General features: G+C 44.8%; 1 protein-coding gene across 1 annotated transcript; it reads left to right on the top strand.

Moving 5' to 3' along the window:
• On the top strand, positions 37,348 to 39,323 carry LOC100157987 (zinc finger and SCAN domain-containing protein 21-like). Its single transcript, XM_001928075.6, has one exon. It carries the CDS (start codon positions 37,519 to 37,521, stop codon positions 38,926 to 38,928), a length of 1,410 nt encoding a protein of 469 aa, XP_001928110.1. The 5' UTR covers positions 37,348 to 37,518; the 3' UTR covers positions 38,929 to 39,323.

The raw sequence follows: 72,089 nt of genomic DNA, 5'->3' as shown, positions 1-72,089 counted from the left end.
CGAATTTTTTTGCAAGTACACATGTTTATGGGCAATCGCTTCTCCTCTCTCACAACCTTGGAACCGGCAGGAACTTTTTAAAAACCTTTTGTATTTGTGTGCTGCCTTGGGGTAAGCTCTCCCGTGTACTGCACACGGAGAAAGATGAAGAAAGCAATGATCCAAAGCAAAGTGGCAACTGTGGACACACACCTCAGGGAATTGGAGGAGGAAAGGGAGTCCACACTTTGCTTTCCTATTTCTTAGATTTTTATCAGATAACATTTTGTTCATGGGTCTGGATCAATTTTTTTTTTTCTCTAAAGAAATTATTTTTTCGGAGTTCCTGTGGTGGCTCAGTGGTTAATGAATCCAACTAGGAACCATGAGGTTGCAGTTTCCATCCCTGGCCTTGCTCAGTGGGTAACGGATCCAGCGTTGCCATGAGCTGTGGTGTAGGTCGCAGACTCTGCTCAGATCCCGAGTTGCTGTGGCTCTGGCATAGGCTGGCAGCTGTAGTTCCTATTAGACCCCTAGCCTGGGAGCCTGGGAGCCTCCATATGCCAAGGGAGCGGCCCTAGAAAAGGCAAAAAAAAAAAAAAAAAAAAAAAAAAAAGGGAAGAAATTATTTTTCTCACAATCCCTTAAGATCTTTAGGAGAGTAATAAAGTCCTCATAAAAAATGAAATAGAATTTTAAAATAGTTTGAAGTGTGCTGTAGAGAGATGGCATGGCAGAGAGAGTGGACCCACTGTTCTCCATGGTGACTGATCAAATATTTAAGTTTTCCAGCTCTCTGTTCCCAGCACAATTTTGATTTTTCACACGTAATCAGAGTACTGATAACCATTAAGAAGTGCTTCTCAGAGTTCCCTGGTGGGTCAGTGGATTAAGGATCCAGCTTTGTCACTGCTATGACTGGCTCGGGACTTCTGAGTGCCCCGGGCATGGCCAAAAAAAAAAAAAAAAAAAAAGAAAAAGAAAAAAAGAAAGAAAAAGAAGAAGAAGGAGCATTTCTCTGTGGTCTGTGCATGAGCATTATGATAGCGTTTAGCTGATGGAGGATCCCCACTCATATCCAGATATATAGTTGTACCCACGGGCTTCGGGGGTAGGAGGCTGCCCAGAGTGTCTGTGGGTCGGTCCTTGGAAGGTCTCAGTCTGTCCCTCCCACAGTTACATCCTTCTCTTGGGTTGAGACCTCTGAGCCCAGGGGCATCCCACCCAGAGACCATACCCTCTTCTGAAGTTGGCAACTACTGAATCCTGCATTGATGCAGCGACTCTGCTGGCCGGTGTTAGGGGTACAGATACCTAGAGCTCCAGCCTGTGGTAAGGTCTTCAAAATGGAATCTCCTGGAAGCCTCACTTCTGCTCCTTCCCAGTTTAGGGATGAGGCCAGATTTTGTTTTCTGGGGGAAAAAGAGATTTTTGCAGGTAATACTGGGTTCTTTCTTTTGAATGACCCAGCCCTGGAAAATGTGGCTCAGAGAGGTGTGTTGTTTCTAGGTGTCCCATGCTGGGTGGCTGGGGGTGGGGGGGAGGCTTTCCCCCCATGACTCTCAAGGGGTGCCAGCTTCTCTGTGTAGATTTGTGTGGTCACTGAGAATGGTGGAGGTCAGATCTCAGGAATGATAACCGTTCCACGATCTGGAAGACCCCCCAAGACTCCAGACCTGTCTTGTCAGGTATCTTCTGTGTGTCTCCGCGAGCTCCTCCACACCTAGCTTCCTCAAATGCAACATGTTCCTAACAACTTCCATTGGAAAACCAACGGAATTGGTTTTCTTCTCTCTAAATCTGAATTTCTCCTGGGCTCCTCATCTCAGCACCTAGCTTCCCCATTCACTGCATCTTCCAGACCAGAAGCTGGACTTCATTCCATCCCTCTTTCTCCGTCATACCCTTAACAAAGGCAGAAGCCTGAAACTTCCAGGAGCTGAGTGCCTTCTCTGTGCCTCACTTGGAGAGTGTCCCTTCCTGCTCCCACTCACCTGCCAGGTCAGCGTTATCATCATCCCACTGTCCAGGTAAGGAAACTGAGGCTCAGAGAGATGATGGAACTCCCCAAGGATACCCTCAGACAAAACCTACTTTCCAACGCAGTCCGTCAAACCTCTTCCTTCTATCCTTTGCAGTGTTCCTTTCCCAGAAAACTTCTTCAAAGACCCTCAGTAAGTGTTTAGAAAAGATGTGTTGGGCTGAACTGAATTGACCTTCGAGAGCCCGTTCCACACAGGGTCTCCACCCGACGGGTTGGAAACTGTTGCCAACATGAGGTCCTCCTTGGAGAGGAAGGGGAGCAGGCTAAGAGTGGAGAGAGAATGGATGGGGGACTTCAAAGGGAAGGAAAACGATTACCGGGGAATCTGTTTATAGAGCCAGTGAGTGATGGTGAGCGGGAAATGCTGAAAAGCCAAAGGAGGGCGGGGGAGTGCCTGGTCCACGAATCCATCACCAGTCCTTTTTCATCTGCTGGCCAAAGTATGTGCCCCTTTGAGAGTCTCTTCATCCCCCAAGCCGGGCAGCCAGCACCCGACCACCACCCAGCACTGAGCAGTGCTGATCAGAGCGTAGCTTCGAGGTGACCTGGGTCTGTCTTCCTGAGTTCTGGAGAGCTCAGGCTTAATTAGAAACATCCCAATGGGCACTTTTATGAGTGCTTACTATGTGCCAGGCACAATTCTGAGTTCTTTAGAGTTTTTTTATTTATTTCTTTTTCTTTTCTTTTTTTTTTCTTCCTTTTCTGGCCTCACCTGCTGCCTATGGAAATTTCCAGGCTAGGGGTTGAATCACAGCTATAGCCGCTGGCCTATGCCACAGCCACAGCAATGCCAGGTCCAAACGGCATCTGCAGCCTAGCTGCAGCTTTCGCAATGCCGAATCCTTAACCTACTGAGTGAGGCCAGGGATGGAAGCTTGCATCTTGATGGATACCAGCCAGCTTCTTAACCCTCTGAGCCATAACAGAAACTTCTCTTTAGAGTTTTTTAAGCCCTCGTGAGAACATTATGGAGAAGTGCTCTAATTAGCCCCATTTTATAGGTCTAGAAACTAAGGCTGGCGAGGCTCCCTAAGCCATATAGTGGGGAAGAGGCAGAGGTGGGCATTTAAGCCAGGCATGTGGGACCTTTAAACCTCTACACTCTACGCCTCACTGGCAGGGAAATCCTCGGTCATGAGTTCAAACCCCATCGCTTCCAGCACTGTACAACTGGAGGACTTCTTCAAACTGCTTCCTCTCTGAGCCTCAGTGGCTGCATCTCTGAAATGGGAATAATAGTGCTAAATGCCTCATAGCACTGCTCTGATGTTCCTGAGATAAACCACACTCAGCGAAGGAGAACTTAATCTTACTCGTGTGATAATTTTGAACCAAACATTGGGAAGCTCTTTCCCCCCATGTAAAATTTACAGAGAAGTTTGAAAGGGCTGGGAGGGGAAAATAACACCTCCCTGCTTCTCTGCCCCAGGGTTTCCAGGGGAGCATAGGACCTAAAGTATGAAGGTATCAGCATTTTTTTAGTTTGTCTCTTGAAATATTTCAGTCACACAAAGGAATAGAGAATCCTGTAACAAATACCTGTTTGCTCCATTTCCAGCATAAGAAATAAAACCTTTCTGATACTGTTTCCCCTAAGTAACTCTTCCTAACTGCATTCTTTCACTTCCTCTCCAAGGGTAACCACCTTCCCAATTTTATTCTATTTTTACATTACACATTGGCATCTCTCCCCAATTTTGAAGTTTCTTTTTTTTTTTTTTCTTTTCTTTTTAGGACCACACATGCGGCCTATGGAAGTTCGCAGGCTAGGGATCAAACCACAGCCACAGCAACACCAGATCTTAGCCTCATCTGCAACATACACCACAGCTCATGGCAACACCGGATCCTTAACCCACTGAGTGAGGCCAGGGATTGAACCCGCATCCTGATGGATACTAGTTGGGTTCGTCACTGCTGAACCACAGTGGGAACTCCTGGAATTTTCTCATTCGTAGGCATGACTTTACACTTTTACCTTGTATGTATGTATGTATGTGCCCTTAAGCGAGAATACCATAGTATTAGATAACATGGAATTGTTTCGGCTGTTTTAAAACACCATATAAATAGTATCACATTGTCCATATCCTTGGACAAATTTTGCTCAGCATTTTCTTTGAGCTCACTCTATGTTGAAAGGTGCGTCTTTATTTGATTTTTTGAACTGCTGTAGTACATCTCACCCAATGAGTGCACCTTGATTTATTCTTTCATTTTCCTGCTGATGACCAGTTCTCAGGGTTTTAGCATCACAAACAATGCTGCATTGAACATTCCTGAGTTTGGCTCCCTGTGCTGATGTCTAAGAGTTTCTCTATAGGCCACAGCAGGTGTTGGATTGCTGGGTTGAAATGTTTATGCTCCTTAGAGCTATTTAGCTACAGTGCTCATTTGCTCGCCAACCCAGTTGCACCATTTTCTCCCGCCATAAACAGTGGCTGGGTGGTCCCACTGCTCTGCATCCTTGCCAACCCTTGGTTTTGGCAAACAGCAGCAATTACAATTGAGAAGCATTGTTATTAGGAAAACCACGTGATCTCTTTGGAAGCCCAGGCCTTCTGGGTGTTGACAACTGAGCCAGACAGGTGATTAGAAGTCTTTCCCCAAAACGAGGCTACAAGAAGCCTCAATCTCCTCTTCTCTTCCAGGAAGCCCTCCACGACCCCTCAAAATCTGAACAAGGACCCCCCTTTCTTTCTTTTCTTTCTTTTTAGGGCCGCACCCATAGCGTATGGAAGTTTCCAGGTTAGGGATCGAATTGGAGCTGCAGCCACTGGCCTATGCCATAGCTGCAGCAACACCAGATCTGAGCGGCATCTGTGACCTACAGATCTGCAACCCACTAAGCAAGGGCAGGGATCAAACCCATATCCTTATGGATACCAATCAGGTCTTAACCTGCTGAGCCACAACAGGAACTCCCCAGGATCCTCTTTCCTACACTCATGACCCAACTGTACATCATGAAATGGGAAGCCACCATTTACATTTTAGCCCTGGATTCAAACCCAGAAGCTGGGGCCCTGCGTGCGCTAGATGAATCCTTATTGGCTGAATAACAGACTCACGATTCAGCCCTGTAACACAGTGCCTGATGCCTGGTTGGGGGTCCTGGCACTTTGCTGAATGAATGGGCAAGACAGCTAAGGTAAACAGGAGATAACTCCAGCACTAATGGAGAGTTTTGTATTCATTCATTCATATATTCACTTAAAAATTTTTGGAGTTCCCATTGTTGAGGCGCAGTGGAAATGAATCCAACCAGGAACCATGAGGGTGCGGGTTCGACCCCTGGCTTCTCTCACTGGGTTAAGGATCCGGTGTTGCCGTGAGCTGTGGTATAGGTCCCAGACACAGCTCAGACCTGATGTTGCTGTGGCTGTGGCCTAGGCCAGCAGCTACAGCTCCAATTCTACCCCTAGCCTGGGAACCTCCATGTGTGGTGGGTGCAGTCCAAAAAGAAAAAAAAAAAGAAAGAAAGAAAGTAATGACTACCTATTATGTGCAGGCCCATGGTCCCCATGAAGCATCTCATGGTGTGTCATTTTGCAGTGTGACAGATGCTGTGACAGAGGTGAGCACAGAGAAGGGAGAGCGAACCCAGCTTGGGGTGGGAAGCAGCAAAGTCTTCCCAGAGAGATCTCTTCCCTGAGATCTCTGGCTTCAGTCCTCCTCTCCCCCACCTTATCCCCACCCTTTCCCTGCCATCTCCCAAGAAACCCTCCCCACCCTTCCCTAAACTGCCTCCGAGGTCTAATTCAGTTGCTTTACCTTCATTTCCCTCAAAATCAAAAGTCAAAAGGTCAGTGGGGTTGAGGTGTGAGCTGAAGGGCTTTTGAATGTGGTCCAGGGGAGGCTGATGGAGAGGTTTGCTTCTTCCTTTGGCTGTTAATCAAGAAAGAAAGACGCTGGGGAGGTGGAGGATTGGGTGGAGAGAGTGGCTTTGCTGACATCGAGGACAGGGGCTGGGAAGGAAACATCCTGGAAGAGACAAAAGCAGACTCCTTGATATCCTGGGTTGGGGGTCCAGGGCCCAGTATCTTAGAAACTCACACCCAGGGATCTGCCAAGCAGGCCTGCAAACACACCTCTTGGCTTAGGCACGACCATAAACCACTCAGCCAGCACTCTCCAGCTTTACTGGGATGGCCTCTTGATGTATTTACCCAAAGAGAAGAAGTGAAAGGTAGCTGTGGGCAGGAAGCCATAAATACGTTCCAGCATCCAGGTGACATCATCCCAGACTCTCTCCCCAGTGCTCCCTGGCTTATGAAGTCACCACATCAGGAGGTGTCTCCTGGGGGGATGGGGTGGGCAGCTCCAAGTGTATTTGACTTACTTCAGTGAGGGTTTTCCCTTTCACTTTGGGGGAGGGGAGTTGGGGTGAACTCTTTCACTCGGCAAAAGTTGACCTTCTTCCTTGCCTTGCTTACTTCAGCATTTCTCGAATGGAAACAATGATCCTTTGCAAATAAGAGGGCAAGTGGATCGATGTGGAGGGCAAACTGGCCGCATCACGATTCCAAGGATCCAGGCTAATCTGGGCTAACTTAAAAAGTAGCCCCCCTAAAGTTCCTGTTGTGGCTCAGCGGTAATGAAGCCAACTAGCGTCCATGAGTGAGGATGCCGGTTTGATCCCTGGCCCCAGTCAGTGGGTTAAGGATCCTGCATTGCTGTGAGCTGAGGTGTAGGTCGCAGATCCCACTCAGGTTGCTGTGGCTGTGGCGTAGGCTGGCAGCTGCAGCTCCAAATCAACCCCTAGCCTGGGTACTTCCATATGTGGTAGGTGTGGCCCTAAAAAGACACACACAAAAAAGTAGCCCCAGAATTCCCATCATGGCTCAAAGGGTTAAGAACATGACTAGTATTCATGAGGATGTGGATTTGATCCCTGGCCTCGATCAGTGTGGTGTAGATCACAGTGCAACTCTGATCTGGCGTTGCTGTGGCCGTGGTGTAGGCCAGCAGCTGCAGCTCCGATTTGATCCTTAGCCTGGGAACTTCCCTATACTTCAGATATGGCCCTAAAAAGAGAGAAAAAAAGAGTGAATGTATATAGTCTATTTGTTAGTGGGGGCATGGGTTGCTTGTAAAATAGTATACATCCTAGGATCCTAATTTCATTAGGAAAAAAACCCTATCTCTATGGCTTTATACTAATAAGCTTACAGAAGTTATCTCTGGATGGTGGAACTTAGGTGCTAAATTTTTTTTTCCATTCCTAGAGTTCCTGGGTGGCTCAGTGGGTTGAAAATCTGGGGTTGGAGTTCCGGTCATGGCTCAGCGGAAACAAATTCTCATGACAACCATGATCCCTGGCCTTGCTCAGTGGGTTAAGGATCTGGCATTGCCGTGATCTGTGGTATAGGTCGCAGATGTGACTTGGATGGCATTGCTGTGGCGGTGGTGTAGGCCGGCAGCTACAACTCTGATTGGACCCCTAGCTTGGGAGCCTCCATATGCCATGGATGTGGCCCTAAAAAGACAAAAAAAAAAAAGAATCTGGGGTTGTCACTGCCATGATGCGGGTCACCGCTGTGCTGAGGATTCAGTCCCTGGCCCAGGAACTTCCATGTGCCAAAAAAAGAAAAAAGAAAATAAATGCATATAACAAGTTGATGTGGATGTGGAGTAGTTCTATGATAATTTCACTCCCATCATCACATTCAGTTTCTTGATTCATCCCAGGAAAGATGCAGGTCAGGGAACGCTCTTTCCATTCCAGAGATGAGGAAACTGTATGATAGGCTTCAGGTGACAAGGCTGTTATGCCTGGAGGTAACTGCAGGAATTCTGACTCCAGGTCCAGAGGCTTTTATATGCCATTAAAATGCTGTAATATCTGCAATTTTTGAGCCTGCACTGTGTACCAGTAACTGTGGTTAAGTTGTCACCTTTTTCCTCTCAACTGTCCTGCAAGTGAGATGTCTTTATTACCCATTTTGTAAAATAAGGAAACCGAGGCACAGGGATGTTACATAACTTGCCCAATGTCATGGAACTCGTCTCTGAGGAGAGATTCTATGAGTACCAATATTGGCCAGGAAGCTACAGGGAAACAGAATATTGGCGGAGGGAGGGCTGATTTGAGCCCCAGGCTGGAATCATCGATGGATGATAAGACATTCATGTCTGTACATCTCTCACAAGTCCAGGAGTTAAAGGTTTGGTCCTGATGATTCGATGGTCCCCTGTGGCACTATCACACACAAGCACCCTTGCCATGGTCTCATATCTCATTACTTAGGTGGGAGGGTTTGGCCATGTGACTTGTCTTGACCCATGGGAGGCACACAAAGGCTCCAAATGTGCTCGTGCACTTGGCCTTGTTCTTTTACATGCTGGTGACCGGCCATGAAAAGAGCATGCCTGAAGTAACTGGTGCCCCTTCAGCATGGGCTCCAGAATGAGATACATGGGGCAGATCACATGCCCTGAATGGTCCAGAGAAACCACACTTAGACTCAAACTGGAGCCTGAAGTCCAGCTGAGGGGGAGCTGACCCACAGACCTGTCAACTTGAGAATAAATGATTGTTGTTGCTTTAAGCCTCTGAGTTTGGGGATAGTTTTGTTATGCAGCGTTATTGTGGCAAGAACTGACAAATACCCAAGACACCCTGATCGAGTAGGGGGAAAGTTGCTAAAGAATGTCCATAGTAAGCTCTTGTTTCAATACAGATGCATATGGTTGCACATGCTGTGTTCATATGTGCATATGTCTTTGGATCAGATATTCGGGGTGGTTTTTTAAGGTGATGGGATTCCAGGAACTTTCACTGTATAAGTCACACATGGTTGTAATGTTCTATTTTTTTAAACCCAAAAACATATCATGCTTCTGTAATCACGCAATAAAGATTTAATATATTCTGGTCACTAATGGATCTGTCAATAGGAAGTGACTTTGTCTTGAACGAATATACAAATATTTCCTTGAGAGGACTTTTCCCTGAGTGGACCAGATTCCACTGGCCACGTGATGTGAAGAAGTTCCAGAAAAGCACCCAGATGAGGGATGGGAAAAAACAAACAAGAGAGGATTTCTCCAGAATAATGGATCTCAACCCCAGGATTATTTTTGTCCTCCCAGGGAATATCAAACGATGTCTGGGGATGTTTTTGGTTGTCACCATTGGCGGGGAAGATGGAGGTCAGGGGGAAGAAGCAAACAGTGTGTGGATGCTACCAACATTTAATGGGTAGAGGACGGGACTGACTTTTTTTTTTTTTTTTTTGTCTTTATAGGGCCGCGCCCAAGGCATATGGAGGTTCCCAGGCTAGGGGTCCAATTGGAGCTGTAGCTGCCAGCCTATACCACAGCCACAGCAACTCGGGATCCGAGCCGCATCTTTAACCTACACCACAGCTCACGACAATGCTGGATCCTCAACCCACTGAGCAAGGCCAGGGATCGAACCCGCAACCTCATGGTTCCTAGTCGGATTTGTTGACCACTGAGTCACGATGGAACTCCTCTTTCTTTCTTTCTTTCTTTCATTCATTCATTCATTCTTTCTTTCTTTCTTTCTTTCTTTCATTTTTTCTTTTTCTTTTTAGGGCCGAACCTGCAGCATATGCAAGTTCCAAGGCTAGGTGTTGACTAGGAGCTGCAGCTGCCAGCTTACACCACAGCAACACAGGATCTGAGCCGCATCTGCCACCTACACCCGCACTATGTCAGGTTCTTAACACGCTGAGCCACAAAGAGAATTCCCTGATTTTTTTTTTTTTTTTGAACAGGCTAAATCACTTTACTTATTATGATTTGTTTAATCTTTTGGCTTTAACGCAGCCAGACCAATATAAACTAAGCATTGCATTTCCCCCCTCATATGCTACAGTTTAAGCCTTTTGATCAGGTACCCAAAACCCCTCATGGAGTCTAAGACTGAGGGATTTCAAGTCCCAACCCTTAGATATTGTTCAACCTTGAGTGGTCCCCCTACCTCTTGGAGCCTCGGTCTCCTGGTCTATAAAATGGGGATAATCCACCTCGTAGGGTTGCTCTAGTATGAAAAGAGCTGAACGTCAGCTGCCTCGCACTGGCTGGTGTAACTTGGTGTAATTTGTGCTATATGTGTCATGCTTCTACTCACCACCCACATCGGCTGTTAATATTGATACATAGCATCCGTGGCTGCTTTTACACAAATCCACATCGATACTTACACGTCCAGAGGCACTCGTCTGGAATTGTGAAATAAATCTCAGAGCAGTCGGGGCAGGCTCCAGTCTTCACGATCTTGCAGAGGAGAGCAGGGGAAATCTTTGCTCTGCGGACAGACGCACATGCAGAGCCCCAGAAACACAGGCAGCCTCCCCCACCCTCCGCACCTCATCGCCTACCCATCCCCCTCCCTTCCAGCATTCTAAGCTCCAGAGGCTGACCCTGTCTCTCTTGATGATTTAAGTTTTGGAGAAGGACCGGAGAAGGATTTGTTTTGACGTTTAAAGGCAATCCAGGTAATGAATGACAGGGGCGGCGTCCACCTCCCCATCCATATATCTGCACAACAGTATCTATTTTTGACGTAGCTGACACGCCATTTCCTTTGGCAGAGCAAGGGGGGCTCATCTTTAAATTAAACTCGTCTCCGACCCCTCGGATCTGCAGCCGGTTCGGAGGCAGATGCTGGCGAGGGGAGCCAGAGGGCGGGGCCTCCTGTTGGCAGCCATGATGTATGTGCAAAGGCCCGCGCACCACGGCCTGGAACCAAGACCCTCTCTAAAGTGTTAACTAATGACAGAGGATGTCCCCAAGTCTTCTAATCACCCTTAATCATGCACATTTAGAACCCAACTTTAAAGCAGGCAAGATAAGCAGGTCAGACAAACAGAGCAAGAAAACAAAATAAAACCTGATCATTTTCTCTAGATGGCTGGTTTGGGATGGGGAGGAAGCCATGTATACCGTCAAGGATTAATCACGGCAAAGAGACTTTCAGGCTTCCTTGAGAGTCTTTGTCTCAGTAACTAGCTGATCCACCCAATCCGAAGCCCAGAGGTTCCAGAATTCTGTCTCCAAGGGCTAACTTGGTGGAGCAGAGAGAAAAATGCTAGGATCCAATCCAATCAACAAAGCCCGCCTCTGCCAACTTTGCTAGCTGGGGGTTTTCATTGGGGGTGAGGGGTGGAGGCTTTTCCTGTCTTGGAAGCTCAGTTTGCTCCTCTGTAAAAAGTCCCATACTGTTTTTTGGAAAGGTTATTGTGAGGGTCTAAATGCAGAGAGACAGAAGGATACAAAGACAGAGAGAGATGGAGAGACAGCAAAGAAGGACAGAGAGAGAATATATATGTGCAAGCGATTTATAAACTGTGGCAATGTACTTTCCAAATGTTGCAATGATTAGATAATGATGAGGAGACAGCTGAGGTCTAGGAGGGGAAAAAAACAATCCCAAGAAAAGAAAGTATTAAGCTGGCTGCCTTCTAAGCCACATGAACATTTCTCCCCATGCTCGGCCATGATTCTTCCCTCCCATCCTTTTCCCTTGAATCTTTGATCTTTTATTGGAAAAAAAATTTTTTTTTCTTTAAAGACAGCCAGGGGGTCCTAGAGCCTGTGTGATCCTTTCTGACTTAAACCCGAAATGAAACAAAGACCTCCTGGAGAATACCATCCCCACATTGGCTTCTCTGCTATTGGGGTGAATGTTCTGTCTGTCAAAGCAAAGAGAAGTGGGGTGAGTGGATGTGGTGCATAAGGGCCGGAAGGGGCCGCTCTCCTATGCCCACACAGCCATTCTTCATTCTCTCCCCAAGGATTCTTAGGATGGATAATCGAGTAGAAAACGATTCTAATTTTCTCCGGGCCAAAGTCCCGTTGGACAATGGCACCGGCTTCTGTGGGATGATGGAAGATGTGTCCCATGACCTGTAGAGAGTAATGATAAGGAGCTTCTTTCCAGAAAGCTCCTATCTACCCAAGGCTTTTGCTCTGCTGGCCTGGGAGAGGGAGAATGGGGAGCACCCTTCAGCTTAGCCTTGTGCAAGCAGCCACCTGAATCCCTGTGTTCCCCCCCACCCCCGGACCCACAGCGTACCAATGCCTTGAAAACACAGCCTGATTTGGTCACTAAATAGAAATGAACTAACAGTCTGGAGTGGTCCATGCTCTTTGGGTGAATGAGCTCCTTTTGCAAGATGTCTGTTGATACCCCATGGAATTAAGTATCCAGGCAACTGACTTTGGGAAAACGTTGTTTCAGAGTCCAGCTCTGTTCTTGGACCCTCTTGGTCCATTTTATTACTGATAGTAACCCTAAAGACAGACTTTTTTGGAGGTGGCATCAAATTGGAAAGGATACCTTAAATTTGGATGATTCGAAAATAATCTAAAATTCGAAACATTGCTGGCACAGTATTATGGGAGGTTTAAACTCACTTTTATTTTTTTTTAATCTATTGTCAAAGTATAGGGTGGACAAGTGGCTTCAACACAGTAGATGTGGCTGTGACTTGGGGTTCTGGGTGACTGAAACCCACCAATAATAAAGGACAACCAAGAAACTCTGGGGGATACAACCCAAATGCCCATTAGTTGATCAGTGGATAAACAGAATGTGATCTATCCACACAATGGATTGTTGATCAGCTGTAAAAAGGAATGAGGTACTGACAGGCTACAACATGGATGAAGCTTGAAAGCACTGTGCTCAGTGAAAAAAGCCAGACACAAAAGGCCACACATTATATGATTCATTCAGATAAAATGTTCAGGACAGGGGTAGCCAAGGGGTCTGGTATTCTTTTGGAGTCAATGAAAATATTCAGGAGTTCCTGTCGTGGCGCAGTGGTTAACGAATCCAACTAGGAACGATGAGGTTGCGGGTTCGATCCCTGCCCTTGCTCAGTGGGTTAAGGATCCGGTGTTGCCGTGAGCTGTGGTGTAGGTTGCAGATGCGGCTTGGATCCCGCGTTGCTGTGGCTCTGGCGTAGGCCAGCAGCTACAGCTCCGATTAGACCCCTAGCCTGGGAACCTCCATATGCCGCAGGAGCAGCCCAAAGAAATGGCAAAAAGACCAAAAAGACCAAAAAAAAAAAAAAAAAAAAATTCAAAAACTGACCAGCGTGATAGTTGCGGATACCTATGACTATATTGAAAACCACTGAATTGTACACTTTCAATGAGTGAGTTACATGGTATGTAAATTATATCTCAACAAATCGGTTTAAAAATAACTCAAGGGTGTGTTATGGTTTTCTCACAGAATAGCATCTTGGCCAAGATTCTCTCTTTTTTTTTTTTTTTTTTTTTGGCTGCATATGGAAGTTCCCGGGTTAGGGGTTGCATCCAGGCCTTGGCTGCAACCTACACCACAGCTGCAGCAATGCCAGATACTTAACCAGCTGCACCACAACAGGAGCTCCTCAGCTAAAGTTCTGTTTGATTGGAGCACCTGTAGGATTCAGGTCTGGGGCTCTTCTGTTTGTGTAGGAGGGGAAAAAACAAGATGAAGAGATTTTGGAACAAACTGATGAAGTCACTTGTGGCTGTTAATTCTGGGGACAAAAGATGGCAGCCCCAAATATTTAAAGAGTTGTGTTGCTGAAGAAAAAAGAATATCACCCCGTATAGGTGATGAAAGTTACACGGGGATCAATTGGGATTCAACATGTGATAGAGGTTTTAAAAGCTAGGGTGTTTGGAGTCCCCGTTATGGCTCAGTGGGATAAGAACCCGACATAGTGTCTGTGAGGATGCAGGTTCAACCCCTGGCCTCACTCAGTGGGTTAAGGATCCAGCATTGCCACAAGCTGTGTCATAGGTCACAGATGCAGCTCAGATCCTGCATTGCTGTGGCTGTGCTGTAGGCCGGCAGTTGCAGCTCTGATTTGACTCCTAGCCTGAGAACTTCTATGTGCTGCGGGTGTGGCCCTAAAAAGAAAAAAAAGAAGAAGCTAGGGTATTTTAAAGTATAGATATAAAGGAGAGGCTGCCTGGGAGAGCAAGAGGTCCCTTTTGAGGCAATATTTGAAAACCAAGTGGAACCATCTATCTGGAATGTTAAAAAGAAATTCTTACACTAAGAATTTGGAGGAGTTCCCTGGTGGCCTAGCGGTTAAAGGAGCAGGCTTTGTCACTGCTGTGGCACAGTTTGATGCCTGCCTTGAGAACTTCCATATGCCACAGGTGCGGCCAAAAAGAAAAAAAAAACAGGAAGAGTTTGGCGTAGAAGCCTACCAAGAACGTATTCAATTCTTAAGTGCCTATGATTCTGGAAGACTAGATCCCAGGTTCACTAGAATCCCACTAAAGCAACATTTGCTTTGGAATGAAACTGAGGATGAAATGGGCCAAGAAGCTTGAATTATAAAAACCACTAGAGGACCATGTTTAAGGCTTCTTGACGTATCATCCTTGAGGACAGAATTCCCTTAATGATCCTAAGGGCCGTCCTTAGAAGACATTAGCATATATTGTTGCACCAGGGGAGTCAGAGACCTGGATTCAAATCCCAGCTCTGCCATTTATTTGCTTAAATGCTCAGTTTTCTCATCTACAATAATAGGATGAGTATATACATATCACAGGGTTATTAAATCATTAAAAGAAGAGCTTTTATTGATACCCTAAATTTCTCCCATCTGCAAAGATAAAATCAGCCTGGGGTAAATTCTTCATATAAAACATAAATGTTACAAGCCAGGAGCAAACCTGTCCTAAAATCTCATCTCCCACCTCTACTTGCTACTTCCCCTTTGACGATGTATTTTCTTTCTTTCTTCTTCTTTTTTTTTTTTTTTTTTTGTCTTTTTGCTATTCCTTGGGCCGCTCCCGTGGCATATGGAGTTTCCCAGGCTAGGGGTCGAATCGGAGCTGTAGCTGCCAGCCTATGCCAGAGCCACAGCAACTTGGGATCCGAGCCGCGTCTGCAACCTACACCACAGCTCACGGCAACACCGGATCGTTAACCCACTGAGCAAGGGCAGGGATTGAACCCGCAACCTCATGGTTCCTAGTCGGATTCGTTAACCACTGCGCCACGACAGGAACTCCTGACGATGTATTTTCTACATTGGCTTCAGGAAGCTTATTGTTTCCGTTGGCAAAACAGCACAATAAACTTGATGCATGAGCTATGAAAGCTTGACACCATCCTTACAACATTCTGTGTGCTCTCCTTTGAGTCACCGTTTATGTCTAATATCCTTGGCTAAAATAGAGGCTGTAATACTTTAAGAGTTAGGGAAACGCAGGAAAATGCAGATTTGGGATCCTCACCTCTTGGGATCTAGTTTCCATCTCCGTCCTCACCTCCATCCCCGCGATTGGCATTGCCACAGCCATCATTCCCATCATCATTAATACCAGCACCGTCACCACCACCCCGTCAGTGCCACCATCATCCCCATCACCGCCATCACCATGAGCAGTTATGAAATACCGATGGGCAAAGCACTTTGGCTCTTTAGATTCTGTGCTTGCATCTCAGGTCTATTTGTCTACTTTTTTTTTTTTTTTTGGCCATTCCCATGGCACGTGAGAGTTCCCAGGCCAGGGATCGAACCCACACCACAGGTGTAACCAGAGCCACAGCCATGACAATGCTGAGCCTTAACCTGCGGAGGAGCCATGAGGTAATTCCTAGTTGCCAACTTTTAATTAAACATATATGTGATCCTATAAATAATTAATAGACTTTTCTTACGTCATTCTTACCAGGATCCCAGTGGATGCGTGGCCATTGCGTTCTAAGTGTCAGCAGCGGAATATGCACTAAAATTTCAATTTATATTAAAATGCTCTGTAGCCTCTAACTTGGGCACTTCTCTGTTGAAAGGTTGGACTATCAGGTTCTGAGTCTCTAAGACCAGTTTTCTTGGAAGATTTAACCACACAAAGGCATCCAAAAGAGTAGAGGGAAGCCACAAAGATGACTTCCTCCGACCAGTGGTTTTGAAGGCCAGTCTTATATGAGAAAAGTTCTCCCAAATAATCTGGGCAGACTTTGATTTTTCTGGACTCCATCCTTGACCTGTTGCCTCATAGTAGAGTGTGTTTCTGAGAGACACGATCAAGACATTCCATTGAGTTAGCTCCATCCAAATATCAGGCGATGCCTTTGAACTCCTCGGAGAAACCACAAACTTAGGAACCAACATTGACACAACACTCAGCAGATTCAAAACACTGGGCAGGGGAGGAAAGGGAGGGGGTGGGCAGAGGCTCTGGGGTTAAATGTGCTTCTTTCTCTTTGGGCTCCAGTGGGGTGGGAAGGTACTGCCTGGCCACTTCGGAGTTCCCATGCTGGCTCTCGGAACAAAGCCTCTATCAAGTTCTCTCTCAGAAGTTTCCAGCCAAGAGCAATAGGAGAGGTTTGTTATGGGTTTAAAGAACTAGGCCTTTCAGTGGATAAACATTCAAACAAGGAAGGGAAGACATAGAGGAGAAATGTCTTGTAAGAAAAGGATGCAAAGAAAATCAAAGTATTAGCAGTCAAAACATCTTGGGCTCCAAAGAACCAGGCTTATCTCTGCACAGAATTTCCTTCGCAGGAACAACTGTCTAACCTCCGTGCCACGTTTTTAATCTCTCCAAACCGGTTTTAGTTTTTGCCAAGATGGATGTCGGGGCCGAATTAAAACCAGAGGCATTTATCTTTGCCGAAGCATTTTCTCCTTCCACGATGGAAAGTTATGAAGATCGGTGACTTCCATTTGAAACGTGCCCTTTCCCAAGTTATCAGGCCCCTGTGGTCTGCTGATAACTAAAGAGGCTCAACCTCAGAGGGGCAGAAGCTCCTTGAGGATAAATGAGGAGAACATTACAAAGAAGACATACGGCTTTGCAGCCAAGTGGGAGAGGGAGGAGCAGCTTTGTGGACACGGCACTACGTTGTTTGCGAATAAAAGAGCCTCATAAAAGGCTGTGCACCCCGATTTTCCAAATCTTGCCTCAAAACTTCTCTATGTGCACCTCCTCTTTAGGCCTGATTTGGGGGAAAATCTTAGAATTCCAGGCATCTTTTATAAGTAAGAAAATAAGCTGGAAGGAAATTCTGCCACTTGCAGGACATGGATGGACCTTGATGGCATTTGGTTAAGTGAAATAAGTCAGACAGAGAAAGAAAATGTTGCATGATCTCATTCATATTATGGAATCGGAGAGAAAGAAAGAAAGAGGGAGAGAGAGAGGGAGGAAGAAAGAAAGAAACCCCAAAACACAAAATTGCAGATCCAGAGAACAGATTGGTGGTTGCCAGAGGAGGGGATTGGGGCGTGGACAAAATGCATGAAGATGGTCAAAAGGTCTTAAGATAAATAAACCCTGAAGAGGTAACATACAGCACTGTGATCACCCTTAGTCAATACCATATTGTAAGAGTTCCCTGGTGGCTCAGTGGGTTAAGGAGCCAGCGTTGTCACTGCTGTGGCTCCAGCTGCTGCTGTGGCACGGCCTGGGAACTTCTGTATGCTGCAGATCTCCCCCCAAATAATGATAATAATAATAATATCGTGTTGTAAATTTGGAAGTTACTAAGAGAGTAGATCTTACAAGTTCTTACCCTAAGGAAAAAATTTTGTAACAATGTTAGGTGATGGAGAGTCACTAAACTTATTGTGATCATTTGGCAATATTCACATTTCTCAAATCATTATATTGCATGTACAGTTGACACAAATACACTGCTATAGGTGAATTATATCTCCATTTAAAAAATAAATCTACCATAAACTGAAAAAATATGTAAAAACAAAGAAAGCTGGAAAGCAATTTAAAGCTAATAACTAAATTGGCACAACATTGTAAACCAACTATAGTCTAATAAAAATTTTTTAAAAAGCTAATGACTGATTTCTTCCCTTCCCCTCCACTTGTTGAGGAGACAGTCTCTTGGAATCGGCAGCCTTGTAAATGAGAAAACCTAGAACCTGCCCAGAGAAAGTCTCCTCTGACTTGATGTGGGATAAACTTGGGTGGGTGTTTCTGTCTTCCCAGGTGAGGCTGGGTGTGCAATTTGGTGAGAGACACAGGACCAGGGTCTGTGAGTGGCTATTAGCAAGGCCACATTTTGGGGACTTATAAAGCATTCAAATGTCTCTAAGCTATTACTGAGCACCACTCATTTCTCAGCTCCCAGAAGCCTGAGGGTTGATTTGTAGTTGCTTTTTATTATTTATTTTATTTTATTTTATTTTAGCCTTTTTTTTAAGGCCACACCAATGACACATGGAGGTTTCCAGGCTAGGGGTTGAATCGGAGCTGTAGCCGGCGGCCTACGCCACAGCCACAGCAATGCCAGATCCAAGCTGCATCTGAGGCCTACACCATAACTCACGGCAACCCCAGATCCTTAACCCACTGAGTGAGGCCTCATGGATACTAGTCGGGTTTGTTACCCATGAGCCATGATAGGAACTCCTGGAGTTGCTTTTTAGAGATCAAGACCCAGAGCATCAGCTCGGCCTTGTAAATGCTGGTAGGTGTTTCTGATAAATTATAAATAATTATGCACGATTCCAGTTACAGGCACTGTGATGTTTGGCTGACTGTTAGGCTGTCAAGGTTATTAAATTCCTTTACCACGGGGGAAATAAAAACCCAGAGTACCTCATCAGAGGCCAAAGTGAAGCAGAGAGAGAAAATTAACAAGTGGTATGGTACTCATTGATAAATCTTATTCATCGGAAGTGGAAAAAGTAATTCTGAACTTAAAAAATCATTATTTTTGAGCAAAGTCTGTCTCTTCTCCCCTTATGCCCATAGGCTTTCTTTCATAGTTAAAGTCACCAGGTGTTTCCCAGAATATTCCAGTTCTCAGGATCCCTCCCAGCAAGGAGTCTGGAAGCTCTGGCTATATCCTATCTCTGGGATATGGGATGGAAAAGAACAGACTGAGCAACCCAATTCTCACAGCACCAGTACTGGCTGGAAATATGTATTGTTATTGCCCTCTAGTGGCCAAAGCTTGGGTGAACGTGAAAAGAGATTTTTCACCCTAAGCTGGGTGTTGAGTGCTTTTGAAAAGCTATTTTGTAACTTGTCTGCTGCTTGGTGCTCTACCAGGAATGCTTTCGACTCCTTGACGCTGGTTCTCTCCTTCCAGGCTGTCTGAAATCCTCTTGCGGAAGCTAGTGAGCTTGAAGGAAACTACCAGTTTTGAAAATGGCCAATTGTAATTTTAGCCTGCAAAATAGCCCATCCTGTGTCTGCACGATTTCTTCTTGACTGCCCATGTCCCAGAGCAACATCTTCATACTTATAAATGTCTTTCATTGCCCAAGTTTCTTAGGCAAAATCATTTGTTTCTTCTTCATGCTAATTTTATGCCTTGTAAAGGCTCTAAAAATCAAGCAATTCCCACTGACCTGGAAATTCCACTCCTAGAAATTTTTGCTAAGCAATCACTAGGGATATAGGTAAGAATGAGGATGAGCTATATTTGTTGAAGATTTCTCCATAATAAAGAGAAAAACCCACGACCCCCTACATATCTAACAAAGCAGAATTTGATAAGTTATAGCTCCTCCAATTGATAAAATGAAATGTTGCAATTAAAAACCACATGTTACAGTTGAGATGATCCTTTTTGCTAACAGATGGGACACAGAGTTCTACAGGGAGTCTTTCCAGGCATCTCACACAGAATCGTGGTGAAGGTTTCATGAATGTTCACTTAGCAATGTCATTAAGTTGTACATTTCCCCAATGTATGTATGCTGCATAGTTTAAAAGATTAAAGAAAAAAAAAAAAACCAGGTATCTTAACCCCTCTTTTTCTGACACTATTCTGCCCCTGGGCAGAAAAGTCTACGTATGAAAGAGGGGGAAATGGAATCACGGCTGCAAGTAACTAGATTTTAAAATTGTACAGTCACCTTTCCATACATGTGGGCAGATAACAAAGTCTGAGAATATTCAAGACCCTTAGTTGACCCTCTGTTTTCCACATCCCGGGATTCAACCAACTCCTTGGCTACAGGGCCAGAGGGCTGACTATATTTAGAATATTCAAGTGATGAGAGTAGATTTGCTTGTAAATGACTTTGGTGATTTGGAAAACAACATGAAAAGCTACTCAGCTGAAATTCACAACTTGTCAAAGTTGGGGGGATATACTTAAAGTTTCTGGCTTCCTAGAGATTGGAGGTTATCAATGCATTTCACTAATTCTGTCTTTTTTGCCAAAATAACTATAAATTGCCTTATTTTTTGCTGTTATTTAAAAAAAAAACCAACAGAATATTTGGAGACAATTTGCCTTAAATGTCCAAAGGAATATAACTCTTCGATATTTCCTTGTCAAAAGCAGAGAAATGATGAGTAAGTTCTGAGTTACATTTTATTACATAAAATAACTCTGCACCCTGAGACAGCAGTGAAAAACAACTCAGCTCCAGACCTCAAGGTGCCTTTAATCTGGCTGGAAGAAACTTTTACATCCAAGGAAGGAAGGACGGACGGACGGATGGAAGGAAGGAAGGAAGAGGAAGGAAGAAAGAAAGAGGAGACCTATATAAGGTAAATGAACACAGTATATTGTATAAATATTATAAACTGTATCTAAAAAAAAAAAATCAAGTGTGAGCAACTTGAGTCAGACTGATATGAATATATGTTTGTAAGGACAGTGAATTTAAAATCTTGGTGGCTCAGTTTCCCTATCTATAAAATGGGGGGTACTATTACTACTGTAAAGATTAAACAAGAAAATACACTTTGCTAGAACATTAAACGTTCAAACATGTTAATAGAATACTAATGATTATCATTTTTTTTAATTTTTATTTTTGTCTTTTTTACAGCCGCTCCTGCAGCATATGGATGTTCCCAGGCTAGGGGTCTAATCGGAGATGTAGCTGCCAGCCTATACCACAGCCACAGCAACGCCAGATCCGAGCCGCGTCTGTGACCTACACCACAGCTCAGGGCAACGCCGGATCCTTAACCCCTTGAGCCAGGCCAGGGATTGAACCTGCAACCTCATGGTTCCTAGTCGGATTCGATTCCACTGTGCCACGACAGGAACTCCACTAATGATTATCATCAAAGAATATCTTTAAGCTTGGCCAACTTGAGAGCCCAAGTGGAAATGCTCAGTCTTTGCATCAGACTAGGTATGTAGGTTCTAACTTTAGGAAACGGTTTCTCAAGCTGAGGAAACTCCAAGGTGCTGGAGAAATCACTATTTCCACAGCCTCTGCCATTTTCTCTCAACAGATGGCGCCATTGAGACCTCCGACCACAGGTTTTTTTGTTTTTGTTTTTGTTGTTGTTTTTTTTAATCCCAGGACAAAGGAATCAGTATTTGTGCCAAGCACAAGTCCAGAGAACAAGATATGCAATTTAGCTAATTCCTAAAGATCCTAATTTCCAAATACTGTCACTTCTGAGTGTATTGCCTAAAGAATGAGGCTGTGATTGAATACATGAGAGGCAGAAGGCACTTCTCTGCCTTTGTCAAATCAATCAGGCCATTTGGGGGTTTGAGGGCAACTGAGTCAGGGACCACCTTCTGTACTGCTCTTCGCACGATCTTGCAACCTGGAGGAAGACCCACCTGGCTGGGTGCCTGAAGATCAGGCTTTGAATCCTGGCTCTGACTCCACCTTTCGGTGTGGCCTCAGGCTTTTTACTTGCCTATAGGGTCAGTGTCTTCCTCCGCTGAAGATAACACCAGCGGAGGGCAAACCCATCCGTGGCAAAAATAAAAGCTGAGGCATTCCCATGGTGGCACAGCGGAAACAAATCCGACTAGGAACCATGAGGTTGCAGGTTCAACCCCTGGCCTCACTCAGTGGGTTAAGGATCCAGCGTTGCCATGAGCTGTGGTGTAGGTGGCTAGACGTGGCTCAGATCTAGTGCTGCTGTGGCTGTGGCTGTGCTGGTGTGCTGTCTGGTGTGGCTGTGGCTGTGCCATGGCTTCAATTCACCCCTAGCCTGGGAACTTCCATATGCCGCAGGTGCAGCCCTAAAAAGACAAAAAAAGTAAAAGCTGATGTTTGTTAAGTACTTACTTTGTTCCAAGCACTTTATCTGTGTCACTACTTTTAACCCTTCACAATCCTAGGACATGGGTATTATGAGATGGGGAAACTGAGGCATGTTACCTGTTGCTCCTCTGAGCAAATGACAGAACCAATTTTGGCCTAGGTGGTGGGCTCCACAGCCCACAGCCCCAGCTACCGCACTCTTCTACCATTCATGACTCTCACCGCAGGCTGGTCCAGGGAGCTGGTACTATGTAGGTAAATGAGAAGCATAAATAAATTTGAATATCTCATGGTTGAAACCATGAGAAAATTAGATTTTCATCTAGAGGGCCAAATCATAAAGCATACTGGGGCTGGCTGAATCTTTATGAATCGTTAATCTAGATCCCTAATTTTCTAACGGGGAAATGGACATCCTGGAGGATTTTTTAAATAGCTCTAAATTATTTGATACTTCTCCCTTAGAAAAATGAGGTCTGTGTTCCCACCCCTTGGATCTGGACTGATATTAGTGACTCACTTAAAATCCATAGAAGTTTCCTAGTGGCTCGCTGGGTAAAGGGTCTGGTGTTGTCACTGCTGTGGCTCAGGTCACTGCTGTGGTATGGGTTCGATCCCTGGCCCGGGAACTTCTGCATGCCAGGAATGGGCCCAAAAAATAAAAAATAACAGTACAATTTCTTTTTTAAAAAACGTCCAGGAGTTCCTGCTGTGGCTCAGCAAATCCGACTAATATCCATGAGGAAGTGGGTTTGATCTCTGACCTTGCTCAGTGGGTTAAGGATCTGGCATTACCGTGAGCTGTGGTGTAGGTTGCAGATGTGGCTTGAATCCCGAGTTGCTGTGGCTGTGGCATAGGCCAGCAGCTGCAGTTCCAATTCCATTCAACCCCTAGCCCAGGAACGTCCATAGGTTGTGGATGCGGCCCTAAAAAGACAAATAAATAAAAAATAAATAAAAATTTAAAAAAATGTAAAAATGCCCACTTGAAATAATTAAATGAACTCTGCTTTGATAATTGCCTCACTGGTTAATGACATAATAAAAGTGATATATGCTAAGCATAGTATCTGCTGTACATTAAGTGCTCTGTGAATGATTTTGTGATAAAGACTATACTACTACTAATATTAGTAATAATAATCAGTATCACATCTTGGGCATGCTATAAATACTTTACCTCTACTAATTCACTTAATCTTCCCAATAATTCTGAGAGATAAGTAGTATTATTACCTCTTTTTAACAGGTAGGGAAACAGGCTCAGAGAGGTTAAGATGCTTGCTTAAGGTCACACAGCCAGGAAGAGGCAGCAGTGACATAAAATGTCCAGCCCATTTCTTGTAGGTTAACCTACATGTTTAACCACAGCCAGCCGCCTTCCCCTCTGATGATTTTATTCAAACTTCTAGGGTCCCTGTGTGCCTGAAGGTGGCCTTGAAGCTTGCCTTTGAATGCCAATTCCTAACCATGTGGCCTTAGGCGAGGTACTCAATCTCTCTTTGGGAAATGGGCAATATATGAGTACCCATTTAGGAATAGGAATAGGAATATTACTTGGCTTTAAAGAGTCATGGATGGAAATAGCCGTCACTCACCGTAATGTCTGGTATCCAGTAAGTTCTCAAAAGTGTAAATGAAAAGCGTAACAATGAAGATGATGGTGGTGATGGTGCTGATGGTGCTGATGGTGGTGTCTTTTTGCCTCTCGACTTCTCGCCACATAGCTCTCTGGCTATTCCAGCCATCAGGTGGTTACACTAGCTTGTTTCGGAAATGCAGCAAATTTTTGTTCCTTAAAGTGAAACAATTCACTTCAACTTTTGCTCATACAGACGGAAAATGCTACTGGTCCTACTTCCCATGTCCTGGTTAGTCTGTCCTGGGAAGCTGCATGACCACTGGGCTGGAGTGGCCTAGATGAGCAGCAAGAGACAGCGATTAGAACTGCATGTATGTAAACACACACACACAAACACACAAACACATCTGCACATGGTGCTGTCAGTATTTGTCTCAAGTATAGTCTGCTTAAAAGATGTTTTACTTGGAGTTCCCATCGTGGCACAGCGGAAATGAATCCAACTAGGAACCATGAGGTTGCGGTTCGATCCCTGACCTCGCTCAGCAGGTTAAGGATCCCATGTTGCTGTGAGCTGTGATGTAGGTAACAGAGGTGGCTCGGATCTGGCGTGGCTGAGGCTGTGGCTGTGGCTGAGGCTGAGGCCAGCAGCTATAGCTCCAATTCCGCCCCTAGCCTGGGATACTCCATATGCCACAAGTGCAGCTCTAAAAAGCAAAAACAAACAAACAAAAAACAAAACATAAAAAAACCCGTGAGTTCAAGTCCCAACCTGTTGTCTGGCTGGGTCATTGCCATAAGTGCTGTCAGATTCATAACTGAATAGAGATGGGAGAGGAGGAATGTCGTAGGGTACCTCGGAAAAAAGACAAAACAAAACATGAGGCAATTCTAATTGAGGGTCAGCTCAGCGACAGCAAGTAATTTAATGGTTCTCCCAGCCCCACACCCTTCAGAAAAAAATTGGTCCCTGCCAACATGGAGCTTATATTCTAGTAAGAGGGACAGATGTTAAAGAATTCCATGGGGTTCCCCTTGTGGTTCAGCAGATGAAGGACCCAACATCATCTCTATGAGGATGCAGATTCAATCCCTGTCATTGCTCAGTGGGTTGGTTAAGGATCCGGTGTTGCTGCTCTAGCTGTGGTGTAGGTCGCAGATGTGCCTCAGGTCTGGCATGGCTGTGGCTGTGGCTGGCAGCTGCAACTTGGATTTGACCCCTGGCTCAGGCGCTTCCATATGCCACAGATGTGGCCATTAAAAAAAATAATAATAAAAAAATAATTTTTAAAAGAATTCTATAAAGATACAAAAATATAAATACAAATATACAAAAATATTAAATTATAATTTTAAAAAATAAATGAAGTCTCAATAAGTTTGCCTCCCAGGGGACAGTCATCCATGTCTGGAGATATTTAGATTGTCCCAGCTAAGGAGAGAGGGAGGTGGTACTGGGGTGTGGTGGGCAGAGACCACAGAGGCTGCTCAACATCTTCAAATGGTCCCTACATCCAAGAACTATTTAGGCCCAAATGTCAATTGTCCTGGTTACACATTAATATTACAACATTGTATGGGAAAGAGCAGGTTACAAGACAGTATTATAGCATGACTTCACTTTTTTTCTTTTTTCTTTTTGTCTTTTTGCCATTTCTTGGGCTGCTCCCGCGGCATATGGAGGTTCCCAGGTTAGGGGTCGGAGCTGTAGCTACCGGCCTATGCCAGAGCAACAGCAATGAAGGATCCGAGCCACGTCTGCAACTTACACTACAGCTCACGGCAACACCGGATCCTTAACCCACTGAGCAAGGCCAGGGACTGAATCTGCAACCTCATGGTTCTTAGATTTGTTAACCACTGCACCACGATGGGAACTCCTTTTTCTTTTTCACAAATGTATATTTAAAAGTAGGGCAGGAAATTCACCTTACACTTACTTGTGTAAAACTTGCATTGGTGGAATTATAATTGATTTCCTTTATTATTATTATTATTATTATTATTTTGGTTATTTCCCCCTCCACATGTCCGTGGTATTGTTGCCAGAACTCGGCCTCTGTTCACTGGTGTCAAATTAGCAAAAAATGTAGAGAGAGTTTGGGGTGAAGGAGAAAAAATAGCTATATTGCTTCACCAGGCAAAGGAGGGTCATAGCAGACTGATGCCTTAAAGACGGTGCCCCCCTTAGGAGAGGTTGGGAGGTGGTTTTATAGTTTGGGGAGTGAAAAAGTAAGGATCAGGGTAGAGGCAAGTTCGCATTGTTCTCAAAGCTGGTGTTCAGTGGTCTGGTGGTCTGCTTTCTGGAATAAAGCACGTCTCATTTACATCCTCCATGTGTTGAGGGTTTCTATTGTTATCTATATTCCTTGAGGAGAGATCAGGTCCCTGCCCCAAGGCTGCACACTTGTTGCCTGACTGCTCCCCCCCATATCTCTGCGTCACCCCCCTTCCCTGATTGGCAAATGTTTGAACCTGCCCTTTGGAACTCAGGGGAGGTCATGGAGGCTGAAGCTTATTCCCTAAAAACAAGAAATGGGGGACCCAGAAAGACTTGTGTGGCCGGGAACCCCACAGGGCCCTAATTGATTCGAATATTAGCACACTGTTTAAAGCTTTAGGGTGAACTGAAATTTCACTGCAGGTTAAGGATGGTGCCGAGATGACAAATGTGGCCCAGGTCTCTCTCTTTGGAAGATCAGCTCATTGTTCACTGAGCAATAAAACGTTTCCATTCAAAATCATTCTTTAGAGAAGATTTAATATGCTGGTTAAAAATGGACATCTCTCAGCTCTTGAAAGTTGGGCAGTGGCTTGCAAGTTTGCCTTCCAGGGAGTTCCCGTCTTGGTGAAGCAGAAATGAATCTGACTAGGAACCATGAGGTTGTGGGTTCCATCCTTGGCATTGCTGTGGGTTAAGGATCTGGCATTGCTGTGGGTTAAGGATCTGGCATTTCTGTGAGCTGTGGGGTCACAGAGGCCGCTCAGATCCCACGTTGCTGTGGTGTAGGCCAGCGGCTACAGCTCTGATTCAACCCCGAGCCTGGGAACCTCCATATGCTGTGGGTGCAGCACCCCCCAAAAAAGTTGGCCTTCCAGAACATTTGAAGGAAGGTAAAGAGGATGGCCCCGTCACAGAGCTGGGCTGTGCTGAGGAAAGTGTGGACTCTGAGGGACCCTAAATGGCGAGCAGAAACCTTGCCTGGGGGGAAAATATCTGGCTCTCCCACAATGCTCTGTGAATTCACGTCCCAACAGGCAGTTGTAATGCGTAGGACTGAGGTGTTATGAAGTGTGTTTTCATTACCTTGGCCTCCAGACACCCACCCCTTTCCCTGTCTGAGTATCTTAGGTCCCCGGGTTTGCACAATCAATGCTGAGCAGAGACTTCAGAGAGCTTAACCGATGCTCAGGCTGGGAAGGGGAGTGGAGACAAGGCCCATGAAGGCTTTGGGGGGGTTTCTTTTTATTATTAATCATTCACCCTCACTTCTCTCAAGTCATAAATGAGAAGCCCTGGCATTTGTCTTTGAAAAGAAAATGTCTTTCAATTTCTCCATCCAAAATAAACAGCAGCCTTTTCCCTTGCTGGAAACGCAAGAAATGAAATGCATCTCTATCCTTAAAAAGTCACCATTTTGGAAGTTCCCGTTGTGGCTCAGCGGAAACGAATCTGTCTAGTATCTGTGAGGATGCAGGTTTGATCCCTGGCCTCGCTCAGTGGGTTAAGTATCCAGTGTTGCCATGAGTTGTGGTATAGGTTGCATGCACACTCAGTTTGGATCTGGCATTGCTGTGGCTTAGGCTGGCAGCTGTAGCTCCGATTTGACCCCTAGCCTGGGCACTTCCATATGCCACAGATGCAGCCCTAAGAAGCCAAAAAACTAAACAAAAAACAAAAAACAAAAAAAAACAACAACAAAAAAAGTCACCTTTTCTTTGAGGAACAGGATGGGGCACTTGGGAGGAAAGAGAACTGGGTCATTGAAAGAAAGGAGAAGGAAAACCAATGTTATCATTACGGAGATAATCAAAGATGTTTTTTCTCAAATGTCTGAAAACCTGGACTTCCAGAGTTCTTTCCAGGGATGAATTATCTCTCAGTCCCTGTCTTTCTCTCTCATGTCTCTCCAGAAGTTAGAAAAACATATGCCCACAAGGATCAGAGGTTTTGCTTCACTGTTAAATGGAAAGAGGAGTTCCCACTGTGGCTCAGCAGAAACAAATCCGACTCATATCCATGAGGATTCAGGTTTGATCCCTGGCCTTGCTCAGTGGGTTAATGACCCAGTGTTGCTGTGAGCTATGGTGTAGGTCACATATGTGGCTCGGATCTGTGTTGCTATGGCTGTGATATAGGCCAGCAGGTGCAGCTCTGATTCAACCCTTAGCTTGGGAACATCCATGGGTGCAGGTGATGCCCTAAAAAGACAAATAATAATGATGATGATGATGATAATAAATTTGGATGGAGGTGACTTCCTCCCAACTCTTTCCTCCTGGAGTGGGTACCGCAGAGCCTATTGAGAAAAACCTCAGGTCAACTCCAATGTCAGCATTTGGCCAGGATGAGCTTGTGGCCAGCGGTGGTATGTGACTTACATTCATTCTGTGAGCAGGTAACAGCCTCACCTCCCATCTCCAGATTTTCAGTCTAAGACTGATTCTCCTGCATCCCAGTGATTTGGATCTTGCTAAGGATTTGCTGTGGAGATCAACGTAGCTCAGCATATAGAAGGAATTCAGAATAAGGACTGCTGTTTGTTGTGGTCTCTGCACGCGGATGGAAAAAAGAATTTTCCAGATTTAAACCAAGGTGTAGAAAAGACAAGTTTATTGAGGCAAGAGACACCGTTAACACAGCAAGCTGACTTCCTGATAATCAGGGGGAGCCCACCCTGGGTGCATGGTCGAATCTGTTCGACCAAGGAGTGCAAGGAGTGGTCTTGCCATATACCTGTTGACCTGCTGATTGGTTGGAGAAGAATGAGGTCTTCTGATATACTTGCTGTTTGGCTGGGGAAGGATGGGGTCTTTGGATATAGTTGCTAGTTGGTTGGGGACATATGTTACCCTTATAGGGGCAGTGTGAGGAGTGGGCCACATACCATTCCTAGTTAGGGGGCAGGAAGAGGACAAGTTGCTGGGTTGGGTAGGTCCTTAGGAACATTGTAACAATTATAGTGAGACATATGGGATGATAAGGGTCTGGCAATTCTTATCTTGGCTGGGGGATTTTGAGTTTTATTTCCTTGGAGAAGCCTTGAAATCCCACTCTGTTGGCTAATGAAATCTTGGAAAACCCCATGGAGGAGATAGATGATTGCACTAGAAATCAGAACACAGAGAAGGTAAGTGATGTGCCCATGGGTAAAATTAGCACATGATACCCACATCGACTTGGCCCTGGAGGGTTTCCAAATGCTGGGCTGAACCAAGTCCTCACACTTGTATGTGTGTGTACACACGTGTGCATGTGTGTCGTTCAGAAGCCAAAGCCAATGTTTGCTAAGGCCATGTTAGACATGAGATTTGGCTTCAAAACTTTGCAATTTTCCTAGTGCTGTGTGTTTCTCCTTCCACCCTCCATTGGAGGAATTTAATTTGCTCAGGAATCTTCCCTTTTGCCATGGGGAAATAACAAAGGGATAGGAAATTGGCAGCTCCTGCTGAAAATTCCAGGTTCTGTGACCTAGTTCAGTTTGACAAGGCAAAGAGACCCTAAAGTCAAGTACCTGAGACTCCCCATGAGGGCTTCGTGGCAGCATCCTGGGGAAGATGCTTCTGGCTCCATCACTTCCCATTACTGCTTCCACATTTATGCTTAGTTCACTTCTCTATCTTTACTTAGTTATCCATCCACGTTTCTGTCACTTTTACTGCCTCACTCTGTCCTTAGAATTTTCACTTAGATGTCTCTTCTGAATATACCCATGACCTTACCATCAGAATCAATAATTTCGTAATTACATAATCTTTTTTTTTTTTTTTTTTTTTTTTTTTTGCTTCCTCCACAAAAAAAGTTCCCAGGCTAGGGACTGAATCTGAGCCACATCTATGACCTATGCCACAGCTGCAGCAATGCTGGATAGTCAACCCGCTATACCAGGCCAGGAATCAAACCGGCCCTCCAGTGAGATAAGCCATATCATTAACCCACTGTGACACAGTGGGAACACCTACGTAATCTATTATAATCAAAACACTTCCTATTGTTTATGACGTGGTGCCTTTTTGAGGACTATAAGAAGACCTCAGCTTTTCCACTGTCTCATGAAGGTCTTCCTCAGGTTAGGATTACAAGAATCAGAGTTTGGGAGAAAAGACCATGTCATGTGCATGTGTATATTCACATATGCAATTTTTCTCATTTTCCAAAAAAAAGTTAATTTATAGCTTTTTTTTCCCCCACTTGATAAATTGTGGGCATTTTTCAACATCATTTTGAAGGCTTCTATCCTGAGTTGGATCATGTCTTCCAAAAATTCATGTCTACCTAGCCCTGAAGGGGATTTCATTTGGAAATAGGGTCTTTTGCAGCTGTAATCAAGCTACTGTGGAATCAAATTATTAAATTATTGGTTGTTATTTATCTCACTCAGTGTTTTGTTTTGTTTTTTTTTTACATTATCAATATACTGTAATCAACTGAAATAGAAATTCAAGTTTAAACACTAAGTACAGTCTAAAGCTTAGCAATGGGAATTCTCATCATGGCTCAGAGGTATGAACTTGACTAGTATCCATGAGGGCATGGGTTTGATCCCTGGCCTTCCTCAGCAGGTTAAGGATCTGGTGTTACTGTGAGCTGTGGTGTAGGTCATAGATGCAGCTCGGATCCTGAGTTGCTGTGGCTGTGGTGTAGGCCAGCAGCTGTAGCTCCAATTCAACACCTAACCTAGGACCTTTCATGTGCTGCAGGTGCGGCCCTAAAAAGACAATAAATAAATAAAGTTTAGCAAATGATAATACCTACTGTTGGCAAGTATTCAGAGAAATAGCCATTGTCATACATTGATGGTATGAACACTTATATCACTGAGGTTGGGGGTTTTGTTGCACAACATGACTGCAGCAATAGCTAATCAATACAGCATCTGTCTCAAGCTGAGCCAATCTTAGTGCCACAATCTTCTAGTTCTTCAGAGATGGGTACAAGACACAAGCTTGGCTAACAAGTAAAGCCCTGTCCAAGAATTTTTCAACTGGGAACTAGAGAAAGTGAGTCAGTCTCTCTCTGATGGTGAGGTTATGAGGTATGAGCATAGAAGCGGCTGGTAAACAAGTTGTGTTTTGAAAACTGGTCTCAATGCGTGAAACACGTGGGCAGAGAGAGATGATAGTTACCAACTAAAAAAAATTTTTTTTGGCTGCAGTGTGCAGTGGCTTGATGTGGGATCTCAGTTTCCAGATCAGGGACTGAACCTGGGTCCCAGCAGTGAAAGTGCCAAATTCTAACCACTAGACTACCAGGGAACTGTCAATTTAAAAATTTTGATTGTCCCTGGGACTTACCTGCTTACTGCCCCTCCTACTGCCCACTGTGAGGGAATGCATTTTCCCTTTTTCTGTCTGAGTAATTGCAATAAAGCCTTCACTAATATACCCTGCCCACCTGCCATGCAGCTGGACTTCTTTCCAGCTCAGCCCCAACCAATTTCCAAGTCCTTGCCAGCTGGGAACTTCAGAAGAGAACAAATCCATTGCATATAGAATAACAGGGCTTTAGTAATCATCTAGTCACAATTTCTCATTTTGGGGAGGAGTAAATTAAGACCCCAAAAGGAGGAAGGACTTTCTTGAGACGACATAAAATAAAGCAGGTACAAAATCTGTCTCTCTTGGATTTAGGATATATCTATATATAGGTGAGATGAACAGAGAATATATATATTCCATTTGGCCACCCACAAAGTTTTTGGTGAATTCCCAAGTCAGATACTTATGCTCCAAAAGGGGAACGCTAAAGAGATTGAATGTGTTGCCTTTTAAAATGGCAAAGGTTAAAATATTTTTGCACAACCCAGTGATATTAAAAGTCCAAAGAGGAGTACCCATTGTGGCTCAGCCAGTTAAGAACCTGACATAGTCTCCATGAAGATTCGGGTTTGATCCTGGGCCTCACTTGTGGGTTAAGGATCCAATGTTGCCACTAACTGTAGCATAGGTTGCAGATGTGGCTCTGATCCTGTGTTGCTGTGGCTGTGGAGGGCAGCTGCCGCTCTGATTTGACCCCTAGCCTGGGAACTTCCACATGCCAAGGGTGTGGCCATGAAAAGGGAAAAAAAAGGTGCAAAGAAAGGCGCGTATTCAAACATTAATAGCAAGTGTGCAAATTGCTATAAATCTTTCTTAGAAGACAGTCAGGCAACCCAGTGATGTACCTTCTAGTAAATTATCCTAAGGAGATAATTTCTCAAGTTAAGGGAAATGTTTTATGGAAAAATGGTCATTGTTGCATTGGTAACAGAGAAATATTAGAAACAATCTAAAAATCCAACAGAGGGGATCAATTAAATTAGTGATGACCTATCTCATCATCAATGAAATCCTACATGATTGTTCAAATTTGCATGGGGAGAAAGAGAGAGAGAGAGCAGAATTCCAGAAGAATGTATACCAAAATGGCATAGAGGTTCTCTCCTCTGGGTTGGATTTTGTTAGGATTTTTGTTTATGTGTCTGGGTTGCCATTCTTTTTTAGGCTTTTCTTTACCATTGTTGTCATTTTACCTCTGTCCCAAATCTGGGCTCCAGAAGACTATTCCAGTATAAGCAGACACCTGGTCCTCCCTGTATTTGCCAAGGATCGTAATCTCATCAATGAAGCCATAAATAACCATCAGGACATGAGGTGGTACCCAGCCAACTTGGCTTTCCTGATGACCTTGGCTCCAAAAACATCAAAGCCCTTCCCACACAAGTGTTTGCTCATCCTTACACCTTTTTGCTGGAACTCGGTGTGGCACTGTAGAAGGAGCCGGGGCTACATTGATCCTTGAGAAAGTCTTGCTTTTTTCTTCTCTGCTTCTGTTTCCCCCATGTATCCCCTCACCATCCAGGAAGACCTCCCATTTTATGGCTAAGCCAAGGTAACATTTAAAAGATCTTCCAGATGCCAATGTATCAAGATGACGGCAAAGCACTGGGCTCTGGTCTCAGGTGTCAGATCACACCTAGATTTGCAAAAGGGTGACCAACTTGTCCCAGTTTGCAGGGACCCTTTTTTTTTTTTTGTCTTTTTGCCATTTCTAGGGCTGCTTCTGCAGCATATGGAGGTTCCCAGGCTAGGGGTTTAATGGGAGCTGCAGCCGCCAGGCTACACCAGAGCCACAGCAACTCAGGATCCGAGCCGCGTCTGCGACCTACACCACAGCTCGTGGCAATGCCGGATCCTTAATCCCTGAGCAAGGCCAGGGATCGAATCCTCGACCTCATGGTTCCTAGTCGGATTCATTAACCACTGAGCCACGATGGGAACTCCTGCAGGGACTCTTTTAGCCTTGAATGTTTAGCATGTGGGAAACTCAGTCTCCTGAAAATCAGGATGACTGGTCGCCCCAGCTTTGAATCTGGTCTCTTTCATTTGGGAACAGGTTTCTCCTTTTTAAGCCTGAGTTATCCCAGTCTTGAAAACCATACACCTTTCCTGGGCTTTGGGGTGGCAGGACATAAACAGACCTGATCTCTTTTTGCCTAAGGTTTTCAGTCTAATGGAAAAGCAGACATGAAACTATAACTACATAAGCAGGATATTGGTGGGGAATAGAATTAGAATTGAGGTGGGTAGAGAAGTTAGGAAAATTACATTTCAGCTGGCATCTGAAGGATAGAGGCCACAGCTAATGCACCCTGGGAGCTCACCATGTCAAAACATTTTATACACATTATTTCATGTGTGTATCTCAATGACTCTTTTTAAAGAGATGCTTATCTACTTCCATTTTAAAGATTTTAGAGTATTCCCTGGTGGCACAATGGGTTAAGGATCTGGTGTTGTCACTGCTCTGGCTTGGGTTGCAGCTATGGCATGGGTTTGATTTCTGGCCTGAGAAATTCTACATGCTGTGGGCATGGCCAGAAAAAAAAATTAAATACAGGTTTAGAAAACGAGTGTAAGGGAGGATGAAATAAAATTCTCAATATCACAGAGTTAAAAGTGACAGGAGATTTGAAAGCAACCAACTTTACTCCAGAGTCTGTGAAAATTCTTTTTTTTTTTTTTTTTTTGGTCTTTTTGTCGTTGTTGTTGCTATTTTTTGGGCCGCTCCCGCGGCATATGGAGGTTCCCAGGCTAGGGGTTGAATTGGAGCTATAGCCACCGGCCTACGCCAGAGCCACAGCAACGCGGGATCCGAGCCGCGTCTGCAACCTACACCACAGCTCACGGCAACGCTGGATCATTAACCCACTGAGCAAGGGCAGGGACCGAACCCGCAACCTCATGGTTCCTAGTCGGATTCGTTAACCACTGCGCCACGACGGGAACTCCGAAAATTCTTTTTTTAAAAAAAGACATTTTAAGAGTTCCCGTCGTGCCTCAGAGATGAACGAATCTGACCAGCATCCATGAGGACGAAGTTTCGATCTCTGGCCTTGCTCAGTGGATTAAGGATCCGGTGCTGCCGTGACCTGTGGTTGTGTAGGTTGCAGTCACAGCTTGGATCCCGAGTTGCTGCAGCTGTGGCTGTGTATAGGCCAGCAGCTGTAGCTCTGATTTGACCCCTACCCTGGGAACTTCCATATGCTGCAGTTGTGGCCCTAAAAAGCAAAACTAAAATAAAGAAGACATTATCATTTTTGAAGGATAGTTGATTTACAGTATTGTGCCAACTTCTGTTGTAAAGCCTAATGATCCAGTCATACATACATATACATTCTTCTCTTATGACATCTTCCATCATGTTTTATCCCAAGAGACTGGCTAGATTTCCCTGTGCTCTACAGTAGGCCTCATCGCTTATCCATTCTAAATGGAATAGTTTGCAACGACCAACCCCAAAGAAAAGTAGCTTATCCATAATAAGTTTAAAAAGCTAGAAACAGTGCCCTGAGCATCATGAGGAAAAGAGGAAAGAAGCAGTCCCCTCCCCCAACTCTTGCCCCCTGCTTGTTTCCCGGGCAACCATCTTCATGACTCCTAGCTGCTTTTCCATCAGGCTTTCATAGGGTTTAAGAAGCACTACTGTAGGCTAAATAGAAACTTAAAGTGAATTTTAGAGAGCCACAATTGTGAGTTTATAATTTGTCTCTGTTTGGAAGGATTTGATCTTTGACTCTAACAGGGCAGGGAGAATTCCCTTTTTTGGTCTATTTTCAGTGCTTCTGTGCTAGGCACGTGGTCAGTGCTCATTAAATATTTATTGCATGAATTTGTGAAACAAATGTAGCCAAGGTCTGCAGGGTTTTGTTTGTTCGTTGGTTATTTAATGTTTTTTGGGCCGCACCCGTGGCATATGGAAGTTCCCAGGCTAGGGGTCAAATCAGAGCTATAGCTGCTGGCCTACACCACAGCCACAGCAACAGCAATGTGAGATCTGAGCCAAGTTTGAGGTTTACACCACAGCTCATGGCAATGCCAGATCCTTAACCCACTGAGCGAGGCCAGGGATCAAATCCCTGAATTCTCATGGATACTGGTCGGATTCATTTCTGCTGCGCCACAGTGGAAACTCCCAAAACCTGTGTTTTTTAATTGAAGTAGAGTTGATTTACAATATTGTGTGAGTTTCAGGTGTACAGCAAAGTGATTCACTTTTATATATATGTAAAATTTTTTTTCAGATTATTTTCCACTATAGGTTATTACAAGATATTGAATATACTTCTCTTTACTATATGGTAAATCCTTCCTATTTATCTTTTTTTTTTCATAGTGTGTATCCATTAAAAAGCACTCAATTTTTTTTTTTTTTTTTTTTTACCTTTTTTAGGACCGCACCCAAGGCATATGTAGGTTCCCAGGCTAGGGATCTAACCGGAGCTGCAGCTACCAGCCTACGCCACAGCCACCGCAATTTGGAATCCTTAACCCACTGAGTGAGGCCAGGGGTCAAGCCCACAGCTTCATGGATATGAGTCAAGTTATTAGCCCACTGAGTCACAATGGGAACTCTCTAGAGTTTGCATTTGTTTAATGCTCTGGGTTTTTTGTTTGTTTGTTTGTTTGTTTGTTTGTTTTTTAAGGGCTGCACCTGCGGCATATGGAAGTTCCCAGGCTAAGTGTCAAATCAGAGCTACAGCTGTTGGCCTACACCATAGCTCACTGCAATGCCGGATCACCGACCCACTGAGCAAGGCCAGGGATTGAACCCACATCTTCATGAATACTAGTCAGATTTGTTTCCACTGAGCCATGACAGGAACTCCCCTGTTTAATGCTCTGTTTTATGTGTTATTCCCATCTATTCCTCCCAACAACTCTTTCAGGTAGGAATAGCCATCCCTTGGCCGTTATTCCTTCTGAGGAGGAAACTATGACTCTGAAAGTTTGTCCCATAGCAGTAAGTGACACAAGTCTCAACCCAGGTGCTTTGGGACTGGACAAGTGACAGGGGTTAATTTAGAGTTTTGCTCAGGTCTCAGATCACATTATGTAGCCAATATCACACGCACCCTCAACACTGTTGTCTTTCCCATACTTGGATGCATACCAGTCTGCCCTCAATACAACCTCATGGAATCATCATACAGACACCAAACAGACAGCGACTAAACCATTGCATGAAAATTCACAATAAGACATGCCCTGCAGTCTGGAGATGTCTTACTGACAAGCAGTGAGTGGACCCAACAGGTCTAAGTCAAACTTGCCAAATGCTACACAGAGATAGTCCACTTGCAGGGACAGGTGAATGTTGCTCGGTGTGTCTGAGCAGCATCTCCGAGGTCAGACAGCTCTGGGATCTTGGAAGAGAAACTCAACTTCTCTGAACCTCAGGAGAACAGGGCTTTATTTATTTATTTATTTATTTATTTATTTATTTATTATGTCTTTTTAGGGCCAAACCCACAGCACATGGACGTTTCCAGGCTAGAAGTCAAATAGGAGCTGAAGCTGCAGCCTATGCCATAGCCACAGCAACACCAGACCCGAGTGGCCTCAGTGACCTACACCACAGCCCACAGCCACAACAGGTCCTTAACCTACTGAGCAAGGCCAGGGATTGAACCCACATCTTCATGGATACTAGTTGAATATGCTCCACCTGCTGAGCCATAATGGGAATTCTTGAGCAGGGCTTTTAGTAATGTATAACCTCCATAGATCATTGGGCAGATCATGTGACCCATTACATGAGCCAGTTGCTTGCGACATGCTGGATACAACACCAGCTCTTACAAACTTCCCGGTAAATAGCTTAGGGAAGGAAGGAAGTCCTCTTTTTTTTTTTTTTTTTTTTTCTCCCAGTGAACCTAGTATGTAAATATTAGATTAAACTATATGAGCTCCCCTTGTTGCTCAGCAGAAATAAACCTGACTAATATCCATGAGGATGCAGTTTCAATCCCTGGCCTCGTTGAGAAGGTTAAAGATCCGGTAGTCCCCAACTTGGCTAGGATTTCACGTTGTCATGGCTGTGGTGTAGGCTGGCAGCTGTAGCTCCAATTCGACCCCTAGCCTGGGTACTTCCATATGCTGTACCTGTGGCCCTAAAAAAAAATTAACAAACTATATATAAACTTGGCCATGTCTGTAGGTTAAAAACCATCAAATTAAAAAAAAAAACAACTAGATAAAATCTTCAGGATAGCTTCCAGCTATGAAAAAAATAAAACTGAATAATTAAAAACAAAAATAAAATCAGACTTCCGGTTGCGCCAGCCCCTGTGAGTAGCCAGGCGTCCCAGCCCGCGAGCGGTTCTGACTCACCGTTTAACCTGAGGCCCTAGAGAACCAGAAACCCAGAGGAACCGATACTCCTGGCACACAGAGCCCCATATTTAGTGACACTGTTTTGGAGTACCTGAATGATGACCAAGGTCCTGGGCATGGCCACGGTCCTGGGCCCGACGCCGCCACAGGAACAGGGGCCCGTGATTGTGAAAGTCGAGGAGGAAGAGAAAGGGAAGCGCTTGGAGATGTTCCGCCAGCGCTTCAGGCAGTTCGGGTACCATGACACACCTGGGCCCCGGGAGGCCCTCAGCCAGCTCCGGGTGCTCTGCTGTGAGTGGCTGAGGCCCGAGATCCACACCAAGGAGCAGATCCTGGAGCTGCTGGTGCTGGAGCAGTTCCTGACCATCCTGCCCCAGGAGCTCCAGGCCTGGGTGCAGGAGCACTGCCCAGAGAGTGCTGAAGAGGCCGTCACTCTCCTGGAAGATCTGGAGCGAGAACTGGATGAACCAGCACAGCAGGCCTCACCGCCTCCGCGTGAACAGAGCCAGTCGTGGGAGACGATGTCCTCAGGAACGACCAAGGAGTCCCTGAGCAGCCCGCAGCCCCAGGCTCTGAAGACCGGGCACCAGTACGAGTCTTGGGGGCCCCTCTACATCCAAGAGACTGGCGAGGAGCAGGGTTTCACGCCAGAGCTAAGAAAGATTCAAGATCATAAATCGAACACCCAGCATGAGGAAACAACAGATAAGCAGGAAGGTTCTAAAGAATCTCATGCAGAAGAATTCAGAAGGGATACTGTTCCCATGATTATTGCCAGTAAATGTGAGGCCAGGTTAGAAAGGCAGAGAGTAAACCTTGAAAAGGAAAGAGGAACAAAAACCCCTCTCCAAGGCAAAGGTTCCCCCAAACGTAGGGAGTTAATTACTAAACCTGCCCCAGGAGAGAGACGTTACATATGTGCTGAGTGTGGGAAAGCCTTTAGTAATAGCTCCAATCTCACCAAACACCGGAGAACACACACTGGGGAGAAACCGTACGTGTGCACCAAGTGTGGGAAAGCTTTCAGCCACAGCTCAAACCTGACCCTTCACTACCGAACACACTTGGTGGACCGGCCCTACGACTGCAAGTGCGGAAAAGCCTTCGGTCAGAGCTCAGACCTCCTGAAACATCAGCGCATGCACACCGAAGAGGCCCCTTATCAGTGTAAAGATTGCGGAAAAGCCTTCAGCGGCAAAGGCAGCCTCATTCGACACTATCGAATACACACTGGAGAGAAGCCGTATCAGTGTAACGAGTGTGGGAAGAGCTTTAGTCAGCATGCAGGTCTGAGCTCCCACCAGAGACTCCACACGGGAGAGAAACCATATAAATGTACGGAGTGTGGGAAAGCCTTCAACCACAGCTCAAATTTTAATAAACACCACAGAATCCACACTGGGGAAAAGCCCTACTGGTGTAGTAATTGTGGGAAAACCTTCTGTAGTAAGTCCAACCTCTCCAAACATCAGAGGGTCCACACGGCAGAGAGAGAAGGGCCTTAGCTGTCGAGTTGGCTCGCTTGGTGGTTTGGGGTTTTTTACCTTTAAAACATGAATGCGAGGGAGAAAACCTAGTAATTGGAATGGAAACTCCGGAGTAGATTTTGTCTCACTCAACATCACAGGGTGCCAAGGAGTGAGCTCAGGCGGGCACATGGTGGGCTCCTCGCCCGCCAGCCCTCGAGGGCAGGATCCCCTCACCACACTTCATGTCCCGTAAACCTTGCCTCTTGTGTCATTCACCTGCTGTGTATCCAGTGTCATTAAGGAGGAAACATTAAAACCGTTTAGCTGTTTAACATGTATTCAAGAATTACGATTTGTAAAGAATTGAACTACATTGAACACAGTTTAATCTGATTTGAAATAAATCTATAACATCTAAAAAATAAAAATAAAAAAATAAAAATAAAATCAAAAGTCAAATGCCAGTATGATACTGTAATGTAATAAGAAATATTTATTTGGTCCTGGCCCCCAGTTCCTGGTAGAGAGCTCCTAAAACCCTTATGATTTCCTGAGTCATAAGTTTGAGAGCAGCGTCTTTCCCTTTCAGCTACACCCGAGTTTATGTTAATGAGATGACCTCAGGATGGATGGTGGGTGCAGGAGGAACCAATCAGATGATTAAAAGTTTGGCATTTTCAACTTCACCCTTAGCCTCCAGGGAGGAGAAAGGGGCTGGAGATCAAGTTAGTCACCAATGGCCAATGACTTATCAATTCTGTCTCTGCAAGAGAATCTCCACACAGCTCATACCAGAAGCACTGTGAGTAAAGAAAAAGTTTTTCCCTTGAGTCAGCAACTTTGTACAGTTCAATCTATTGGGTTATTTAAAAACTGGGAGGAACAGGAGTTCCCGTAGCGCAGTGGTTAACGAATCCGACAAGGAACCATGAGGTTGCGGGTTCGGTCCCTGCCCTTGCTCAGTGAGTTAACGATCCGGCGTTGCCGTGAGCTGTGGTGTAGGTTGCAGACGCGGCTCGGATCCAGCGTTGCTGTGGCTCTGGCGTAGGCCGGTGGCTACAGCTCCGATTCAACCCCTAGCCTGGGAACCTCCATATGCCGCGGGAGCGGCCCAAGAAATAGCAACAACAACAACAAAAAAGACAAAAAAAAAAAAAAAAAAAAATTGGGAGGAACAGAGAAGGACAGCAAGCAAGGAGAGAAGGCTCTTGAAACTCAGAAAAATCCTGGTGACCTGCTTTGTTGTGATTATTCTGCTAAAGGTCTCCCCAGGCTGGCCGCTACTCTGCATCAGAAACTCCGCACTCTGCAAAGTTGGTGGGGACCAGGTAACACTTCTAGAAGGGAAACGCCAGCAGCCAAGCAGAGTCCTGATTTGGTTTATGCAGCAGTAATGGGCCCGGGCCAGTTGTGGCATATGACTCTCAGTATACTCCACACCTTGTTATATATGTTTAAAAAAAAAAAGAAAGGCAGTAGAAACCTCTGTGTGGGTTTATTGTATAGCACTTGTCATTGGGAAGGGCCCCTGGGTGACAGAGCAGGGAGGTGGACTTTTTTTTTTTTGCTTTTTAGGGCCACATCGAGACATATGGAGGTTCCCAGGTTAGCAGTCAAATCATAGCTGCAGCTGCCAGCCTACGCCACAGCCACAGCAACTTGGGATCCGAGCCTTGTTTGTGACCTACACAACTCACAACAATGCTGGATTCTTAACCCACTGAGTGAGGCCAGGGATCAAACACGCATCCTCATGGATACTAGTTGAATTCATTTTCGCTGCACCACAACGGGAACTCCCAAGTGATGCAGACTTTTTAACAGTAAGTTTCAGGCAGAGACTGATTTCTCATTGACCAATAGCCATTGCCGCTTTGACTGAAGGGCAGCTGGTGGCCAGTGGGTAACTGGGGCAGAGAGAAGAAGGATGTAGGATGCTATTTATTACAACTTTTAGATGCAAAAGATCTGCTGTCTCGAAGTTCACGAGTGGCCTAGTGGGTTAAGGATCTGGCAGTTGTCACTGCTGTGGTGCTGGCTTGATCCCTGGCCTGGGAACTTCTGCATGCGGCAGGCATGGCCAAAGAAAAACAAAGGAATGGAGCTCCCGTCGTGGCACAGTGGTTAACGAATCCGACTAGGAACCATGAGGTTGTGGGTTCGGTCCCTGGCTTTGCTCAGTGGGTTAAGGATCCGGCGTTGCCGTGAGCTGTGGTGTAGGTTGCAGACCTGGCTCAGATCCGGCGTTGCTGTGGCTCTGGTGAAGGCTTGTGGCAACAGCTCCAATTCGACCCCTAGCCTGGGAACCTCCATATGCCGTGGGAGCGGCCCAAGAAATGGCAAAAAAAAAAAAAAGAAAAAAAAAAAAAAAGGAAAAAAAAAAGAAATACAAAAGAAGAAGACCTGTTGTCTCACCCTGGCTTTGCTCCAGCTCACTGTATGATCTAGAACAAATGATTTATTCTTTTTGAGTCTTTGTTTTCTCTTCCATGCAATGAAGCTAAAACTAAAATATCTACCACAAAGTCTATTGGGAGAATAGCTTGAGATGATTGTGTAAATTACATGGCCACTAGGAAACGCTCTATATAAAACAGAAAAATAGCAAGGACCTACCGTATAGCATAGGGAACTACACTCAATATTTTGTAATAAACTTTAAGGGAAAAAATGTGAAGAAATAGATATATATGTATGCGTAACTGAATCACTTTGCTGTACCCCAAACTAACATAACGTTGTAAATCAATTATACTTCAATAAAAAAAATTTAGGGAGTTCCCTGGTGGTCTAATGGTTAGGACTTGGCACTTTCACTGTTGCAGCCAGGGTTCAGTCCCTGGTCTGGGAACAGAGACCCTACATCAAGCTGCTACATGCCATGGCCAAAATAAAAAATTAATTAAAAATAGGAAAAAATCAGTGGTAGCTAATAATAATAATAGTATTATAATAAAATGATTATCATGTATCCAGTGTTCCATGACAGGAACTTTATATTTATATACATTTGCCAATAACCCTTGTAGCAAATCGATGGGGCAAACATATGGATAGCCATCCCACATGAAGAAAGTAAAGAAACTGCCTTCAGAAATAATCACACTGTGAGAAAGATATGAAGCTAGAACCTGAATCATAAAGGAGGGTTTGGGAGTTCGTGTTGTGGCTCAGCTGAAATGAACCTGCCTAGTATCCGTGAGGATGCAGGTTCGATCCCTGGCCTCGCTCAGTGGGTTAAGTATCTGGCATTGCTGTGAGCTGTGGTGTAGGTTGCAGACATGGCTCGGATCTGGTGTTGCCATGGCTGTGGTGTAGGCTGGCAGCTGCAGCTCCGATTCGACCCCTAGCCTGGGAACCCCCCCATACGCTGTGGGTGTGGCCCTAAAAAGACAAATAATAATAATAATAAACTAAACATAAAAAATATATATCAATAAATAAAGGGGGGTTTGGCTAATTTGGAGGGCTCATAACAATCGCTGTTCCTTTACCTGTCTCTTTATGTCCTAGTGCCAATTCAGCAAAATTCGACAAATACTGACCTTGCCCAAACTTACTGCCAGATGCCTGACTGGGTGCATACAATAGTTTTCATGTTTAGCTAGTAGATCATCAATGCTTTGTGACTAGATCTTTTTGTTTGTTTGTTTTTTAAGGGCTGCTCTAGAGGCATATGGAAGTCCCCAGGCTAGGGGTTGAATCAGAGCTGTAGCCGCTGGCCTACGCCACTGCCATAGCAATGCCAGATCTGAACTTCGACTGAGACCTACACCACAGCTCACAGCAATGCCGGATCCTTCAGCCACTGAGCAAGGCCAGGGATCAAATTATGTCCTCATGGATACTAGTCGGAATCGTTTCCACTGAGCCACCACGGGAACTCCTAGAATTTTTTTTTTTTGAAAGAGAGCACCTAAATGATAGTAAGTGAGAAGGATGTCCCTAAATCTTCCAAAGCCTGAGCTGCATGAATAGGTTCCAGAAAGTTCTTAGGAGGGAGGGCTTGGTGTTCTCACCATCCACCTGCTCTCCTGGACAGATGAGAACCTCTCACCAGGCTGGTGGGGAAACTTGGGAATCTCATTAGTTACTTTTTATGGAGCGTGATTTAGAGCAGTTTTCTCCACCTAAGTATGGCTGCCCTCTAAGTGGCCGTGCAGACTCAGAGTATTGCACGGCCACTAAGAGAGGCCGCCTTGCCCAATATGACCACTAAACCTGGCAGAGACAGGCTAATTCTTCTGCCTTTTCCCCACTTCTCACACCCACAAACAACCAACTCCTTCGCTGGGAGGAACCGCCCACAGACCAAAACAGCTTCTCATGTCCAGGGCTGGTCAGCCACCTGCTACCCCACCTCCAGCCCCAGGCAGGGAGAAGGCTGACTGACTCTGAGCTTTCTTTTAGTTGTCTGATTCTAGACATTCCCCTAGTGGCATGAAGAAGAAAGACCACATCTCTCACCACCCAGAGAGATCAACCATTGGCATGCTGCCGTTTCCAGTTTATTTGGCGGGGGGGGGGGGGGGTGTTTCATTTCTTTTTGTTAGTTTTTGGCTGTGCCCATGGCATGCAGTCCTGGGCCAGGGATTGAACCCAAGCCACAGCAGTGACCATACCAGGTCCTTAACCACTAGGCCACCAGGGAACTCCTTTTTTTTTTCTTTTTAAGGCCACACCCACAGCATATGGAAGTTCCTGGGCTACAGTTCAAATTGGAGCTGCAGCTGCTGGCCTACATCATGGCCACAGCAACGCTGGGATCTGAGCTGCATCTTGATCTACACAGTAGCTTGCGGCAATGCCAGATCCTAAGCAAGGCGAGGAATCGAACCCAAGTCATCATGACTACTAGTGGGGTTCATAACCCACTAAGCCACAATGGGAACTCATTTTGTGGGTTTTTCTTTAATGCATGTTTTTACAGTCTCTTTTTTCAAGGTTGGACATTCTGATTTTCACAAAGATAGCATCTCCTTTTCTGATTATAAAGCATTATACTCATTCTCAATAATGATTATTAAATGTAAATTAAAATGATACGATACTATTTGGGGCTTTATGATATCAGCAAACACACGATTTCTATTACTGTGTTGATTTTGTATCCTGCAATTTTACTGAATTCATTTATTAGTTCTAACGGTTTATTTGTGGAGTCTAGGGTTTTTAATATATAGGATCATATCATCTGCAAACAAAGATGATTTTATTTTTTCTTTCTGATTTGAATGCCTTTTATTTCTTTTTCTTGCCTAACTCAATAAGAAATATTAATAATAATAACCTGATCAAAAAAGGGCAAAGGACTTGAATAGACATACAAATGGTGAACATTTTTATGAAAAAGTGCTCAACATGAATCATCGGGGAAATACAAATCAAAGCCACAACGAGAAATTTAGAAAATCAGTTGTCATTAGTAACCCATGTCACTCTGCTGGGTGGGATGAAATGATTAACATGAAATGATTAAATAACTAGGGTCAAAGTGATTGCCACCTAAGAGAAGACAAAAAAAAAAGGCATTTTTTTTTTGAGTCACTACTTGTCAGTATCCCTGATAATAAGGGAAAGAAACCCAATACAAATTGGCTTGTGCAGAAGTGGGCATGAATAAATTGTGTTGCTGGCAAGGTTGAAGCAGGAGCTGGTTTCAGACAGTGGATCCAAGGATTTGATAATGATATGAGGAGCTCTCTCCTTCTCTTCCAGCTTTGCTTCCCCTGGGGGCCAGCTCAGCCCTGACTTCTTCAGATGTGTGTCTTCTGTGGGATGAAGGAGCAATGAGCATGGTTGTCAGCAGCTGCAAATTGACATCCTCTCAACTCACAGGCTCAGCCCTGCAAATTGACATCCTCTCAACTCACAGGCTCAGCGTGAATGGAAGTCTCCTGCCTTTTGGGTATAAAATCCCAGGAAATAGCTCTGATTGGTCCTGTTGGATCATGTGTCCCATGCCTTGGGCCAATCACGGTAGTCAGTGAATGGGTTGCTAGGATCAGGTCAATCTGGTTTCTGGGAACTGCTACTGTGCTTGGCCATTGTTAGAACCACAGGGATAGATGAGGGCCATAGAACAGGGTTATTAGATGAGTACAAACAAGAGAGAAGTGAGGGTGTGGATGAGGAAGCAGCAGATCAAGCAACGACTCCATGACCCTGTTCCAGAGCTTGGGTCATTAGATGTGCAGTGGGGACACAGCTAGGTGGGCCCAAGTAGGGTAGAACCATATCAGGACAACTGTGGGTACTCAATCCAGCAGCAAAGGAGCATCAACAATATGGCATGGAAACAGAGAGAGCATCTGTGGACCACTGTTTAGAGGGATCTAGAACAGGATCCAGAACCGAGGGACCTCAAGGCTGCATGGATCAGCCTGATGATAAGTAGAAACACCTCCCCTTCCTTGCAGGCTTTTATTTATTTATTTTACTTTTTAGGGCGGCACCTGCAGCATATGGAAGTTCCCAGGCTAGGGGATGAATTAGAGCTGCAGCTGCCGGTCTACCCCACAGACATGGAAATGCCAGATCCAAGCTACATCTGCAACCTCTGCTGCAGCTTGAAGCAATGCCGGATCCTTAACCCCTGAGGCCAGGGATCTGAACCTTCATCCCCTTGGATACTAGTTGGGGTCTTCACCCGCTGAGGGGAAGTCCAGACTGTAGAGTGTCCAGGCATTGACCTTGGATACTAGTTGGGGTCTTCACCCGCTGAGGGGAAGTCCAGACTGTAGAGTGTCCAGGCATTGACCTTAGCGAGTGTCGCTGGCACTGTTGCTGTCCTTCTCTCTCCCCAGACCACTTGCGGCTACATATGGAAGGCTCTTAGTGCAAACACCCATGATTCTCTTCCTGAAAGCTTTTATATTATGAATGTGGAAGTCCTCAGCCTGTGCAAAAAAACAAGCCAGAATGTGTGGACAGGATGGCATGGCCAATGGATGGATACCCCTGGAAGCAGCCCTCAACCAGTGATGGCAGGGCATTGTGGATAATGCCCCCACTTCTTCACTCCTCACATGGGATAACTCTGAAGTCTGTGTCCTATTCTGCCCCTCAGTGGGGCTGAGCCCCAACAACCTCCAGGGGAAGCTGGGAAGAATAGTGGTTGCTGAGAGTCACGGAGAAAAATATAAGGTTGTAGGTTTTGGTGGAAGCGTCTGGGTACAGTCATGGGTTAGCCTCATTCCTAGGCAGTGAATGCAGACAAGCGGATGGCGTAAATGTTTATTTTAAGGGGGGAGTCATTTATTTTTCAGACCAAAAGTTTATACAGCTTGAGAGAATTATTTGAAAGGAAATGAAACCCGTGACATATGATGCTTTGGGGCTTTATCTACCTCCCTTCCCCCTGCCCAGCCATGAAAGTGAGGAGGTTGACCCCCTTCCCCTCCTGGCCCCTGGTACACCCAGGCCTCACCATCATGGGACAACAGATGAAACACAAGAGCAGTTGCTGCTAGAAAGGATGCCAGGTGGCCACCTCAGTGGTCCCCACTGAAGGATAAACTTCAGTGAGTTCTGTGGATGTAATGAAGCTGGTCCTTGAAGAAAGGAATATGGAGTTATGACTGAAAATACAAGCCATAGGAGTACCAGATGGAACATCTGGCCCTGGGGATTCTCTGTTGTGGCTCGGCGGGTTATGAACCTGTCTAGCATCCCTGAGGATTCGGGTTTGATCCCTGGCCTCGCTCAGTGGGTTAAGGATCTGGCTTGGCTGTGGCTGTGGTGTAGGCTGGCAGCTGGAGCTCTGATTCATCCCTTAGGCTGGGAACTTCCATATGCCACAGGTGCGGTGCCAAATACAAAGAACATCTGGCCCAGATTGCGTCACTCATCTGTGATGGGACCTGGGGCCTCTGTTTTCCCTCTTATGAATATGCTGGTGGACTGAATGCTCCCCAAGGTCCCTCCAAACTCTGGTGTGATATTCTAACTCATACTGCAATAAGGGAAAGAAACCCAATACAAACTGGCTTGTGCAGAAGTGGGCATGAATAAATTGTGTTGCTAGCAAGGTCGAAGCAGGAGCTGGTTTCAGACAGTGGATCCAAGGATTTGATAACGATATGAGGAGCTCTCTCCTTCTCTTCCAGCTTTGCTTCTCCTGGGGGCCAGCTCAGCCCTGACTTCTTCAGATGTGTGTCTTCTGTGGGATGAAGGAGTGATAAGCATGGTTGTCGGCAGCTCCCAACTGCCATTCTCTCAACTCACAACCACAGCATGAATGGAAGTCTGTGTGTTTCCTCACAGCCCTGCCTATGAAAACCCTTCAGTGTATCTTGTATTCTCCCCAGGGTCCCATTTCCTCCCTAATTCCTTTCACCAGCTATTATTCCTTTATCCATTCATTCAAGAAACTTGTATTCAATGCCCACTTATAGGCCAAGCAATGCCATGGACCCTACATGGAATAGAGCAGTCGACAAGATAGAGAACTTTCTCCAGCGGAATTTTCATTCTCTTGGGAAAGGCACACAGTATCTAAGGAAGCAAGGAAATAATAACATCATACCAGATCATTATCCAGGCTAATCAGAGGCAATAGAGCAAAGCCATGCCTGGGTTTGTATCCTCACTGATAAACGGTGGGCAAGTTATTTAACCTCCCTGGATTGCTGTTTCTTCATCTGTAAAGTGAGGATGATAACATATCTGCCTTAGTGTTGTTAAGACAATTGAATAAGGAGTTCCCTGGTGGCTCAGCAAGTTAAGGATCTGGCATTGTCACTGATGTGGCATGGGTTCCGTCTCTGGCCCAGGAACTTCCGCATGCCGTGGGCCCTGTGACTGGCTTACTTTACCTAGCGTGAGGTCCTCAAGGATATTGAATATAATTCCCTGTGCTGCACAGTAGGATCTCGTTGTTTTGCTTTTGTCATTTTAATTGCACAAGAAATGCAAGCTTGTTGTAGAAGAAATAGAAAATGCAGATACGCAGTTAGAAGAAAAGGGCTCTTGTAATCCCACCCCCAGAGATAAACACTATTAATATTTAGATCTGGAGTTCCCGTCATGGCTCAGCAGAAGCAAATCTGACTAGTATCCATGAGGATGAAGGTTCAATCCCTGGCCTTGCTCAGTGGGTTAAGGATCCGGCATTGCCATGAGCTGTGGTGTAGATTGCAGACATGGCTCGGATCTGGCGTTGCTGTGTGGCTGTGGTGCAGGCTGGTGGCTACAGCTCCAATTCGACCCTTAGCCTGGGAACCTCTGTATGCTATGGGCATGGCCCTAAAAATACAAAAAAAAAAATTTAGATCTATAGTGTTGTAGACAGGCATACATACTCTTTCTTATAATAATATTAAACATACCACCTTGTAACAAACATTTTGCTTAAAATACTACAGCTGTCTTCCCAGGTCCATAATACAGGTCCTCAGCGTTGTTTTTGGTGCCAGTATAATACTCCTATGTGTCCTTATAAGAAGCATAAGTGTAATGCTTCACCTCATCCCCTCCTGTTGGACATATAGGTTACTTCCATGCTACACATTTTAAGTCACCCATGAACTGAATTTTTCCTTAACTCAATGATTTCTTCATATTGTTGCTGAGTAATTCCAGAAGGTCAGGCAGATTTGAGGGGCCCTGACTGGATGTAAATATTGAAAGAATTACAACATTGGGCTCTGGTCCCACGAGGGGGTCCCTACTCTCTGGAAAGGTTTTTCCCACTCTCTGAGCTCACGGCCGTTGTAAAAAGGGAAGGTCATACAGAGGTCACAAGATGATAATATACCTGTAGGGTCCTGTTGACTTCTAAAGAAAAGAGAAGGGGTCATTATTTACCAATAACCTACCATTTCATGGCAATTCCCAGCATGCTGCAGTACAACTCTGGTTCCTGGCCCCCTGATATTTAATATAATGAAGAGCCTTGCGGCCCCTGGGTTGCATCACACAGGAAGAAAGCCAACCCATGCACAAACAGGAAGATTTTATTTTGCTCACTGAGTCACTCCTCTGTTTTCTTCCTGCTGTCTGCTGGGCACCGGGTGCCAGAAAATCCCTACCTTCTTGCCCAAATACGGCATTGTCCCCAGGGAGTCCTTTGTTGGGTTTCACAGGTCAGGAGCACCCAGTGACATCCCTTCCACCACTAGAGCGTCCAATGCCCCACCGGAAACACACCCCAACCCACTCCCCAGGCAGCAGCCAGAGTGGGGAATGTAGTCACTACTCATTGCATGTTTCATGAGCCAAGGGCCTGAACATCTTGTTTTATGGGTACAAAAATCCCAAGAGGAAAGAATTTATTTATTTATTTATTTATTCATTTATTTATTTATATTCTTTTTAGGGCCACACCCGCAGCATATGGAAGCTCCCAGACTAGGGATCGAATCAGAGCTACAGCTGCTGGCCTAGGCCACAGCCACAGCAACGCCAGATCCAAGACTCCTCTGTAACCTACACTGCTGCTCACAGCAATGCCAGATCCTTAACCCATTGAGCAGGGCCAGGGATCAAACCTGCACCCTCATGGGTACTAGTTGGGTTCTTAACCTGCTGAGCCACGAGGATAACTCTGGGAAGAAAGAATTATTATTCTCATTTTACAAATGAGGCTTCAAGAATCCTGATTCCCATGGAGCCAGGAAGTGGGGAATAGGTTTTTAACCCCAAGTCTGTCTGATTTGGACACTTCCAACTACCATCTTACTTGCCTCTTTGAATGACGGCTTTGATTATGAAGGACCTGGTCTCACTCTTGTTTTGGGGGCCACTGGGACTTCTTTTAGACTTTATAAAGATGGTGTTTAACCTCTCCTTTCAATCAACACGATTGCCACGTGTCACATTATAAAGGTGAATTACAGCATTGCAAACATGCACATACAATATAAAGGCCTATGTGAGAGTTCCTGTTGTGGCTCAGTGGTTAACAAACCCAACTAGGAACCATGAGGTTGCAGGTTCGATCCCCGGACTTGCTCAGTGGGTTAAGGATCTCGCATTGCTGTTGCTTGTGCTACAGGCCAGCGGCTACAGCTCCCATTGGACCTCTAGCCTGGGAACCTCCATAAGCCACGGGTGCAGCCCTAGAAAAGACAAAAAAAAAAAAAAAAAAAGATAAATGCTTATGTGTATACCTATCTATGCATATCTCTGTAAGTTGTATTTTGTTTCTGATACATATGATTCTTCCTATATGTGTGTGTATATGTGTGCTTATGCAGTTGACCCTGGAACAACAGGGACTTGAAATGCGTGGTCCCACTTATATGCAGTCCTCTTCCAATACTCAGTGCTACAGTCCTGCATAGTCTGAGGCTGATTTTTTTGGTTTTGTGTGTTTTTTGACTGTGCCCATGGTACATATGTCCAGAGATCAAATCTGCACCGTAGCAGCAACCCAAGACACAGCAGTGATAATGCTGAATCCTTAACCTGCTGTGCCACAAGAGGACTCCAACCTGAGGTTGATTGAATCTGAGGATATAGAACCATAGATATGGAAGCTGACTCTGAAGTTATATGTGGGTTTTTGACTGCAAGGTTTTTTGACTCTGCTCCCCTAACCCCTGCGTTGTTCAAGAGTCCCCTGTGTGTGAGTCCATAATAAGTCTAAATATATATATGGGAGTAAGTTAAAAGCTAAATACATGATGTGTGTGTATATATGTTTGTGTATATATATGCAGTTAGGCATATATATATAGCAATTAGGCATATATATGTGTATATATAGCAATTAGGCATATATATATATATATATAGCAATTAGGCATATGTGTGTATATATATACACACACACATACACATAGTCCTAATGACTATTGAAATGTGACACTCAAAAGCAAGGAAAGGAGAAAAGCTCGAACCAAAAATGTCCTTTGAGGTTGGAAATAAAATGCATTTATGATTTTCTCTATCATACACTAATTCTCTCTTTTTCTTTTCTTTTCTTTCTTTCTTTCTTTTTTCTTTTTTATCGTTTTAGGGTTGCATGGAAGTTACCAGGCCAAGGGTCAAATCAGAGCTGTAGCTGCCAGCCTTTGCCACAGCTACAGCAATGCCCAGATCTGAGCTGTGTCTGCGATCTACACCACAGCTCATGGCGCAACAGTGGATCCTTAACCCACTGAGCAAGGCTGAGTATCTAACTCTCATCCTCACGGATACTATGTCAGGTTCTTAACCTGCTAAGCCATAGAGGGAACTTCCTATCATACATTAATTCTAATTTTCATGTCATGTGCCTCCCTTACCCTCATTAGGATATATAAAATTTAAAAGATTGTCAGTGCTCTGAACTGGTGATTTTGTGGAGGACTCTCATACTTTGCTTTGGGAATGTCAATCAATAACTTCACTTTAGGGGGTGGGGGATGGGCTGGGGGGTCTGGGATGGACATGCTATAAAATAGGGTTGCGATGAATCATTGTACAACTATAAATGTAATAAAATTTATTGAGTAATTAAAAGAAAGAAAGAAAATCACATCACTTTGGAACGTTGCTTGCCAGTATCTAACCAATGTTCCCATCACCCAGAATTTCCACTCCTCAGTATATGTGGAAACGAGTGCATATGTACACCAAAACACATGCACAAGACAGTTTACAGCAGGTTTCTTTGCCATTACCTCAAAGTGGAAACAGACCAAATGTCCACTAAGAACAGAGTGGATAAATAAATCATGGGAGTCATGCTGCAGAATACTATGCAGTCGTGAAAAGAATAAACTCTAGCTACGTGCAACAATGTGAGTGAATTCACAGACATATTCTGACTGGAAGACACTAGACATAAAAGAGAACATGCTGTGTGGTTATATTTATTAGAAATTCAGAAATAAGTGAAATGATCTATGGTGAAAGAAGGCAAAATAGTGATTACCTTTGTAAGGAGAGAATCCCCTGGGAGCGGGTACATGGGAGAATGCTGGGTGGGAGTGCTGAGCTAGATGGCAGTCATACAAGTGTAGACATATGCAGAAGGGTTTTTTTGTTTTTGTTTTTGTTTTTTTTACAGCTGCAACTGTGACATATGGAAGTTCCCAGGCTAGGGGTAGAATTAAGAGCTGCAGCTGCCAACTACGCCACAGCCATAGCAACACTGGATCCAAGCCACATCTGCCACCTACCCTGGAGCTTGCGGCAATGCCCCATTCTTAACTCACTTAGGGAGGCCAGGGATCTAACCTGCATCTTCAATGATACAACGTCAGGTTCTTAACCTGCTAAGCCTCAGCGGGAACTCCAACATATGCAAAAGTTATCGAGCTGCAACTTTAATATTTGTGCACCTTTTTTGGTACAGATGTGATACTTTAATACAAAGAAAATGAAGTATGCATGTATTTACTAGGTAGCAGGGATATATAGAGGTATTATCCTCTCATAAGGGTTCATCTCACTAATGTGCTCCAATTCTGATGAGACCAGTGACCTTTCCTTGGCCCCAGTGTCCCCTGCTGCACCCCACCCCCAAGAGCAGACATCTGGGCACTTCCGCTGGACCTTGACAAGCTGTCTCCTCCTGCCACAGGACACTCAGCCAGAGAGCCCTTCCTGCTCACTCTGTGGAAGGTTAATTGCTGGTCCCCTGGCAGTAATTACACCCACAGTCGGAACATAGAGCAAAGCAACAAATTTCAACATCACAGGGCAGAGAGCCCAAGGGAATCCAAAAACCTTCCAAACCAGAGGTCTCAGGTCTTGCGATTTATGGTGAGTGACCATCTCTGTATGGAGATCTGAAGCCTTAGGAGAGAGGAGGTGACAGAGGCACCAGAGATCTCAGGGGCCTGTTTTTCTCCACATGAGGTCATGGTCCCCAAGAGACCTATCTGTTGTTTGACTCCGGAGACCCTTTCATTCCAGGTATGAATCCTTGTTCCTAGAGATGATGCCAACCTGGTCACACACTTTGTGGGGATTCCAAGTATGGTGGTTGAGAATAGCTCTACTTTCTTTCTTTCTCTGCCTGTTGTTGGAGGAAAAGTCTCCAGTAGTAGTAGTAGTAGTAGTAGTAGTACTTAGTATCTGCTGAGATTTTCTTTAAAATAACCTAGATGGAGTTCCCGCTATGGCTCAGTGGTTAACGAATCCGACTAGGAACCATGAGGTTGTGGGTTCGATCCCTGGCCTTGCTCAGTGGGTTAAGGATCTGGTGTTGCCATGAGCTGTGGTGTAGGTTGCAGACGCGGCGCAGATCCCGCGTTGCTGTGGCTCTGGCGTAGGCCGGCAGCTAAAGCTCCGATTTGACCCCTAGCCTGGGAACCTCCATATGCCGCGGGAGTGGCCCAAGAAATAGCAAAAAACAAAAAATAAAATAAAATAAATAAAAAAACCTAGATGGAGGGGTTCGTTGAGGGAGTTGTAGATAACCATAACATTGGCCATCAGTTAAAAATTTATGACTATGGAGTTCCCATTGTAGTTCAGTGGGTTCAGAACTTGACATAGTGTCTGTGAGGATGCAGGTTTGTCCCTAGGATCTGGCGTTACTGCAAGCTGCGGTGTAAGTCGCATATATGGCTTGGATCTCACGTTGCTATGGTGTAGGCCGGCAGCTGCAACTCTGATTCAGCCTCTAGCCTGGGACCTTCCCTATGCTGTAGGTACGGCCCTAAAAAGACAGAAAAATTGTGAGTGGTGGGAACAATTATATCTCAGTCTTAGAAAACAAAAACAAGCCCCGCCCCCAACCCCACATCAACTTTGCCTCCCTGGCACCAGGTGCCCATCCAGTCTCAGCCCTTTTTTTTTTTTTTTTCCCCAGGGCTGCACCCGTAGCATATGGAAATTTCCAGGCTAGGGAACTGGAGCTGCAGCTCTTGGCCTATGCCACAGCCATAGCAATGCTGGATCAGAGCTGCATCTGCGACCTACACCAGAGTTCACGGCAATGCTAGATCCTTAACCCACTTAGCGAGGCCAGGGATCAAACCTGCATGCTCACAGATACCAGTCGGATTCTTTTCAGCTGCACCACAATGCGAACTCCCCAGTCTCAGCCTTCAGCCGTCTTTTCTACCTTGGCTTCTGTTTCTTGCCTCTATAGATTTAGTATTTTCCATTGGGCCACACTGGAAACATTTGGACCAAGAGGGCAACTACATCTATCCCTCAGAGGCAGTATGGTGCTATTGTTTAAAATCATTTATAGAGTTTCCTGGTGGCTCAGCAGGTTAAGGACCTGGCACTGCCACTGCTGTGGCTGGGATCACTGTGGTAGCACGGGTTAGTCAGAACTCCTACATGCTGTAAGTGTGGCCAAAAAAAACAAAGCAAGCATATGTGCTTGAGTCACACTGTCTAGGTTTGAATCCCGGACTCCTACTAACTTGCTGATGACACTTAGCAAGTTGCTTACTCTCTCTGAGCCACAGGCCCTTCCTCTATAAAAGAGGAATAATAACACAAAATCCCCTACGTTATCGGGGATTTAGTCTGTTATAGGGCTGTTTGGAGGAGGATTAAATGAAACAAAATACAATGAAGCTCTGAAGGGAGAGACTGGTACCTGGCAATGGTTCAATAAATATGAATTAATATGATAATGACCCATTTATTGAGCATCTGTTACATAGCAGAAAGTTTTTTAAAAAAATATTAAAATATAACTGATTTATGATGTTGTGCCAATATCTGCTGTACAGCAAAGTGATCCAGTCACACACACACACACACACACGCACATATATACATTCCCTTTTTTATAATCCTCCATTATGTTCTACCCCAAGAGAGTAGATATAGTTCCCTCTATAGCAGGAAATTTTCATTTACCATTTGCATTTTTTTCAACTTCCCCATGAAGTAGGTTTCATTTATTCCTGTCTTACAGATTAGAGTGTACATATGTTAGGCTGAGAGAGACAGACAGAGAAAGAGAGGTGGGGGGGAAGATATCTTAAGACTTGCCTCTTCTGTAGTGCTTGTTAGATGAGGCAATTTGTCTTTCCCGAAAAGGCCATCACAATGTTTTTGGTCCCACATTCTCTTCCGGAGCCTTGGCATTTTCCCATCAAGAGGGAGAACTAGGAGTTCCCCTCGTGGCTCAGTGGTAAGGAACCCAACAAGGATCCAAGAGGACGAGGGTTCAATCCCTGGCTCCCCTCAGTGGGTTATGGATCTGGCATTGCCATGAGCTGGGGTGTAGGTCCCAGATGCAGCTCAGCTCCCGAGTTGCTGTGGCTGTGGCGTAGGCAGGCAGCTGTAGTTCCAGTTTGACCCCTAGATTGGGAACTTCCATATGCTGCAGGTACAGCCCTAAAAAGACAAAAAAAAAAAAAAAAGAAGAAGAGGTAGAACTATTTCCTCTTCCCTTGAACCTGAGCAGCTTTCTTGCTCTTAAGAAACCCACACTTGACAGGTTGTGGTGGGGGGGTAGGGAGGGATGGATGGTGGGGTTTGGGATTGGCATGTGCACACTGAGTTATATGGAGTGATGGCCAATGGGGACCTGCTGTAGAGCATAGGGAACTCTACCCAATATTCTCTGATCATCTATGTGGGAAAAGACTCTGAAAGAGAATGGATGTATGTACATGGATAACCGAATCACTTTGTTATACAGCAGAATGATCACAATCTTGTAAATCAACTCTACTTCAATATAACTTAAAAAGAAAAAAAAAAAAAAAAAAAAAAAAAAGAAGAGAAACCCACCCTTGAAACCTAACTGCTGTGTGGTAAGGAAGCCGAAGCCACACAGAGAGATCACATGGAAGTGCTTTGGCCAATGACTTCCAGGAAGGAAGCAGCCCCAACCAGCACCAACCACCAGACATATGAACAAGTAAGTCACCTCTAAGTCCCATTCCCCAGGCTTCCAACCACCCAGCTGAGGCTGAAAGAAGTGTAGACAAGCTGTACTTGCCAAGCTCTGCAGTATTGCTTATCTGTGAGCCAAAGAAATGTTGGCTGCTGTTTTAAGGCACTAAGTCTTAAGGTGGTTTCCCCCCAAAGCTATAAATACCTGGAACACAAGGTATCAAAGCACCTGGTAAAGATAGTGTCTAATTTATTCTTTAATCAACAGCTATGGGAAGTTCCCTTCGTGGCTCAGCGGTTAACAAACCTGACTAGGATCCATGAGAATGCAGGTTTGATCCCTGGCCTCGCTCAGTGGGTTAAGGATATCTGGCATTGCCGTGAGCTGTGGTATAGATGGAAGACGAAGCTTGGATCTCACATTGCTGTTGCTGTGGTGTACCGGCAGGTGTAGCTCCGATTCAACCCCTAGCCTGGGAACTTCCTTATCCCTCTAGTGGGGCCCTAAAAAGCAAACAAACAAAACAAAATGAAAAACAGCTATGTAAGGAATGGATCCCCATGTTGTATACGCAGAGTTAGGACTTGAGGACCTAAGGTGACTTGGTCAAAACCACACCAGAGTTCCCATTGTGGCACAGTGGAAAGCAATCCAACTAGTATCCACGAGGCCACAGGTTCGATCCCTGGCCTTGCTCAGTGGGTTAAGGATCCGGTGTTGCCGTGAGCTCTAGTGTAGGTAACAGATGCAGCTCGGATCCCGAGTTGCTGTGGCTGTGGTGTAGGCCAGCAGCTGTAGCTCCAATTCCACCCCTAGCCTGGGAACCTCCATATGCCACTGGTGTGGCCCTCAAAAAAACAAAAAACAAAAAAACAAAGACCACATAGCTGGTAAGTGGAGAAGCCAGAATTCCTGCCCAGATCTCTCTGGCTGCAGAACCCACATGCTTTTGATGAGGAACACTCACCCAAGGGAAGAATCAAAATTATTCAGCAGACATCAGAGCTGTGGTACCCAAAAGAGACACCCCCAAATTAATTAAACAGATGTAGACAGTTCACTTTTTTTTTTGGTTGTGCCCATGGCATGTGGACGTTCCGGGGCCAGGGATCAAACTTGTGCCGCAGCAGGGACCTGGGCTGCTGCAGTGACAATGCTGGATCCTTAACATGCTGTGCCACAAGAGAACTCCAACATCTCACTTTATGATGATTGACTCTCTGAAGTAAGAATCCAGCATGGAGCCTCTTGCAAAGTGTCCCTCCACAGTGGGACTCATTCAAGTCCTTCTCCCACAAGTTATTCCTTGGAGAGGCCCAAGATTGTGGGAATGGGATGTGCTGAGTGTGGGAAGATGTTTGTTTGGAGATCTAAGGTTTTATGAGAATTCCTTCATCTCTGGAAATAAATGGTGGCTTACGCTGAACTGCTGATATATACATGCTGATTAACCGAGATTGAGTTTTACGATGGGAAAATTCAGTATATTTCTTCCAACCCACCCCCTCCATGGAACTCTGATCACACCCCAAACACCATCAAGAAATAGTCTCATACTGGAGTTCCTGTCGTGGCTCGGTGGAAATGAATCTGACTAAGATCCATGAAGACACAGGTTCGATCCCTGGCCTCGTTCAGCAGGTTAAGGACCAGGAGTTACCCTGAGCTGTGGTGTAGGTCGCAGATGTGGCTCAGATCTGGCATTGCTGTAGCTGTGGCGTAGGCCAGCAGCTACAACTCTGATTGGACCCCTAGCCTGGGAACCTCCATACACCATGGGTGTGCCCTAAAAAGACAAGAAGGAGAAGGAGAAGAAGAAGATAAAGGAGACGAAGAAGAAGTAGATGAAGACAAAGAAGAAAATACAATTTAAAGTCTTTGCAGATCCAGATCTTGGTGAGAGCTCTCTTTCTGGCTTGCAACAACCGCCTTCTCACTGTGTCCTCACATGGTCTTTCCAGTGTGTATGCATGGGGAGAAAAATCTCTCCAACTTCCTCTTCTTATAAGGGCACAACTCCCATCATGAGGGGGCCCACCCTCATGACCTCATCTAAACCTAATTACTTCCCAATACCATCACATTGGGTGTTAGGGCTTCAAAATATGAATGTCAGGAAGGGGGCTGACAAGGGACCCAGACATTCAACCATCACAAAAACCATATCAAATGCCACTACATAGAAAGCCATCATGATCAATATTATTATATATGTGGCCATAATTTTTACTATTATTTCTGCATGTGCATTGGTGAGGCCATAATTTTTACTATTATTTCTGTATGTGCATTGGTTGTAAATAACAGAATCCCAACAAATAGCTTAAGAAAAAAAAAGGAGGATTCACTGGTTCCTCTACTGAGAAGAGAAGAAGTAAGACATGAGAGGCAAACGATATTAACTGGTCTCAACTCAACTCTCCTTAACGCTCTTCCACCTCTCTTCTCTCTGCATTGGCCTCATTCTCAGGCAGTTTGCCTGGCTTCTTCCAGGGCACAGCATCTCCTGGGACAGCTTTAGGCTGACATCACCCCAGCTCTTGGGAGCTAAGAGAATTTCTTTTTTCTCCCAGCATCCAGATGCACAATGACAAGAAAGGATCTGATTGATCAGACTTGGGTTTTATGGCCCTTCTGGGCCAATCACTGAGGTTGAGGGGTATGGAAAACTGTGAGTGGCTAGATTTGTATCACATGCCCACTCCTCACTCCTATCACCCAATAAAATGGCCTCCTTCATAAAGCTGATGCGAGGTTCAAATGAGTTGATGTTTGTGAGCACCAAGAAGAGTGCTTGGCAAAGGGTAAGGGTTCAAAAAAACATGTAGTCATCAGTTGAAGTCTTTTTTGATCCCTCAGGAGATCCCAAGCCCCTTGACTGCTGAAAACCAGCCTCATGTACCTCTGTTATGAACAGAACAGCCACTATCTAGCATCAGCATACTTACTGCCTGGTAAGAACTGCTGCAAAAAGTTGTGTCCTTTTTTCTCTAGTTGAGAGATGAGGAAACTGTGAGGCTCAGCCTGTGATTCATGTCCAAGAGCAGTGGTTGCCAATCAATAAATAGCTTTTGCAAGAATGTCTGGATGGAGGAGGAAACAGAGTTTCTGAAAGCCAAGGGATCTGCTCACATCTTGCCAATATCAGAGCTAGGAACCTGAATCCAAGATGCTGATTCTCAGTATTTTGAAGCCAGGACTCCGATCCTCGGTCTCAGGCTCTTTGCACTATTTTGACAGGAAGCTCTAATTTACTGACTGCTTCTTAAATGCCAGACCCTAGGCTGAACCCCTTTTCTTGCATTGCTCACTCATCTTAACTGCTCCACATGAGCCTTGGAGAAGGTCAGGAGACTTCCTTAAGTTCATAGAACTAGCAAGTGTCAGAGGGAGGATTAAGATTTAGGGGTGTCTGACCCTGGAGATCCTACTCTAAATCTCTGTACCTTATTGCTTTGGGTGCAGATAAAAATTTCTGAAGGGTTTCAAGGACATTGCTTTGTCTCATATTGGGAGAAACATGGCACCCCTTTAGGCACCAGTGAGAACTAGGACTGAATTTGAGTTTTGCCATTAGAGAGCTTTAGTGACCTTGATCAGTTAGCCTCCTCTCTGAGTCCTGGTCTCTTCATTTGTGATAACTGCCACATCGAAAGGCTTGGATTGAGAGTATATGTAATTCTCAGTGCAGGGGCCTTGAAAATATGTACTTGATGACTGTTACATTGCTAGTCCTGTTGTCTATAGGGTGAGAATTCAAAGCGGGCCCCTGCTGAGGGCCTGACCATCTAAACAATGAAAGAACATTGCCACCAGGGGGCAGCAGAGATCCAGCAGAAGCTGAGGGCCTCACCACCCCCACCCCAATTCTGGCCACGCCTGTTGAAGAACCTCAATCAAATCATCCTTGCATTGGTTGGTGGTTTGATCACAGGAGGAAGTTGCAGGTGCACCTTGCTTTAAGCACGACCAATTGTTTTAGAGCCCTAGACTCCTGGAATTAGATAAAGCTGGCTGTGTGACTTTGGGTGAATCATTAACCTCACTAAGCTTTAGTCTCATCTTTAAAATATGGGTGATAATAGTATCTACCCCAAGGCACTGTTGTAAAAATTTAATGAGATAATGTCAAGTAAAGAACTTCAGGCAAATTAAAGACACAAAAACAATGGCATTCAAAACAATTAAGTAGAGACTATAGTTAACAATACTGAATTGTATATTTGGAAGTTCAGAGTGTAGATCTCAGAAGTTCTCATGACAAGAAAAAAATATAACTCTGTGAAGTGATGAATGTTATTTATTGATACATATAGCAAATTATTATGTTGTACACCTAAAACTAATACAATGTTATAAGTCAATTGTATCTCAAGAAAACTCAGTGAAAGAGTTCCCTTTGTGGTTCAGTGGTTAACGAACCCAACTAGGATCCATGAGGATGTGGTTTCAATCTCTGGCATTGCTCAGTGGGTTAAGGATCAGGCTTTACCATGAGCTGTGGTATAGGTTGCAGACATGGCTAGGATCTGGCTTTGCTGTGGCTGTGGTGTAGGCCGGCAGCTGTAGCTCCGATTTGACCCCTAGCCTAGGAACCTCCATATGCCGTGAGTGCGGCCCTAAACAACAAAAAAAAAAAAGAAAACAATGAAAAACACATCGCAATAAAAAATTAAAAATAAGCCCACAATGAAGAATTTGATTTAAAAGTTTTAAAACTTAAGAAAAATAGGACTTTTTTATATTGAAGAATTATTTGGGACATAGACAGAAAGGTCTATTCACAAGGATGTTCACTGCAGTGTAGTTTACAATCGTAGTAAAATTGAAAAAAATTAGAAGTCTAACAATAGGGAAAACCAACCAAAGGGAACCGGTTAAGTAAACTGAAGAATATTCATATCATAGAATGTGCTAAACAACCTTTAAGCATGGGGTGGTTGATCTTGACATAGACATGAAGAGAGAACGACAGTGTATTATTGAATAAAAAGGAATTGTTATCAGACAGAAAATGTAGGACAATCCCATGCATGCAAAATCACCAGTGTGTGTACACACATGTACGTAAATTCTTAAGTAGCTCTATAGGAAAGTAATCAAATATGAACAGTGCTATTTTAGCTATTGGGGTTTGGAGGTCACTTTTAGCTTTTTCTTTGAAAAAAAAATCAACAAAATGAGCATGCAACATAAAGAATGGGACAAAATGTTTACAAACCATGATAAGAAGATAATGTCCAAAATATATAAAGAGCTCACACAATTCAATACAATAATAATAATAATAATTTGATTGAAAAATGGGCAGAGGATCTGAAGAGACAGTTTTCCAAAGAAGACATACAAACGGCTAATAAGTCCAGGAAAAAATGCTCCACATCACTCATCACAAGGGAAATGCAACTCAAAACCACAATGAGCTATTGTTTCACATCTGTTAGGATAGCTATCTTCAAAAAGACAAAAGATAATAAGTGGGTTCATAGCATCCCCACCTTGGCAGTAGTATTATTCACAATGAAATACGAAAACAAGCTAAGTCTCCATAAATAGATGAACGGATAAAGAAAATGTGGTATTCACATGCAATGAAACATTGATAAGTCATAAAAAAAGAGGAAAATTCTGCCATTTCTAACAACATAGGTGGCCCTTGGGGGAATTATGCTAAGTGAAATAAGTCAGACAAAGACAAATACTGTATGTTCTCACTTATTTGTGAAATCTTCAAAAAGCTGAACTCATAGCAAAAAGAGAGTAGATTCATTGTTGTTAGGAGGTGTCAGGGTGGGGAGGTTGGGTAGATGAGAAGATGTTGGTCAAAGGGTACAAACTTCCAGTTATACAATAATAAGTTCTGGAGATCCAAAGTACAGCATGGAAGGGTTCCCCTGTGGCACAATGGGTTAAGGATCTTGCCTTGTCACTGCAGCAGTCTGGGTCCCTGCTGTGACGAAGGTTTGATCCCTGGCTGGGGAACTACTTCCACATGCCTCAGGTGCAGCCACAAAGAAAAGAAAAAGAAAAACACCTATGTACAGCCTGATGACTATAGTTACCAATACTGTATTGTATACTTGAAAGTTGCTAAGAAACTAAATCTTAAATGTTCTTGGTGCCCACATAGACACACACACAAATGTAACTGCATAGGATGATAGATGCATTAACTCCGCTTACTGTGGTAAATCATCATGCAATATATACACATACCAAATCATCACCTTGTGTGGACATAGGGCTTCACACTGCTCTATGTCAATTGTATCTTGGTAAGTCTGGAAGAAAATTCAAACTTGACAAAGAAGTTGCTGGTACAGTGCACTGAACTCCCATATTCCCTTTAGCCAGATTCAGCATGGCTGACATTTTGCCACATTTGCTTTATAACTATAACTATGCTTGTACTTGTATCTATATCTATACCCACCTCTATCTTTATCCAGGATATGCTTATTTTTGTGGGACCATTTAGAAGTAAGTTGCTGATATCAGGATGCTTCACACCTTAATTCTTCAACACATATCTCCTAAGAGCGAGGATATTCTGTTATATCCTCACAGAACAGTTCTTTCTAATATGCCATCCACATGCAAATTTTACCAATTATATATATATACATATATGTATATACACATATACATACACTAGCAAATGCATACACCCATACATTTCTAAATAGTGATAATTTTATTGCCCTTTTTATACCTTTTGGAATTCCTTTTTTATGAAAAGCCCTTTTGTTTTGTTTTATTTTATTTTATGTTTGGCTGCCCCACGACATACAGAATTCCCAGGCCAGGGATCCTATCTGAGCCACAGTTGTGGCCTATGCTGCAGCTGTGGCAACACCAGATTCTTTAACCCACTGTGCTGGGCCGGGGATCAAACTGGCTCTGCAGAGATGCCGCCGATCCCATTGCACCACAGCGGGAACTCCACTTTTGTGGAATTCAGATTTTTTTTCTTCCGGCAGTTGTAAAACTCATCTTCATAATTAGAAGGGACCGTAAGGTATTTCCACAAGGGGAAAATGATAAACTATAACTCAGAGATTCAATGAGTTCTCTATTATTGAAAAAAGTGGAAGCCCCAGAGCCATCTTCCTACCTAAGTCACCTGAGAAGCCCACATGCCATTCCACCCTCACTCCGATAGGCATCAAAGGGAAAAGACTGTCCCTCTGTCCTTCCATCTCAACTCACCTGCCTCTAGCAAGTCAACAGAAAGTCCCACGGGCAATTTGAGATTATAGACTAGAAGTCTTCTTTCTCTTTCTTGTTCTTCTTCTTTCTTCCTAATGGACCTCTTTGAAGAGATTGAGATGGGATGTAGAAGAAAAGTCCCAATACCTCCTATTTTGACCGAGGAGACTAAGCATGAAGGTTCTTCCCCTCACTTTAGAGGACAGTATAGCCACACCCTACACCCCAGCAGTTCCATGTTGGGGTTGTTTCCTAGAGAAACTCAAGTGCACAGGCACCAGGAGACATGGCTAGGAATGTTGTACATGCATGGTTGGCACAACAGCTCCAAACTAGAAACAGCCCTAAGGCCCACCAAGTGTGGATGAGGAAGTGGCGGCACATCCATGGTGACCTCCATAGCAATAAAAACGAGTGGAGCAGCCACCTTCGATACCATGGATGAGTCTCACAGTTGAGGGAAAGAAGCCAGATTCAAGAAACTCATGGAGTCTGATTCCATTTATACAAAGTTCAAAAGAGGAGTTCCCCTCATGGCACAGTGCAAACAATCCGATGAGGAACCCTGAGGTTTTGGGTTCGATCCCTGGCCTCGCTCAGTGGGTTAAGGATCTGGCATTGCCGTGAGCTGTGGTGTAGCTTGCGGATGTGGCTCATATCTGGCATTGCTGTGGCTGTGGCATAGGCCGGTGGCTGTAGCTCTGATTCACCCCTAGCTTGGGAACCTCCATGTGCCATGGGTGCAGCCCTAAAAAAAGCAAAAAAATTAAAAAAAAAAGTTCAAAAGAGGCAACATTAAACCATATTGCTTAGGGATGCTTACAAAGAGGTTAACACTATAAAGAAAAGCAAAAGATGGATTATCTTCAAAGCCGGGGTAGGGCTTACTTGCATGCAGAAGAAGAGGTGCTCAGAGAGACTGGGTGTGCTATATCTTGCAAGTTGCTAACACTGATGTTTCCTTTATGAGAACTGGTCAAACTATGTGTGTATCCTATGCAGTTATGAGTCACAAAACAAATACCAAAACGAAACACATGGTATAAAGTCAAAAACCTAAAGCATCGTGTGGGGCTGGTTCTTGCAGCACCCCAAGGAGAGCCTTTAACATGTGGGGCCCTCACATCAATGACTTAGCTGTAAGAGGCAGCACTGGAGAGTTCTTTTAAGTTAATTTAACCAACCATTACAGAGTATGCACCAGGTTCCAGAATGAAGGCTCGGTGCTGAAATTTACATGCATGAGGAAGACACCATTTCTGTCCCAGATAGGCTTAAAATCTAGAGGACAAGTGAGTAGGCAGGCACCACAGATGATACTCAGGTGGGACAAGCTCAAAGGGCTGGAGAACTTCCTTGAAGAAGCAGCACCTGAATGAGAACCAAAGGGCAAGTGAGATGAAATCTGAGGATGGAGAAAACCAAGCATGTTCCAGGCCATGAGAGGAGAACATGCAAAGCCCGAGGGGACAGGGTCCATACCAGGGAGGGCAGATCATTGATAAGCTGGAAAATGGAGTGTGAGCTTCAGGTGAGGAGAGAGATGAAAGATGAGACCCCAGAAGACAGGGTCCAGAACAGGATGTACTTAAGGCAGAGGCCACGGGTAGCCAGTGACAGATTAGGAAAAGGGGTGTCAGATGGGTTTAGAAGGAGCAAGAAGGGAACCACAATTACCATTGTGGTTCAGTGGTAATGAATGCAACTGGTATCCATGAGGACGCAGGTTCGATCCCTGGCCTCTCTCAGTGGGCTAAAGATTCAGGGTTGCCGTGAGCTGTGGTGTAGGTTACAGACATGCTCAGGTCCTGCGATGTTGTGGCTGTGGCATAGGCTGGAAGCTGATTCAACCCCTAGCCTGGGAGCTTCCCATATGCTGTGGGTGTGGCCCTAAAAAGATTTAAAAAAAAAAAAAAAAAAAAAAAAGAGCAACAGGGAGCAGATTAGATGCTGTTTGGGTGAGTCATGTGATCGAAGACAGAGGTCTGGTTGAAGGCTATGGAAATAGGCACGGAGACAGGGGACATAGAAAACCAAACAAACGGAGTTCCCGTCGTGGCGCAGTGGTTAACAAATCCGACTAGGAACCATGAGGTTGTGGGTTCCACCCCTTCCCTTGCTCAGTGGGTTAAGGATCCGGCGTTGCCGTGAGCTGTGGTGTAGGCTGCAGACGCGGCTCGGATCCAGCGTTGCTGTGGCTCTGGTGTAGGCTGGTGGCTACAGCTCCGATTCAACCCCTAGCCTGGGAACCTCCATATGCCGTGGGAGCGGCCCAAAGAAATGGCAAAAAGACAAAAAAAAAAAGAAAAGAAAGAAAACCAAACAAACAAAAAAGTTAACCGCTGAGCCACGATGGGAACTCCAAGGGTTCTGCACTTTCATCACTGCAGCCTGGGTTCAATCCCTGGTCTGGGAACTATGATCACACATCAAGCTGCTGTACACCATGGAAATAAACAAAAATAAATTTCCCTCTTGGCTCAGTGGGTTAAGGATCTATCGTTGTCAGAGTTCCCTTCATGGCTCAGTGGAAACAAATCTGACTAGTATTCATGAGGATGCATATTTAATCCTTGGCCTCACTCAATGGGTTAAGGATCCAGTGTTGCCATGAGCTGTAGTTTAGGTCAAAGACGTGGCTCGATCTGGCATAGCTCTGGCTGTGGTGTAGGCTGGCAGCTACAGCTCCTATTTGACCCCTGGCCTGGGAACCTCCATATGCCCCTGGGTGTGGCCCTAAAAAGACAAAAAAAAAAAAAAAAAAAAAATGTATCTAGTGTTTTCACCTCTCTGGCTCTGGTTACATGTCAGATTTGATCTTTGGCCTGGGAGTTTCTGCAAGTCACAGGCACAGCCAAAATAATAAATAAATAAATAAAGGAGTAAAAATGGAGTTAAAAGTTGTGAATCACTGTATTGTACATCTGTACCATACAATATTGTTCATCAACTATACTTCAATAAAAACCATGAAAAAATTAATTTGGGCTTATCCTGGATATCCAGTCTTATTGAGTATATTTTAATTTTTTTTATATTATAAAAGTAGCTCATACTTTTTTTTTCCAATTCAAAGAATACACAAACATGTGCAGATGAAAGAGAAAACTCACTCATCCTGCCCTGCCTGGCTGTCTTTACTGGTTACTCCTGCGTGTCTTTCCTTCCATGTGCCAGATAGATGTTTACACCTGTGCCAGGCCTTGCACTTGGATTTGGGATGAAAGTTATGTAAGGAGGAGGACAATCAAGAAGCCCTTGCCCAGGAATTCCCTTCATGGCTCAGCAGTTAACGAACCAGACTAGGATCCATGAGGATGCAGATTCGATCCCCGGCCTTGCTCAATGGCTTAAGGATCTGGGGTTGCCATGAGTGTGGTATAGGTCACAGATGTGGCTCCGATCCTGTGTTGCTGTGGCTGTGGTGTAGGCCCGCAGCTATAGGTCCCATTAGACCCCTAGCCTGGGAATTTCCATAAGCCCATAATTCCCATGGGTGCAGCCCTAAAAAAGCGAAAAATAAAAAAAATTTTTAAAAAGAAGCCCTTGCCCTTAAGGCCTTCCCTGGGTTCCACCAAGGTGAGGATGTGTTAGACGCAGCCACAACACGACCTTAAACCCGGAGAGAGGGAGTGAGTGTGCAAAGGATTAAAAATACAGCCAATGTGCTTTGCTATATCAGAGGGAAGAGGAAACCCACCCCATGGGTGGATCTAGGATTTCTGGGAAGGTAAAAGAGGGGACCAAAAATTTTGACAGGAGTGAGAAAGACACTCATAAACCAGATCAAGGTTCAATCAATTATTGGCACATCCTGGGCGAGGACATCAAGATCACAGGATTGCCTGGGAAAGCAATGTTAACATAAAGTAGCCATTCTTGTTTCCCCCAGGGACATGTGGCAATGTCTGGAGACCTTTGTCATTGTCAAAATGAAGGTGAGAGTGTGTTACTCCTGGCAGCTAGTGGGTAGAGGCCAGGGATGCTGCCAAACAGCCTACAGTGCACGGGACAGCCCCCACCCCTCAAAATGTATCATCTGATCCAAAATACTGGTGGCACAGAGAGAGAAACCCTGGCCTGCACAGGTCAGATAGGACACAGGTCAGATAGGTTGCTCCCAAGGCAGATTCCTGGGATCAGAACCTTGATCAGCCCCTTCCTAGCTAAGACATCTGGGGAAAACCCCTTCTCCCCTCCCAGCCTCAGTTTCCTTCTCTGTGTAACAGGAGAGGATAGTGGTACCTATTTCATAGGCTTATGAGGAGGATAAACTACTTCAAGAAGCACTTGGTAAGTGTAAAAGCGGGGCCGGTAGGAGTTCCCTTCATGGCTCAGCTGTTAACAAACCTGACTAGGATCCATGAGGATGCAGGTTTGATCCCTGGCCTCTCTCAGTGAGTTAAGGATCTGGCGTTGCCATGAGCTGTGGTGTAGGCCGGTAGCTCTGATTCGACCCCTAGCCTGGAACCTCCATATGCCTCCAGTGCAGCCCTAAAATAGGGAAAAAGGGGGGAGAGATAAGGTGGGTTTGCAGAGATATAAACCACATGTTCAAATGCTGCAGAGAATCTAGACTTTCTTCTATCTGTATGTCTGAGGCCTTGAAGTTGCGTGAACATTTGCAAAATTTGATACTCAAGATAATTCACCAGATTTTTTAAAAGTTCCTTTAAACATATACACACACACGTGTTACTCCTAGGGAACTAGAATATGGGTGGACAAAAGGCAGCTGGAGAGGGCAGAGTAGATTTACTTTTTTTTTTTTTTTTTTTGCAGTTAAAAAATAAAATTTGGGGAGTTCCTGTCATGGCGCAGTGGTTAACGAATCCGACTAGGAACCATGAGGTTGCGGGTTTGGTCCCTGCCCTTGCTCAGTGGGTTAACGATCCAGCGTTGCCGTGAGCTGTGGTGTAGGTTGCAGACGTGGCTCGGATCCTGCATTGCTGTGGCTCTGGTGTAGGCCAGCAGCTACAGCTCCGATTCGACCCCTAGCCTGGAAACCTCCATATGCCACGGGAGCGGCCCAAGAAATAGCAAAAAAAGACCAAAAAAAATATGTATATATAATTTGGAAAGTGTCCACTTATGGGAACCATATTAAAAAGGCAAAGCAAAAAGAAAAAAAATACACTGCCAATAAAATACTGAAGTAAAACAAATTAATCTCTAAAGATGATTTGGGGAGTTCCCTGGTGGGGTTAATGATCCAGCATTGTCACTTCCATGGCTCAGGTTGCAGCTGTGGCTCAGATTCAATCCCTGGCCCCAAAATTTCCACATGCCATGGGCGCAGTTAAAAAAAAAAAAAGAAGATGATTCGGGCTCCTATATACAAGTTTTGGCCATTGCAAAACTGACTACATTACCATTGAACAACAACAAAAAAATCTTGAGTTTCCCAATATTGGATGTATATTTGGTGATGGAGAGAAATGTGTGTCCTATTTCCCCAGGAAACTACTTCTAGGTGGTTTGATGTCATATTTGTCCAACACACGCCAAAATTGTCAATGCACATGAACCACCAAGGACCTCATCCCTCAAATCCGCCTAGTCTCTCCAGAATCTTTGGGTGTGTGCCAAGACCCAAGAGGCTTACTGATCCACAAATATCTTAGGACCTGTTTACTTCAGAATCAGCAAAAGATGAACAGATTTTTCTTGAAGGTCATGGTTTCCAGGAGCAGATTTTAAATATAGGACATTTGGAGGCAGAGGGTGTCACACAGAAGACTAAGGACCAGAAGCTGGAGCCCATGTGGCAAGTTCTGGGTGCTTCCTGCCTGCAACAGTGAAGTGACCTTGGGTGTGTCACTTAACCTCTCTGAACCTCGGTATCTTCCTCTCTTCCAAAGGGCCTACTGCCTGTCAGCCCTGGCAGGCTGTTGCAAAAGTATAGACAGACAATGGAAGCTGGAGAGTTCTGGAAAATGCCTGGTACGTAAGAGGTGATCACTGTTACACCTTCCACCCAGTTTGCCTCCTGGGCAGGTGTTGAGCCTCTCAGAGGCTACTCCTTATCAGCTGGAATGCCGGGAACACCCAAAATAGAGCTAGTTAAGGCTTGTCTTCGCTAGCACAGCTTCACTGGCTTTTGAGGTTTGAGATGACTAGGTGATTCCCGCATTCTCTTTTGATGTTGTCTTTGAAAGGGTTGGTGAGGGGCAAAATTAGCTACCTGGAGCCCTCACTTTGCATACGCACGGCCTGGAAACCCTGAAACAACCCAAGTCAGATAGTCAGATAGTCGATGTCAGCGCCCAGATGCGAGCCCAGGGAGAACTCTAGAGAAACAAAGAAAGTGGAAGTGGCATGTTTCCCAAGAGACTCCCAGTCCTGAGGTTGCAGAGTTACTGAGAACGGAGGAGGGGGTCCCAGAATCCCAAACAGGATGCTTTTTCTGGAAAGGTGTCCTTGAACAGAGCTGGGCTTTATTCAAGCCAAGCCTCTCAGGCGAGCCCTCTGGTGGCCTTGTTTAGAATTCCACTTTTTTGTCGGCTTGTTCAGCTCCACAACCACTGGCTTTTTCCTTCCTTTTTTCCTTCCTGCCTTCCTTCCTTCCTTTCCTTTCCTTTCCTTACCTTTCCCTTCCTTTCCTTTCCTTTCCTTTTTAGGGCCACACCTGGGGCATATGGAAATTCCTGGGCTAGGGGTTGAATCAGAGCTGCAGCTGCTGGCTTACACCACAGCCACAGCAACTTGGGATCTGAGCCTCATGTGCGAACTGCACCACAGCTCACAGCAACACCGGATCCTTAAGTCACTGAGCGACGCCAGGGGTGGAACCCCAAATTCATGGACACTATATCAGGTTCTTAACCCTATGAGCCCCAGTGGGAACTCCAACAACTGCTTTTTCCTTTTCGGCGGAAAAGTTCATCCCAACCCAGAATGGAATTGGATGTGAAAAATGGGTGTGTCAGCAGTGTTTTGGAAATCGCCAGAGATGATTCCAGTGAGTCCTAGTTCTCTAAATAGTTGGACATGTCACTTACTGTCACCAACAACAAAAATAAGGAATACGTTTCTGCAATAATACATTTATTTTGAGTAGCTGCACTGTATGGCACTTCATGCTTTAAATGTACTGTATCACTGAACCCTCCTTAGGGAAAAAAAAAAAAAAAAACTACTTCTGACCTTGACAGCTTTATTCTCTTCATAATCAGGGATGAGGAAAAATGGGTTTGCTCCTGGAGATCCTGAGAAGCCACTGGAGATTAATCAGCAGAGGGAGGTGGGGAGAAGGGAAGCAGGAATGGGTCTCTGAAATGTGAATTTGCACTTGGGGTGCTGGCTGGATGGGGCAGGAAGGGGTGAGGTGCAGAGCCTGGTAGATTGCATCGTGCTGGTGCCAGTGTAGCTCCCTCTGGCTGCTTAAGTTCTTTAGAGATGAAGAAACTGAGATTTAAACTGAAAGTTGCAATGTGTTGCCTGAGGTCATAAAACCAGCAGGGTGAGCAAGAGAGTCTTGACCATGGGGGGTAGTCATCCAACTCAGTGATACAGTTAAACCACTCATCTCTCTAATCTCAAGAAGCCTTTTGGAGTCAGAAACTACAGAAATAAATCCATGTCTCCCTTTCTGATCCCCAGGCAAGCAAATGGAATTAGCATATCAAAGGCTAGGGTCCCCAAACTGAAAGCAATCCTGCCCCAAGGTGGGACATGGGCCAGATAGAAGATCCAGGAGTTCCGAAATAGTTAACTCACTGATTTCTTGGACTTCACTCCTTACCAACTGTGTGAATCAAAGTAAGTTACCTAACCTCTCTGTGCCTTAGTTTTCTCCTCTGCCGAAAGAGTGGGATAAGAATACCTACCTCATAAACTTGTCTGGGGGATGAAATTAAAATCGTGTTACCATTGTTAAGTGGTTAGTGTACACCAAACACGGTTCCAAGATCATTTCTTACATTCACTTGATTCTCATAATCTATATTTTAAAAGAGTTGTTTTATAAGGGAGAGGACTATTACATCAGGATTTAAATGACATCTATCTAGCAATACAGGAAACACATACTGAGTAATAACAATAAAAATAACAGGTACATTTCAGAATCCTGTGTGTTCCAAGTCAACGTTCAAATTCTTGAACGTGAGGGCTTTCCTGTCATGGAGCAGCGGAAAAGAATCTGACTTAGAACCATGAAGATATGGGTTCGATCCAAGGCCTTGCTCAGTGGGTCAGCGATCTGGCATTGCCATGAGCTGTGGTGGTCACAGATGCGGCTCGGATCCAGCGTTGCCGTGGCTGTGGCATAGGCTGACAGCTGTAGCTCCAATTTGACCCCTAGCCTGGGACCTTCCATATGCTGTAGGTGCAGCCCTAAAGAGCAAAAAAACAAAACAAACAAAAAAAAAAACCTTGAAGCTGAGTTCAGGAAAAGCAAGAGGAGAAGTGAACCCCAAACTTTTAGTGGACTTGTGCATGGTCCAGAACGTCTCTGGCTGCTGCTATGTAACAGCTTTTGCAAGAAATGAAATGTATATATCTGTAATACTTCTATCTAAATATGCAAGAGCAGGAGTTCCCGTCGTGGCGCAGTGGTTAACGAATCCGACTAGGAACCATGAGGTTGTGGGTTCGGTCCCTGGCCTTGCTCAGTGGGTTAACGATCCGGCGTTCTGGTGAGCTGTGGTGTGGGTTGCAGACGCGGCTCGGATCCCGAGTTGCTGTGGCTCTGGCGTAGGCCGGTGGCTACAGCTCCGATTCAACCCCTAGACTGGGAACCTCCATATGCCGCGGGGAGCGGCCCAAGAAATAGCAACAACAACAACAACAAAAGACAAAAAGACCAAAAAAAAAAAAATATGCAAGAGCAGTGGATAGGGTTTGAGAAAAAATATAGATATACATAGACACATATATCTATAGCTCTTTAGTTCCATATATAACTACTTAATTGCATCTATGTGTAGATGTGTATTTATATATATATATATATATATATGCACACATATATACCTATTTAATTACATTTATTTATTTATCTATCTCCCAAACCCTGTTCCTTTTTTTTTTTTTTTTTGTCTTTTTTGCCTTTTCTAGGGCCACTCCCTTGGCATATGGAGGTTCCCAGGCTAGGGATCCAATCGGAGCTGTAGCCACCGGCCTACGCCACAGCTACAGCAACGCGGGATCCGAGCTGCATCTGCAACCTACACCACAGCTCACAGCAACGCCGGATCCTTAACCCACTGAGCAAGGCCAGGGATCGAACCTGCAACCT

The sequence above is a fragment of the Sus scrofa genome, chromosome 14 (genome assembly GCF_000003025.6).
Source record: "Sus scrofa isolate TJ Tabasco breed Duroc chromosome 14, Sscrofa11.1, whole genome shotgun sequence".
NCBI classification, from domain to species: Eukaryota; Metazoa; Chordata; class Mammalia; order Artiodactyla; family Suidae; genus Sus; species Sus scrofa.
Note: the sequence above shows the minus strand (reverse complement) of the source record. Positions and strands in the feature narration are given on the sequence as shown.

Excerpts from the sequence above, each read along its gene's own strand:
- LOC100157987 (XM_001928075.6), top strand. The coding sequence starts at position 37,519 with ATGATGACCAAGGTCCTGGGCATGGCCACGGTCCTGGGCCCGACGCCG.